We start from the raw sequence: 72,089 nt of genomic DNA on the forward strand, positions 1-72,089 counted from the left end.
ATCACCAGAAAGCAGTACCATTATGTGTGTGTGTGTGTGTGTTCGCTCGTTCAAACCTCTCTATTGCAACTTGAATCGTGTTATGGATCTATGGGTTTTAAAATGCAGATGCTAATAGTTCTGTAGAGGACAATGATATAACGTTGGTCACACAAGACAGCCTTCGAGTTTTGCCCAAATCATCCACCCGCACCCTGATTGCTTGTGTTGTTCAAGCCTATCGTTCTCAAAGTTCAGTATGTGTTCACGACAACCAATTTCAAGAATATTAAAGTTTTATCTTGAACAAGTGTAGTTTTCCAGTATCAGGAATTTTTAGATGATTGCACCTAGTAGTGTTCACCTATATCTTAAAACACACTAGCATTTGAAATATACACTGGCAAGAAAACAAAATCAGTACAATCACAAATCTCAAAATAAAACACTGTAGCCTGTTAAAAGGGCGCTCCATCCATCCATACTTTAATGCCTACACCCATGCCTGCAACGTGCTGCATCCACAGCAATTAATATCCCAGCTTTTGCTGCAACAATCTATGAAAGAGGGAGATGAGGGAGGAAGGGCAAGACTTGCTCAGTGCTGGATTGGTTTTATTCTGTCCTTTGAGGCTGAGATTCTCTCTTGAAGGATTGAAAGAAAACATTCTAAATATGATTTCCATCAGCCACACGAACCATAACCGAACCAGATGTACAAAATATCAACCAGCTCCCTGCTTCAGAAAATCCCTTGGAAACATAAATGTTTCTGCATAGAACCTTTTTGGTGAAGTACAGATAGATAAAAGCCCACAGCCAACAGTTTGCAGCTTGACAATGGTCCGAATGCTCAACGGCAGTATATTGCCTGATCAATTTGTGGTGGAATGGGTTTGATTTCAGTACCTAATTCCTGTTCAATCCTATATCTGCAAGCAAAATAGTAAAGATCAACATAGTGATAACTTTTACCTTTAATCTTACAATCATAAATATGTTCTGGTGTCTTACAAGTTAAATCGATCCTCGTAAGTGATAAGATTTACAGCTAAACCAAGATGACCAAACCGTCCCGAACGTCCCACCTGCAGCACACCTCTTCAATTGCAAGCCAAAACTAATCAGCCAGGTATATTGTTAATGCATGGTTAGAGTTGGACTTACCCTGTGAAGATAGGTCTCTGAATTTTTTGGAAAATCAAAGTTGATGACAACATTGACAGCTTGAATGTCAATTCCCCTTGTAAACAAATCTGTTTTCAGGAGTCCCAGCGGGAGTCTCTTAGAAAGATGACACAAAACCATCCTAGAACTCTAGCACAAAAATTACTGAGTGAAACGAGGCACCTGAGCAAACGAGATTCCTGCATGCACCATTCCTGAAGTCATGGAACACCCTATTACGATGTGACTGAACCATCTTTGCATGGATATAAAAGCAGGAATATCCAAGCTCTGTTATTTTTTTAGCAAGTAGCTCCACACGATTGACAGAGTTGCAGAATATAATGGACTGGTTTATTTGAAGCTGCCAGTTTGCATTGAAAACTTCAACCATCAGCAGACTGTTAATCAAAACCATTCAGGAACTGTTTTGCCATGGCTTGAGTGGCACATACCTTGGAAAAGAGAGTGTTAAGACAATGCACTTTTTGTCTCTCCTCAACAAAAGCATAATACTGAGTGATTCCCTTTAAAGTCAATTCGTCCATTAAATTGATCACATAGGGTTTCTGAAGAAACTTATCCTTAAAAGACTTGACAGTGACAGGAAAAGTTGCTGAAAAAAGTAAAATCTGCCGATTCTCTGGTAGGAACCCAATAAGCTGCTCTACAAGAGGCTGAAACTCTGGAGACAGAAGCTTGTCAGCCTGTAAACACCAGTAAAAGGTTTGATCAATAACCATAAGGCGAATACGGATCTCTGAATATGTAGTGGAGAAATGTTCAAAATGCATCTCTTTAAACAATCAAAATTGCCCTTGAGAAGAAATATTATCTGCACCTATCATAATCAGAAGCATATGGCTCAAGTGCTAGAAAAGAAGATTCGTGTAATTGACATTGGCTCTGTATTCCAATCAAATTATGAACCGATTTGTGTTTTCTGTAAGCAGATGCATCCACTTTATCAAAGTAGCGGAAAAGGACTCTATACAAGTCAGCGGATGGTACCACATGCTTGTGAGTCTCAATTGCACTCTGTTTTCTAAAGATGAGACAAAGATGATGAAGAAGTAGTGAGCAGATGGCACCACATTCTCTTAAGTCTCAATTACTTACACTTTTTGGATGCAAGGCAAAGGAGGAAAAGGTTGAAACTGAAGGGTCCATGATGACACTTCTTTATATAAAACCATATTCAATGGATGTAAGACAAAAAGGAGAAATTGAAGGGTCGTGACACTTCTTTATACTTCATTGTATACACCCCTACATGCCCTCGAAGGTATGGCTCTAGCCTTCCAGCCACAACACTTCCGATGGCCTGTGACGGCAAGTGCAAGCTCCATTAATTGTTTACAGCAACGCATGCACATGCTGGGGTCCCAGTTGACTGGAAACACTCGCAAGATTAACACCTTAGTATAATACTGCCGTGCAGCTCTAACAGTTTGAGCTAAGACTGCTCAGTTACTGGTATTCACACGATAGCCATGTCCCACTAGTAATCTCACATCCTACTCTTTGTCAACGGTCAATAGTTGACAGGCTATAAAGCAAAAACAAGCCACTCATCATCAAGTTTGATAGACATTTTACATCAATTCATTCAGCATCAACTCCCATGGTACAATTGACCAGAATATCTAGATTCTGCAAACTGAAAACTTCAAAAAAACAATGTACTCAAGAAGTAAAGTTGCTAAACAAGGACAAGACATCTCTCTAGCGAGAAAGCACCAAGCAATCTTACCTCATCCATCACAAGCATTGTACAATCACTCAAGTTGCATACACCTTTCTTAGTCAAATCTAAAACCCTTCCAGGTGTCCCTACGAGAATGTGAACTGGTTGATACAGCCGCAAGATATCATCCTTCAAGCTTGTCCCACCTGTTGTAACCATAATTTGAATGCTCAGGTGTTTGGCAAGCTCTTTGCACACCTGGGATGTCTGCAGAGCCAACTCTCGTGTGGGCACTAGAAGAAGAGCTGCGCGAAAGATTGATCAAAACAAATCACTGTTCATTTGTTTTGTAAAATCTGAATCAATGATGATAAGAATACCTAAATAAAGCCAGGGTCCAGATAATGACTTTAAAAATACAACTCACTAACCACTATATATAACTAATTAACTAACTGGAAGTGACCCTTGTGACCCATCCTTTTAAAACTTCAGCCAAAAAAAAAAAAAGCCCACCAAAACCCTCCCCCCAAAATAGTCTCACTATGCCAATAAAGCCAGGACAAAACACTGATGAATAGGTGCGTAGAGTTAGAAAGATTATGCACATAATTCAGGAGATACCCAGGAGACAAACAGAACTTTGAAATTTGGATAATGGATATAAGAATTTTCATGCTCGTAATTTTTAAGTACCTTAGAATCTAGATGGCCAGCACTCTGGACACTCCAAGCTTGAAGCTTCTGCAACAAGCTCTCGTCTGAAAAGTACAAGGGAGTTTCTTTTGTGACAGCTCCCTTCAGGATGCAGCATATTAAATGCCAGTATTGTAGTTCTATGATGCTCTGGCAGTTTTTCTCCCGAGCATACTTACAAAAACATCCAGTCTCTACTCATGCCACCCCTCTAATGCCAGTGGAGGATGTCATCCTCTATTTAGCAGCATTGCTAGCTTTAAGTCTTCTAATTGAATTAATGAATGATCAGATTTGCATGCTACTCGATTCTTTGATCCTTGCTCTCAAAACATTCCCGTGAATCTTACTGGTTTCAATACAACTTTTCAGGTGTCAAGAGATCTCTATTTAGCAGCATTGCCAGCTTTAAGACTTCTAATTGACACATAAATGATCAGGTTTGCATGCTGCTTTATTCTTTCATCCTTGCTCTCAAGGCATTAGTTCAAATGTGATTTTTCAGGAGTTGAGAGATAATAATTGTTTCACTGTCCCCCAGCCTGCCTTCCCCTTTTCACCCCTCTTTATGATTCACAGATACTAAATCTCACCAGACTGATGTATTAAAAACCCCTTTTTTCCTACCTTTCTTATGCAATGCTCTTATATGCATGTAAAAGTTGTCGGTGATGATTCCTGTATGAGTGATCTCTTTGAATTGAGTTTTCAGCGAGTCAAAGATAAGCGAGCAAACTTCTTCAATTGCAAAATATTTGTTGGGTCAATGCTCAGCTGCAGACACACTCGGGTATGCTCACAGTGAGCAGTAAACAGCAAGAGAGAGGAAGAGACAAGCAAGCAAACTTCTTCACTTGTAAAATATTTGTTGGGTCAATGCTCAGCTGCAGACACACTCAGGTATGCTCACAGTGAGCAGTAAACAGCAAGAGAGAGGAAGAGATTGCTGGGATGTCACATCCACTAGTGTGGAAATGACTGAATAAAGCTACATTCTGTAAGGTACTATAGTACCACGCCCAAAGTGGGTGTTCACACAGGCAAAACACCCTTCTCCAGCTAGAACGTAAAAAGTGTCCATGGATAAAGGAGCATTCACACCAGGACAATGAAGGAACACGATCAACATTAAAAAATTACGCTTTGGCATTATATTATTACTTGACCATCAAGAAAAATTTGAACGGTTGAAAAAGGCATATAGTCAAATGGTTACACCAACAGTCATTACACTCAGAGCTCCATTTGTATGTTTTATGAACTGAGCAAAATTATGGATCCCAGGCAAAGGACATTTACACGAAATCTGCAACACAAAGAAACATTTCGTAGAAAACGAAAACTTACGAGAGAACTAGGATGGCCACTTAAAAACCCTGGGCCATCAAATTCATAATCAAAAATAAAGGAAACCCAAAGTGGTAGTCTTTTCTGATTGAGGTTTTATCAGTTCACAAGTTGATCTTAAAACTTCTACATGATCTGCAGGCAAATAGACCAGTCACCTGCTGTTGGATCTGCAGTTGGTTCTATAAACTTAAGATTTTCCTTGTAGGCTTGTCACTGTTAGATGCTACATACAGACACTAGGTTCCCATCCAATATCTATTTGGCAGCCCTCACTATTCAAGCAAAGCCGAGGCCTCCACATTTGGGATCAAAAAAGCACAGACTATTCCAGTTTGATAGATAAGAACATCCCATACTGGGCTTATTAGCAAATGGCTCATTTATCCTCCAAAAAAAAGATTACAATTACAACCAGTAATGTGTCGGACTGAAAATTTTGTGCGAGTCACAAACAGACAGCACTTCAGCATTTCTGCAAATTCAGTGGACCCAATTATAGCCCACCTAAGCACTCACCTTGAATCACATTTTTGCTTGGATCTGTCTTCTCAATTGCTGGAATACAGAAGGCTGCTGTTTTTCCTGTTCCATTTTTTGCTCTTGCAAGTATGTCACTCCCAGTCAAAGCTATCGGTATGCTTTCTTCTTGAATCGGAGACGGCCTCTCAAACCCTTTCTCATAAATACCCATCAGCAGTTCTCGTTTCAAGAAGTAATCCTCAAACTCATTTCCTTTGGTAGCTGTTACATCCTGCACAAGAAGAAGACTTGAAGCACCTCATTTTCCAGTTGCCCAAAACTTAAGGAGAGAATTAAAAGCCTGTGATAGACCTCAGTCTTGTAGCGAGAATCAGGAGGTGGTAATCTGATTTGAGCTTTCCAATCTTGCAAACTGTGGAATAACCAAACAGTTCATAAGAACAAGTTGAACAAACTTATTGCATTCACATATTTGCTTGCATTGAAACAAGCCATTAAGCTGTACTGTTTGTTGATTTCCCTCATCCCTCCTTTAAACGTACTTTTCAGACCAGAAACTACATTCCCATTCATTTGCAAGCTTTTATTATCCTGAACATTAGCTATGCTATGTCTCCAGTACTGATGCCATCCATCTATTACATATTGCCCTTGAGCCTCATTTTCTTCCTGACTCCCTTCGACAGACACAATTGGAAAGAGGAAGCCACACCATAGATTATTTGAGCCTTCAATTTTTATGAATAATAGTGGCTTAATGGCTGACTTATAAACAGAGGCTCATTGAAATGTCCACATAACCTTCACACATGGCATGACACAAAGACAAGCATTGAAAAAGAAACATCAAGAGATGGACATCAAGCTCACTTTCCAGCCATATAGCTCTCCCCAAGCCTAGAACAAGTAGCAAACTAGGCCATGCCCTCGTTGTAAGGGCTAACTAGTGCCCAAACAATCTTGACATGTGGATGAGACAGTCTGTGGACCTCGAGTCCCAAGTCTAGTAATCACACAGGATGTGGAAATAACTGAACCCCAAGTCCTTTTCAAAGTAACGCTTTACAGCCCTAGACGTTTAGAGCCTTAGGCACATTCACACTTGCAGCTAATAACCCTTGCTATGGAGTATTGGCACCTCATCTAAATGTCCAAGAATGTACACTTGTGCTCAAATTTGGACACTGAATACTACTAGCTCCCAAAATATCTAAATTAAAATGACGTCACTGGCAAAGTCTACAATTTTACAACTCTTCTTCAGGTCCTAGGGAGTTTCCCCCAATCCCCCCTCCAATTTTGTGTACAGTACAATGTATCCAAACAACATGTGAAACTCCCTCACTCCATCCTTCACTATTACCATGATGAATCACAACAAAATGCAACTAGGCAATGTACAAGGATGGCCAAGTGTTTAGAATGAAAAAGCTATCTTTTAAAATATTTGACAAGATAGATAGCATTTGGTGAGTTTGTGAACCAGCTAGAAAGAGCCATGTTTTCAAGATAGTTTGAGTATTGCCCATATCTTGCAGCAGCTAAGGTACGGGGCAACTACGCTATGGTTATGGTAAAAGGACCCATCGAGAGGTCCCTGGTTGATAAGGAGGCTCTGAAGATGAGCCACTGGTAGTTCAAATATGCTTTCTTTCAAGAGAGACAAGGGTTATCCATGCAAGTCATGAGAGCATACCTATCTATATTAGCACTTGAAGAGACTCAGGCAAATCAGGAGTTCAAGATTCAATGGATCAGCAGAAGCCATCTATAGCTTAGGGGGACATAGAGCATGATGCTCATCCCTTTGTTCTTTCAAAGTATTCAAATCATGGAATGGGATTATTCTATTCTGCGGCACGATGTAACAGCAAAATTGTTGCAAAGTTTATTATCAATGTTTAGGAGAATGATCTTTCAGATCAGGATTATGTAGATTCAAAAAATGCAATGGTTTCAATATCAAAGCAAGCCATTTCAGTTACAAAACTCTATTGTCCCACAGAGGGACAGTATATCAAATAGAAGATCTAACAAAGGCCAGTTCAGTGCAAGATGACAGCATCACATAGACACATTCTAATTCTAGAGAAGAATCTCATGGAACCATGACACATTCTAATTCTAGAGAAGAATATCATGGGGCCATCCTTGACCCCATAGGCTTCCACAAGCTATCTTATTCATGGAAGATATCTCATTTGCAAAGGACATTCAAATCATTCTGCTTACTATCATTGTAGGGTGAAGATTAGCCAATGCTAACCTACTAGAGACTATGGAGGCTGCCACCGACCTTTAACTTTCCAGGGTGGAGCTAGGAGGTTCACATGTTGAATCGCTAATATTTGGTACAAGTTCTCCAATTATGGAGACTGTCTTTGTTCAAACCAACTACATGGTTTCACCATAACTTGTGGCCTCTATGATCATGTTCAAACCAACTACATGGTTTCACCATAACTTGTGACTCACTCCCTTTAACACCTAACTTCTATGGTCATGGTCATAAGTCCACAAACCAATCTTTCTCTCAGAATGATCATATGGATCATCCTTTCAAAGGTGTTAAAATTGGAAGATTCAAGAAGATCATGTAATTTTTTCACCTAATCCTAGCTGGCCTTACAATATAGAGACCAAAGCACTTATGCTAGCAATGACACTTTATTCCAAGAAAACCAATAGCTTTCAAGAGAAGAAGCTATCCGGCACACCAAGGCAGCACATGATGCTATTTAAGGGGAAAGACTTTATCAAGAACTATGTTAATAAAACGTAGATTTGTCACATCAACAAGGTAGTGAGATTCAAGCAAACGAGGATGTAGTATCTTTCAAAAATGCTAGATAAATCGGAAAGGATTTCAATGGACCCTACATTGGGACTACCTTGAACTTATGGGCTATGGGCTATGATGCTCTATGGGTAGCTATCCCAACAAAGATGACAACATTTCTTCCAAGGATACCTAGAACTCAATGGGACCATGACACTCAGTGGGTAAGTATTGTAAGAGAGAGAACAATGTTCTACTACACAATGGCTCATCACTTTGTGGACTAATCATTTCATTATCCTGGTGGTCATTGCTAATAGACATATTAAGAGCTAGGGCCTCTAAGTTAACATATATCTTTTTGACGCTTGTGTTGCAGAAGTTGAAAAAGACTTCTAAATTATGGTTTTTTTAATCATCATTGATCAGATAGCTAGTCAAAGAAAGAGCCAAATTTTAGAGGATCTGTTTACTGCATGTGCTTCTAACAGATAGATATACTTGCTTGAAAATAAACATTCTTTATAAAGAAGCCAGGAACCATTGTAGACCAAGAATAAGAAGAGCACACATACTAAATACCAGTTAATTTTCATCGCTTTCAAGCAATGGCAATGTTCACAAAGGGATTGTGACACCCCTAGATTCTTGTGGTGTTGACTTTTCATGCTGTCCCATGTTCGCTATGCCAAACCTCTGCATTATTTTCCATCTTTCCTCTTCAGTAGGCCGTTGTCACTACTCATAGGCCTTGGCCTCCAGTTCAAGGCTTTCGACGATAGGAGGAATTTTGAGTATGGACTTTAGATCATTTGTACAAGTTCCAATCCAATGGAACTTAAACAACACCACAAAGGCATTTTCTGAGATAGGCAAGAAATATTGCAGCTTGCCGAAGGTTCTATTAAGACTATTGAAAGTCAATACATTTTGCAGTTTCTATATCTAGCAATTCTTTCGGCAAAAAGGCTACATTTCTGTAAGATATGCAAGAAATGTTGTGAATTACTAAAGATTATTGTCCTAACACTTAACAGCCATCATTGCTCTTCATCACTAAATCCCTCAACTTCTCTCTGTTCGCACTTGCAGACCTGTAAATTCGTTCAACTTTTGGACCACAAAGGAAGTAATACCAGTGTACAGCTTCAAGCATAGCTTTTTCCAAAAATGTATGGTTCAAATACCAAACTCTTGCAAACATTTGCTACTGGAAAGGTATGATATGAATACATACTTGACCTTGAAATAAAAATAAAAAAGTACCGAATGCTGTTTTTAACCAATAGACTATCATCTTTAAAGTGCCACCTATCCTGAAAGCATTGTAACATGGGACAAGTTTTGGGGACAAGGATGAAAACGTGGACAGTAGTCTGAATTGCCATCCCTTGTCACCATGAGAGGGGGCTCTGACATGGGGATAGGATATGGGGACAGGGTGGTGCTGGGATTAGGACCAGGACGAGAAGCTAGAAAAGGCCATTCCATGTTACTATCTATTCATGGGTTAAAATTTGAAAATTATAACTTTAGATTCTAGTATGTACATTTACAGCTTTCCTATACCCGAATTTTATGAAGGAAGGAAAATTTAAGGGCCACATATATTCAGTCAGGGGTAGTGAACCATACGTATTCCCTACTTCCACACCTGTATGCCTTTTCCACATCATAATGCATGGAAAAAACCATGGCTTCAACCATGAAGAATTGCAGATTTGCACCCTTTCCACTCTTCTGCTTGATAAATAAGTTAGTTAATTGCATAGTGGAAATATATCATTGAGCATACATGCACCAGTACATCTTTGCATTGTCTCTGAAAGTAACCTCAGCCCCATATTTTTATCAGAAGCAAGAAGAGAAGGGGATAAGGAACAGAGAAGAATTGTCGTCCCTGAAATAAGACGTGGGGTGGAAAGAAGCTACCATCCCACAATCCTGAAGCCCAAAAATGGTCATCCCTTGTGACTGTATTTTTGCCCTAAGGACTTGACCATACGAAAATTTACTTGCCTCAGGGTTGCCCATTCTAATCTTCAATTCGTCTCCAACCATTTCATCTGTCTGAGGTTGACCCATGTGGTCGTTTCTCAATATTCTGAACAAGCGCTGGCTACATCAAAACATCTTGACTTGATGATCATGCAAAGATAACAGTAGCCTTGGGTGTGGATATGCTTGAGGCATATCATTTCAAGAGACATTTTCATCAGGAGAATTTACCATCTAATCCATTTGCAAAATCGACCAAAAAAAAAAAAAAAAACGAAGCTTAATTGGTTAATATAGTTCATTGATCCTCACATTTCACAATTGGTTTATAGACAACAATAAACATTAAGTAAAAGGGGTTTGAGCTGCAAGCAGCAGTCAAATGCTTCCAAGTTATGCAAACAATGTTACATATTTTAAATGTGATTGTGAAGCTTAACCAAAATAGGGCATTATATTATACTAATCATAGTACTGCTCATCAAAATCTGGACAAAGTTATGAAAAATGTGTTGGATCAATAGCAAGTTATTAGGCCAAGTTACCTAGGAAATCAGATTATCTCCTTGATTAAGGATTCACCTTAATTTCTGCCCTAGTCTCAGAGATACAATCCTATCTAAGGTAACAAGATTATGCCGGTAGAAGAAATTTCAAAATCTCACAATAACACGATTTTCATTCGAACAACTTGGTTTTAATCAAAGGAATACATAGTCCCACAAATATTTGGTAAGACTACTTGTCCTAAGACGAAGGCGACATGGGAGTCATAGATACTCTCAAGAGTCAATTCCCCACATTCAGGTGTGAACAGCTGTTCAGAAAGGCGAGGTGAATATATCCCCATGCCCAAAGATTAGGCAATGAGGATCAGGCATGTAACTGAAGTTAGTGGCTGGCCAGGCTCTAGCCAACATCAGTTGACTATAATAACAAAGTTCATAAAGCGCATCAGAAGGGACCCTTTGGGGCCTCTTGTAGAAAGGACTCCTTGCTCTAGAGCTCTCGACCCTAGATAGCTAAAGAACAGTGAGCTGTTGGTATTTCTTGAGGCTTGGAAGTTTGAGGCCGCATCACGGTGCTATCACTATACTGCTCTTTAAGGTGAGCTAAAACAGTGCTGCAGTGGGAGAGAATCAAATGAAAATTTTGATGAAACAGTAGTAAAGGAAGCTGAACTTTTTCACTTTTGATAGGCATATCCTTCTTCAGTCTGAAACTGTAAAGGCTATGAAAAAGATGCAGCCAAATTATTTTGGAAAGACATAATTGGCTGAGCTGTTGTCCCAAATGGATTCGCTTCATTTGTAAGACTTGAAACCATACTGCATAAGGTGGCTGAGAGAACTTGATCTGCACAAAAAGCTTTGCAGGTGGCAGTAGATGAGTTTCTATTAATTGGATTGAAGGATGTGCTCAAGATGACGAAGAAGTAAGTAGCGCATCCAATTCTCCTTTAACATAAGGCCTGCACAAACTGCTGACCTGTGCGAGTGACACCCATGTGCATGAGACAAACAGGCAGGCTGAGTATTTCATGGAGCTGAGGCTGGGGAAGGCAGGTCATCCACAATGATCCATACCAGCACCACAGACAGATGTATCAAATGCATTGAACTCAAAGACACGCAAAAGAAATGCAAACTGTAAATTTGCCAATGAAAGAACTAAAACGCAAATCAACTTTGTTTGAAAACCTTCAAATGTAAATCTTACAGTTGTCTAACATAAAAGAGAGCTTCAGATTGTTGTAACATTTCCTTAGTTTAAAATATGTAGGAAATAGCTAATAAGGTCATTGAAATAATGATATAGCCTGTTAACTCAGCTGTAACATGATCAGAAAATAGGCACTGACCTTAAACTTGTTTGGCCCTGTGTTTGGGAGTTTGAAGGGAGATTGTTTCCCTGTGGCTTCAATGCTGTAGCCATGTCATGGACTTGTGTTGCACCTTTTTGTCGGATTTCATAAGAACTATGGGCTGAACGATTCTGTGAATCCCCGTACATTTAGAAAACCTAAGATCAAGCCAACAAGCCAATTGTGACACTATATCACAAGTTCAATAAGTTCCAGACAAGAGGATTTAATATACAAAAGCAGATGATTAGATAGCACCTATCATGATCAACTCTTACTTATAATATGCCAAGAGAGGAAATCTTCTTGGAAACCGAAGAAGTGCACCAAAATCCACTATGTATCGCAAAGTAAGTCAAAAGACAATAGATGAAAAAACAACCAGTATGATATATTGACTTTGTTACAAACCCAGGCATAACCACTTCAGTAACAAAACCAAGTTTACATAGTATTTTGGTCTCGTCATTGCCAGAAACGCCAATCTAACACAAGTAGTAGAAGCCCATGTCTTAAATACAGCACACCCAAAAAATTATCCAGCACTTGTACACAGTTATATATAAATTAAATATGATCCTTGCAGTTTTACCCATCAGGCATGTTGCATTGTCCATTATCACCATTACAAAATATCATGTCCATATCATAAGATGTTTACTCTTTTCCACACACTATCACTCTCTATCATCCCTCGCTCCTTTTGCCAATAGATCCAAGAATGTTAAAAACCGAAGACTTTCCACGAATCCATTGAGCACTTGCCACAGATTTATCACACTTTTCTGACTTTTTTTGGCTCTCTAAACAGTTCCAGAAAAGAATTGTTTCATTAAATATGGCTCATGATTTTCTAGAATTTAGTAGGACAGCTTGCTAAGAAAGTTCTGCAAAAGGTAATCATTGTCATTACATGACTATGCCCACATCAGCGCAACTCTCCTACCTCTCCTTGCTCTCATCTGTATCACCACCATAATTGGCTCACTCTTCCATCATCATCACCACCATCATCATCATGATTCTAAGAGTGCACAACAAAAGAGAAACACAAATGCAGAGAGAGAGGGCAAGAGAGAGAGACTGAAATGAATGCAGAGAAGCAAAGGAATAGACTGCACTGATCTGAAATATAAAGCTGAATACAAAATGGACTGATCAGTCCCTGCATGCAGCCTAAGGCATCAGTGAGGGTGCTAGATCAAGCTGATGGAAAGTGGAATGCATGATGAACTGTCAAAGCTCCTATGTCTCCATCACACTCTTAACAAAGCTCACAACCAAGAGATGACTAGCATGAAACACATAGAAATGCTAACACCCCCTCTCAAATCCTAGGGAATGTCTGAAGTCCCAACAGTCTTATGTGATGCAGCATAGAAGCCTAAGACAAAGGCTTCATGAAAAGATCCAATGCATTGTCCTCTAAGTGATAGTAGTCGCTGGCTCAGACTCCAAAATCCACTCCTGAACATAATAGTATTTAATCTCAATGTGTTCCCTACAAGCAAGAAACATGGAGTTCTTTGCCAAAGCAAGAGCATTCTAGTATTCCACGCATAGCATTATAGATCCCATCTATGGAAAGCCGATCTCTGCCAACATGTGGTGGAGCCATACCACCTTTTATGTAGTAGAAGAGAGGGCATGATACTCAAACTTCGCTGTAGTAGTTTGCTTCTTGCTGCTCCAAGTGATAGCTCAGACCGGATCCACAGGAGTAAGCAAAACATGTAGAGGAGCGTCAAGTGTCAACATCTACAGCCCAATCAGAGTCACTCCATCTTGCAAACGTGGCTCCCTATCCGTATATGATCCCAAACAATCTAGTCCCTTGTAAATAGCACATTACTGCCTCCAATGAGCTTGCAAATGAGTCTTCACGAAAGAAGACAAGCGTGCCAACACAACAAATATTCGACCTCATATGAATGAGCCAAATAAGGGAGCTTACAAGAATATTTACAACGGTTGTGTGTGTACAAACAGCCAGAGATCTCTCAACCTACAGAAAACTGAAGTGTTAACCAAGCAACAGAAGCCTATAAATAGGCTAAAGAAAAAGAAACGAAATTGTTGTCAACTCCATTACTTGCAACCGACTAGGTTTGCCCTACCACCTGGCAAGCAACCGACTGCTACCTACACTGCCCTCCCACTACCCAACTGACCTCTCGCCTACTCATTGCCTTACAAATAGCTCACCTTGGTGCTCTCTCAATTGCCAGCCTTGTGTGCATGTCTGTCCTTGCTTCAAGGAGATATCCAAACCTCTAACACCCCCTCTTTAATCCTCAACACAGCATGCGGTTCAATGATTTGGAATACTAACGAAGCACAGCTTCAAGATGTGCTTAAGTAAACACATCTACCAAATTATCCTTTGTCTTACAATACTCCACATCCACAATCCCATCCAAGATCTTCTCACGCATCAAGTGATACAAGTTCTCTGTGTGCTTTGTTCTCATATGAAATAGTAGATTCTATACCAAGGCTATGCAACTCTCATTGTCACACAGAAGTTTAGTAGTCACAGCTAGGTTTGTGTTTATGAAAAAAGAAGGAAAGATGCGAGGGTTGTGGAACTCCGCACCTACTAGCCTTGTCATCAAGAATGTGAAAAGAGTCTGCATCAAATTTCATTGGAAGGCATAGCCAACAAATATTGCTCACTAAAAGAAGGTTGTAGCCTAGGCATGTTACATAAAGAATCTCCAAAGTATAAACATTGCTATGTATGTCAATTGTAACCCTTTCTTTTCACTTAAAGCTTTGGGTCCATCTTCATCTTCTTCATTCTTATCTCCATCATAGTAATCTTCATCAGCTTGAGCCTCTTTAGAATTACCATCAATATCAACAAGAGTGTTTATCTACTTCCTCTCTCTCACTTGTGTTTTTTCTCTCTCCCTATTTCCTTCATCTCTATCATATCCCCTTCATCACTACCATCACCCATATTATTTCAATCTCTAATACCACCATAGTTTTCTTCCTATTCATCTTTGGATTGACTCTTCTACGCATCAACACACATCACTACCAAACGAAGGAGAACCACCATTGAGAGGAAGGAACCGCCTTCAAGAACAAGAAGAGCCGCCATGTCGAACCTAAGAGCTATCACCCATCACAATATGTCCATGCATTGGACACAAGTGGCCAATACCATGAAGAGGAGTCATATGGCGAGAAGCATCACTATGTACGATCCAATCTGAGAGGCCATCAACGTTGCATCGTGTATCAAAGACTCAATAACTACTAGATGAAGAGATGCCAATGATGATGGAGTAACCATTGCTCTTGTCGCACTAGAGTCCTTCATAGATTTCTCCTTCTTTGCATCCTCCTCATCCTTGTCGAGGTAGTCTTTCTTCCAATGATATGTCTTACCACGTGTAACATGCAGACTCCTTGTCTTTCTTGGTTTCACCCATCCTTGCTAAGATTAGGGAGAAGAACAATAGAGAAGAGAGAAACCTTCAATTTGATACCCAAAAAGTGTTGTAATAGCAATCCCCTCCTATAAAAGGCAAAGAAAATCGGGTCACTTACTGATTTTTAGGATTTTACTGCTGTCTAAAACCCTAATTTCTGCACCAACAATTGTCACTTTATTTACTCACTTCACCAAATTCTTATTGATGTATCCCTTTTCATTTATTCAAGATGAGATCATTTGCAAGTTTGTGGACACCTTGCACAACACCATTTGGGCTTATGTGGAGGCACATTGACAATTTTTTGGAGCAAGCCATGGAGCTGGTTATTATCGATAACTGAGAAAAACGCAAGAAGACAAATCAATCTGACCAATCCATTGCTGCTAAAGCCAAAGAGAAGGGCAAATCCACAAGTAGTACAAGAGATACCTTCCAAGAAGGCAACTACTCAAGAAGCAAAAGAAACTAAAGGACGAAAAGAAGTGTTTCACTGCAAGCAAAGGAGGCATGTATTTTTGAAACCTCACTTAACATGTGGATTAATTTTTAACCACATGGTTAAGTAAATGTTACACATGTGAGGTGTAACTAGGGATAGAGTAAATTTACAAGCCCGAGACCCAAGGAAATCACGAGATATCAAAGATAAAAGTTGCTATAAGTTATGTTGCACATGTACTTGGTGGTATCTAGTGCTAGTTGTTGGTCTAGGTCATTCATTTGACCATAAGTGTCACTTGTTTTAGTGACACTAGAGAAGTGGCGTTTAATGGTACCTAATGCCAATCAAATGGTCAAAGATAGCACAAAGACACTCGGGAATGGAAGTTGTCTAGCCAATTTAATTATTGACCAATCAAATTATTTTTCAAGGCATTGATATAATTATTAGATTAATTTTTAATATTTAATTATTAAAAATTAATATTTAATTATAGATCATGCTAGAAAAACCATTTGGGAAGACTGCCACTTGCCAAAAATGCCCATACAAAACTGAAAAACGTCTTTAAAGGTTGGAGAGAGGCATTTTAGTGTATTCAGCCTACGAGAGGAAGGGAGAAGATGTTGTTGGTCTGATTTGCAACCATTGAAGGACTTTCTGAGGTAGCGAGGGGCAAGAGAAGACCAATCAACAACAACAGGTGACAACATCTACAGGCTGTTAAGAAAGGGCAACAACAGTAAATGGCTGATTTTCTTCAATTCTTTGCATCTACAAGCTATTGAGACACAACAGCAGTAGTAAATGACAGATTTTCTTCAGTTCTTCACAAAGAAAGTTTGAGTTTTCTTTCTCCTCAACATTCTCTCTCATCTCCCAATCTTTCTACAGCCTTGCTCCGAAGATTACAGCATTGAGTTCATGTCACGGGGACGTGAAATTTTGAGATGCTTTAATCTTGCTAGTAACATTTGATTTAAGTTATTAATCAAATGTGCAAGGTTGTGATGCACATGGCAATTATTTCATGGGAATGGGCCAAGGACCCCGAGGATGCAGTGGGTGTTAAAGGCAAAAGTTGTGTTAATTTATGCCAACTAGGTTTTCATGGTCAATTGGTGCCAAGTTGGATCCTAGGACAATTGTTTGGCCATTAAGTGTTAGTGGTGACACTAGGGACTAGCATTAATTAATTAATTAATGCTAGTCTAAGGGTCAACAGAGGTTGGGAACCACTCCAAGTTGCAAATGGCCTAGCCAATTTTATTACAGATGGGCATGTTTAAATTTGGGCAAGATCAAAAGAGCTGAAATTAATTTTCAGAATTAATTAATTTTGAAAAAATAATTTAATGGCTAAAAATGCATTAGGAAGGCTGCCACTTGGCAAAACTTTCCCATGCAACTAGAGAGAAGGCTATTGGAGGGTTGTGGAAGCTAAATTGCAGCCATTCTGAGCTTAGTGGAGGGAGAGCAGGTGATTAAATTTGGCTCTGAGAGGCGACGACCACTAATCGCACGCCACGACAGGACGGGGCAGTGCGTTCTCTCTTCCGCCTCAAGAGAGGCAGCAATAGAAGAGAGGGCTTGCCAACTGAGCTAGTGTTTTACCCCTCTTTTAAAGTTGTTAGTGCCATCAGATTTGTCATCAAAGCTATGAATCAAAAGATACATTTCAGCTGATTTTCTCTCTCTCTACAACATTCTCTCATCTTCTTCAGTCTATACTCAAGCATTCTCAATAATTCTCAGCCATTGGTAACAGAGTGCAGCCAAATTTAGTGGACAACAAAGAGTTTACTGCTATAAACCCTAAATTACAGCAATAATTAGGGTTTAGTAGTCACCTTGGGATCTGTGCCATCAATCAAAGGCATTGTACACTGAAATCAACATCGAAAATTCATGGAATTGTGAGGATTTCAAATGTCAACCCATCTATTGTGAATTTGGGGCAGCATTTGACCAGTTGGGGTTCCATTAGAGCAAGTCCTGCCTGAAAATCAAGGGACAATTTGCCCGAATGCTTTGCTGATTATTGGAACAGCAAGGGGCTTTTGAATCAGCCGAGGAGATCGTGAAATCTCAGCTTGTAATTTATCCATTAGCAATTGAAATTAAAGAAATACCGGAAGGAGCGCCAATTTTGGGGCCAACAGGATGTCCACTATCCAAGTTTATGAAGGTAACGTGAGCATTTCAATTTATGTTCATTTGCTGACTGCTGTAATTAAGTGCTTAATCAAGTTAGACCACCCTATCGAAGAAGATAGGCTGGTTACAAATCACCAAAGGCTAAGAAATTTCAGATTCCTCTGCTGTAAACCCTGATTTCCAACAAAAATTAAGGTTTAGCAATAGCCTCGTGAAGTGTACCAAAAATTGAAAGCTCCAAGACTTGAATTCAATAGGACTGAAACTGTTTTTAGTCAAATTTAAGTGGAGAGACCAACAAATCAATGAATTTGGGACATTTTCCATCTCCATCAAAGCGGGTAAAGGCCAATTGATTACCCAAATCAAGGGACAAATGAGATTGAAGACTTGACTGTCATTTTGGATAGCAAGAAGAGTTGGAATACCAAAAGGGATTGGGAGAATCCCATTGTACATCAACTTCTTCTTCAATTAAATTAAATAAATACCGAAAGGGGCGCCAATTTTGGAGCCAACAAGATGTCCATTGTCCAAGATTGTAAGTTATTTTGCATTTCTCAGTTTTGTAATAAATGTTACTACTGTAGCTAAGTTGTGATTAGGGAATTACAACCCATTCATGGAAGGAAGGCTGGGTTCATGGTTCCATTGCCGGGATTACCACTCAATCCCTTGATTTGGTGGGCTTGAGGCACTTGATTGCAAGCTAAAGCTTTATGCTAGTGCTGATTTTTACTCTCAGCTAAGAAATTACAGCAACATGTCTTCATACAGTGAGATGGACTCCAGTAGTGATGATGCCTCTCAGTATAAACATTCACATGGGAATGAAGGAAATGCAATGTCTAACCTTGGACAAGGCTCAGACCATGGACAGCAAGCTGAAAATGTTGGTGGTGGGCAAGATGCAAGGCCTTTAGGGCATAAGGAGGCTAATGACCAGCAAAGTGAAGAAGAATTGGATGACCAATTCAAGAATCGAATGAGGACAACAACAAATCTCTTTGTTGAATTGACAAAGAATCCTCAATTTACCCCATTTTTAAATGCTCCAAAGAAAGACAGCAAAGGCAAGAAGAAGAAGGCTCAATGATATTTGCATTTTCTATGACCAAAGCTCAATGATTCATGTTCTATGACCAAAGCTCAATGATTCATGTGCAAAATTGCAGTCTGCAGATCTCTAAATTCACTGTTCTTACTGTCCAGCATGTCCAACATTACAACAATCCCACAAACAACACTAAATCACAGCTGAAAAACCCGGTTCCTATGTGGGATGGTCATTACTTCCTTTAGTTCCTGCATTGGAGAAGCCAACAGCTGCTCCTGAACCTAGACAGTGAGGTTCTTGCCTCAGCAAAAGTGCAAAGAAAACACAGAGCTGTACCTTTGAAGAAATCAGTCCTTCATGCAAAGCATTTCCTCTAAGAATAGAGAGAGAGTTGACCAAAGGGAGCAAGCTCTACCTCCATACATGAGTCGGAGACGAAGAAGTACTCTCCATAGATGATAAACTTGTAGCAATCCGCCCTCAGCTCCTCAAAACTTCATTCTTTCATCTACCCCTTATGCCTATTACATTTTTTTTAATGCTCTCTCTCTCTTTTGGGAATTTGTGACACATGGCATACATGTAACAATTTTCTCGTTTAAACCTTCCGATCTAAAATTATTCATGATCAATGCAAAATTTGACCTCGGCACAAACCAGAGAATTAATCCTCGTGCAAAAACGAAGATAATGACGCGAACATATTCTCGGGTCCAAAAAAAGTAACTCCCTAAATTTTAGGGATGGTGACCCATACATTCCTCGAGTTGTTTTAAGCAACTTTTATCATTGCAACCACATCAAAAAGTGTAATGTGGCTCAATTACAGTGACTTTTATTCCATAAGCATTCTTACATGTGCATCTTCTATCTTCGCCAGGCTCATTGTCATGCACCACTTTTATTCCATAAGCATTCTTACATGTGCATCTTCTATCTTCGCCAGGCTCATTGTCATGCACCATCTCCAGTGGCTAAGCACACAGCCCCAAACCACTGGCATTCTATTCTTCAATGCCCATTCAATATAGAACCAATCCTAAGGCTCAGACAAACCATTAGTCCAATTTGTCCCAATGGCTGTCTCTTCTGGCCATGCAAAGATCCCCGCCTATTTCAAGAGAACTCTGAGGGTAAAAAGCAACAGCAACAAAAGAAAAGAAAAATAAAATATTTATATAAGTAAATAAGAAAAGCAACTGTAAAAAGTATCACCACCTCGTGATAGATCGAGATCCCCAGATAAACGATTTATTTTGGAAGGGGTTGTTTGAGAATATGGGTACCACACTAAAATTCTCATCATCTTCCATTCGCAGACAAATGGTCAATCTGAGAAAGAAAATTCTACAATGTTAGATCTTTTGAGATGCTATGTTTCAGACCACAAGACACAATGGGAGTAGTATTTGCCCTTGGTTGAAATTGCTTACAACAACACAATGCATAGTTCTACGGGCAAAGCTCCATTTGAGGTGGTTGAGGGTGGCAAAAAGGTACCACCTATTCTGCAAACTAAGAATAAGAACTTTGAGGCTGATCATTATGTGAAAAACTTGGATGTAGCCTATGCAAAGATAAAATGTGCACTTCAAAGATCGCAAGAAAAGCAAAAGAGGATAGCTGATCCCACAGACGCGCTTTGCAATTTGCAAAGGGTGATTATATATTGCTACATTTTGAAAAGACAAGGCTAAAAAAGATGAAAGAAAGATAAAGATTGCATCCGAAGTTGAGTATGAGATACTATGGGCCCTTCCACGTATTGGAAGACATCAAGGATGTGGCATATCAGTTGAAATTACCTCCACATTGGCGAATACACAATGCCTTTCATGTCAATTTATTGAGGCACTTTTATGGTGATGTGCCAAAGGATATATCTGCTGAAATTCAGCCTGAGGTTGAGGAGCTGGATGAGATTTTGGTACCCGAGTAGATTTTAGCACATAAGGAAAGAAAGATCAAAGATAAAGTTTCCAAAAGACACTTGGTGAAATTTCAAAATTATTCACCAATGGATACCACATGGATGGAAGAGGATGACATGGCAGACCATCCTCAATTGTTGTAGCTTTACCTAGATGCCTTTCAGTTAGAGCTGACTTAGGCCCGGGCTCCGTCAGGTTCAATAAAGCAAGGGCCTAGAGTATTGCCTAATGCTCAAGGGGAAGGAAACACTTTCACTCCTCCAATTATAGACAACTCTCGTATAAAGTGGATCTTGGATGTATTTAGCACGCATCCAAGGTACTTTGCTGACAGTATGTTTGCCATGAGGTCACTGCTTAATGTACTAGTCACTATGAGATGAATAAAGATGAGTATGAGTTTCACCCGGGTACTGGAACTATACTTTTGCATCATCTTATGATCAATTTGGCATGAATTTTGCCTCAATTTTGAGACAAAAATTATGATCAAATTCAGCTCAGCTTTTGACCAGCTTGAGAACCATTTATGGTCACTTTTAGGATCAATTTTTGCATTGATTGCTGGTCAGTTTTTGCAATGAGTTTGTGATCAGTTCTCAAATTAGCAAGTGATTAGTTTTTATATGATAAGATTATGCTCAGTTTTCAATGGTTTACATATAGTTTCATGGACAATAGCATATGTTATGGATGTTTCAGCCATGGTTTATGCTTGGTTATGCTACGTTATGGTTTGATTTTGCCAAATGGGTTGAGCTCATGAGAAATAGACGTGTCACATGATAATCTGGAAATGTTTTTAAGTTCCTTGTGAGTCTTATGTTATGTTATGATCGGCTGGTAATTTTCAAGATGTGTTGGGCATATGGACCTGTGCCACCTCTCAACTCCTTGTGTATGCACAATGCCACCTTCAATCTATCCAGTGCCACCAAATTAGCCCTTGACCTTGTACTTTCCTACAAGCTACCACCTGGGGCCTTATCCTACACCCAACTAGCACCACCTTTGCACCTCTTGCTCAACCCACCAGTTCAACTTGCAACGTCGCCACACTACAAGCACCTCAAACTCAATCGCACCCATAGTTGCCTGGAGTTTCGAAAACGGCAAAACAAAAACACATTTCGGAATCATGAAACTGAGTTTCACACCAAGGCCAAAACGACGAAACAAGGAAGTTTTATGTCTATTTCTAGGAATATATTTTAATATTGGACGTATATAAAGGGATAATACTATTTGTAACTTGAATCTTTACACAAAAATACTTGAATTCCTTAACAAGATAGAGTATACATGAAGTATCAAAAGAGATTTGACAAGTATACATGATTCTACAAAAGTTTGTAAAATCACAATCCATGAGCTTTGAAAACTTTGAAGATTAAGATTTAAAACTCAATATAAAAGATTGCAATATGCCATGAAAAAATCAAAATCAAACTCAAGCTAGTAAGTCACAATGAACTTTTCAATCTTCTCTCAAACCCGAGTGACAGAAAGTACCTAAGAATGGTAAAAAGTACCTAAGAAGAATAGGTATTATCAACATCGCCATTATAACAACAAGTATCAATCAAAGGCCAGAGGCACACAGCCCAAATTAAAGACTCAGACCGCCACCCCTTAGTCCAAGCAACCCCCAACAGGAGAGGCAAGGTGGTGGCAACCAAAATCAAGGGTAGTGACGTGGTTAGACCCATACTCCCACTGGTCAACCATCACAATCGACTTCATTCTTAACACTATCGGGCTTGTCTAACTAGTCTACAGAGGCTCACCTTGTCTCATTAAAGACATCCAACTAGTGTTGAGTCTCCCACGAGTTTACCAAGTTTCTATAAGAGCATGACATCTCTCACCATCTCATCTCTATCAACTCCCATTCTCAAAATGGAGTCGTAGAGTATAGAAACCGAATAGTCATATATATGGCATGCTCTATGCTACTCGTAGCAGAGCTTCCTGAGCGTCTTTTGGGTCGAGGCTATTACACTTCGATATACATCCTCAATCAATGCCCCATTTAGAGCCTCCCGATGTTGTGTATACACGCATGCTCTTAATGATAAGATTAAAAAACATGATTCCTTGAGCTAATCTTACTTTTAAAGAATACTACTCCAAGGCAAAAGTATATTGTTTGTTTAATCCTTGGACAAACAAGATAATCACACAAAGAGATGTTATTTTTTTAGAGGGATATTGTGTAGTCTCCTACATCAAACTACCAGCTGGTGCCTCGAGGTATACCATCAAAGATAGAGCCTTCTGAGCAGGGTCTATTACCCACTCCTGACCTTCACATAGATTCTTCATCCCCCATGCCTCTTTTGCGAGACCCGTTACCTCATTGGTACCAACAAACCATGAGGGATTCAAGGATCCTTCCACTAGATTCCACTCTCGAGGGCCCTTGAAGATTTTTCTACTTTACCCCTCAAGCTTCATTTGCATCATTGTTTACAGCAGACTACATGGCACATTGCAAGCTAGAAAGTTAGCAAGAGGCTCCTCAGCACCCCCAATGGCGAGACGCCTTGAAAAAGAAGCTAGAGAGTATTGACGGAAATGAGACTTGGTCTTTGGTGGATTGTCCGAGTCACAAGAAAGTCATTGAGACCAAATGGAGTTTTAGAACCAAGCTTAAGCTATTGGAACTTTAGACAAGTACAAGCCTCACTAAAACCAACCTTCCTTCTTGGAAAGGGTGGTAATTTCCTAACTAAGCACTTAACTACAGCAATCAACAAATGAATATAACTTAAAGTGTACAAATTACCTTAATAATCTCGAACATTAAACACCTTGTTGGCCTCAAAAATCACACCTCTTTCGGTATTTCTTTAACTTGATTTCTAATGAAACGAGTACAAAGATAAGATTCACAATCTTCTTTGTTGTTTCAAAACCCTCTTTGCTCCAACAACAACCAACAATCAAGATGAACCAATTGCCCTTGATTTTTCACCCAAGACTTACACAAATGGAACCACCAACTCGCCAAATGCTGTCCCAAATTACAATGAATGGGTTGATATCTGAATTCCCTAACAATTACACAAATTTTAAGTACTGAATTCAATGTACAATGCCTTCACCAATTGGCATGGATCTCAAGGTGGTCGTCAAACCCTAATTTTTGTAGAAATTTAGAGTTTACGACAGAGATCTCTCTGCTATCCACCACCAAATTTGGTTGAGATTTGCTAAAAGTGGCTGAGAAATGCTAACCTAAGAATGGATTGGAGAAGGTGAGAGAAAGCCAAGATGAGAGAGAAATCTAATTTTCTTTGCAAGAAAACCCTAAATTCTGTCTATTGCCTGCTCCAACCTACATTTAATGTAATCATCTACTGTCAAGCACCTTCAAAATGTTGACATCTCATCAATAATGTTGTTGCCAGCCCTTGGAAGGTGGCTCCCTGCTATCCCCTACCTATTGAGACCTCCGGGGAGATGGCTGTCTTCTACAACAAATTGCTATTCTCTGATCAAAAAATGAACCAGCAACTCTCTGTCTCCCTCTTCGAAGATGTAACTGACTGAAGGACTGAGACCCAACCCCCAAAAACGTTTTTCTCAATTTGCATGGGCATTTTTGCCAAGTGGCAACCTTCTAAACCCATTTTTTAACATTATCCAATCATTTAATTAATTTTCAAAATTAAGTAATCCTGAAAATTAATTTCGGCCCTTCTAACCCTGCCCAAAATTAAATGTGCCCATCCATAATTAAATTGGATGGGCCATTTGCAACCAGGAGTAGTCCTCAACCTTTGTTGACCCTTAAACTCGCATTATTAACTTAACTAATGCTAATCCATTGTGTCACCACCGACACTTATTGGCCAAACCACTGCCCTATGTGAAGAAAACTGCTAGGGTTTGCACTGAGGGAACACAGAGTGTACAACCACGACAGAAACACAAAGAGGCAAACATAGACAGAGGGCAAAACTCAAACCCTAAACGCAAAACTCAACACTCAAACCCTAAACACAAAACTCAAACACAAAAACTCAAACACAAACAGAAGAAGGGAGAGAGAGAACACAACTCTGAAGTGAATGAATGCTGTAAATGAATGTAAGAGTATACAGTGTGCTCAAGGGCAGAGCAATCTTGGAGTGTGACGCCCACCGAAGACGGATCCCAAGTCTATAACCACCAGTCGGAGTGTAGGAGTGCTAAGTAGTGAATGGCAACAGGCTGGTCACCAAAACGCAACAGTCTAGAGGCTGGAAACTGGTAAACGCAGCACTGTATCGTCGATCAGAGGCTGGAAACTGCGCACAGGCTGCTGTAAATAGCAGACTGGAACAGTGTCTGATGTGGCTGGCGATGACTAGATGATCAGATCGCAACAGATGATGATGTCACCAGCAGTTGACGTCAACATGGATAAAGGCGCCAGCAGTAAGAGCAAACACAGATGGAGTGGCAGCAGTCTCGAGGGCTGGATAGTCACGTGGAAAGAGGCTGATGGCTGAAATCTACAAGTGGAGTGAGAAACCTGCACAGACGGAATGAATCTGAATAGGGGCAACCTATCTATTTATAGATGTGGAAGGGAGCCCCAAAAATTAGGATTTCCACTGAACTCTCTTGAACCACTCCCTGTTTTAGGGTTTTACTCTAAAAGAGCATTTTTTAGTGTGTTTTGGGGCTGTTTAAAAGGCTAATCAGCAAGTAATGCATATTTTAGCTTCACACCCCCTCTCAGGCCCAAAACTGAACCGAAAGGTTGGGCCAACCACTGTGATGTTTATTGACCCCAAGGCGTCCCACCCCAAAGCAACCAGATCATCAGACAAAGGGTGCACATCAACTACCCAGTGGCCTACCAAGACTAGAGAATTGATGGTTATCTTACCAACCCCAGAGAGGACAAGGCATCGGACAAAGGGTACACGTCGGCTGCCCAATGGCCTACCAAGCCCTACAAAGGCGGATAGAACTACATGAAACTTTTTTTCTTTTTTTTTGAATAAGTGAGGTAAATTTTATGGGATGGAACCGATTGAGTAATAGTGACCCCGAAGACAAGAGTAGGGAGGGTACACCCAACACATCACAAAACAGTACAAGCTAACCCATCCACTCAAGGTATTGATGACGAGGAAAAATAGGTAATAAGGTATCCATGTGATGAAGGAGAATGGTGGTGGGGTAACAACAGCCGCCGATGGAAACAGCTTAGAATCCGCTCAAGTGGTTCTTTGCACAATGAGATGCAAAGTATGCTACATACTGAAGAATGCTCATGCAACAGGTGCCACTTGGACAGTGTCCCTCATGGGAAAATTGTTCACTTGCCCAAGTGTCCTAGTACAAAGATGATGAAATCATACAATGCAAAGGGTAAGATACAACACGGGGAAAAAGCCGATGTCAAAGACAACAAAATGCTGAAGCCTGTAGAATGCCAAGAAGGATAAAAACCCCCTCTCAACCTGGATGTAGATACCAAAGAAATAAGAGGAGCCTGATGTCGGTCTTCATATGGTGCCGAGAACCATAAGTGGATGAAGTGGATGAAGCACTCCGCTAGAAGAGCAAGGTAGAAGTCATCGCCATGATAGCATCAAGAGAGATGCTGCATGATCCGCCTCGGGAGGGAAAACCGCCATGCTGGAAGAAGAGCAAGCACTCCTAGGATGATGAAACCATGAAAGAAACGGTTCGCATCCCCACGTCTCTATCCCAGGTAGAACCAAAGCAATTTGCAAGTTAGCCCTATATTGAAAGACAAAACCTTGCAAGAGAGAGAAGAATCTGCAAACACAAAGGTTAGTGGCGAGATGCTCCAAAGCAAAACAAAACAGAAAGAAATTCTAACTCAAAATAAATGCAATGAATATGTATGTGTATGTAAATGCAGTGGAAGTCAAAAGAATGGAAAAGCTAAGGACAATGAATCCTATGGACCCGACTCGAAGAGTGCAAAAAATGAATGCTAGACTGACTTAGGGTATCCAAAAGGACCTAGAGACATGTTAGTCTAAGAAGGTGGCCACCATTGCGTGCATCCAGTAGCAAGACTCTACCAAGGGAACGCCTAACGAGGTGGGGAGGAAGGTGAGATAGATGCATGAAGTACAACGGGATCGAAAACTGCAAACCAATCAGTCATTCCGTCAAGGGTAGTGAAAGAGATGGGCTACTTGCACCACATGTCTAACAACAACAGCTGGTGCTAAAGGAGCAGATGAAGCAAAGAGCAAAAGGTGTAGCCCCACTAGACTTTGCAATCGCAACGGTCTGCTAAGGCTTTTTAGGTGGAAGACCTTGGGCCTTGGAGCTACACTCCTCGTCTACATGGTCTGCTCTCTGGCAGTGTGTGCAAAATCGGTTTTTCTTAGGTAGTTGCTGCCAGATAGGTCTAGATTCTTTGGTTTCATCTGAGAGGAAGAGGAGTCACCCTTTGATTGGCTTGCCTTCGCATCTGGCGAGTTCTTGCCACCATTGGTGGTTTTTCCTTCTGAAGAAGAGACAACCAACCCCCTCTGCTTTGAATAAGCCTGTGATGAGGATTTTTTGTGGACTTGATCATCCAACCTTGTGTAACGCAAGAACTGTTGTGCTAAGAAATGCACTTAGCCACTTAAACAACCCCAAAACATGCTTATTTTAGGCTTATTTTAGCCAAAACCCTAAAACGGGGAGCGGATCGAGAAAGTTAAGTGGGAGAGAATCTAGAACCCTAATTTTCTATAAATTTGCAGCCAACCCTTTGCATTGTATGATTTCATCATCTTTGTACACACCCCGGTCAGGTTTCAGGTTTCAGGTTTCAGGTTTCAGCCCTTGCTGTCCATCACTGTTCCCTACAGTCTGGTGCATGTTTTCAGCCCTCCACACGCTAATTGCTGCTATTTCTACTTGGCGATTGACTGCTATTCATATGCACTGCTATCGTACAGCCTGTCACACCAACAAACTGCTGCGTTTGCAGGCTCTAGCTGCCGCCTTGACAGTTTTCTCTCTCCTATCTGCAATCGCTGCAGTCTTTCTCTCTCCTGCAAGCTGTTCTGCCTGCGTTTTCAGCCTTTCTCTCCTGCAAGCTCCGTTTTTAGTCTTTCTCTCTCCTGCAGGCTGTCCTACCTGCGTTTTCAGTCTTTCTCTCTCCTGCAGGCTCCGTTTTTATTCTTTCTCTCTCCTCACTACTGTCTGCATCAAATCCAGCTTCTCACTGCTGCGTTTGCTAATGTTCAACATCCGGAGGCTGTCTTGCTGCGATTCAAGATCCATTCGGAGTACGTCACACTCTCTAGCTCATTACTCCTACCTTGATCCTAGAGATACAAGAGCTCGAGGTTCACTATCCATTCACTACATAGTGTGTTTGCTGCATGAGCATCGTATTATTAGTAGTCATATCATTTCATTTATTCACTGTGTTCATTGTCTCTGAGTTACTCTAACCCTAACCCTAACTGTGTTGTTTTTATCAGTTTGTGCTTTGTCGTACGGTTTCTGTTTATGTTTCTGTGTTAGGGTATTTTTCTTTGCATGGTATCAGAGCCTGGTACTCTCTGAGAAACCTAGGCCTTTGATCTGAAAGCTCTTCGCAAAAAGCAAGAACAGCAGTAGGTTCAAATGACTTCGAACGCATCAACACCCATTCAGTCTCCAGATCAGCCTATGCTGAGAACCGAGCAAGAGTGGGCCGATCAGCTTGCTCCACAAAGTTCCGACATGGTGGGAGAAACATCTGAGTACATGGAAGAAAAGATAGGCAAGCTGACCTCTGAGGAATATAAACTGATCATAGCCTATCGACAAAAGAAGATTGAGGAGCTCGACTAAAGGATTGCCCTTCAAGAAAAGCTTCTAAATCAAGGTATGCATGGATTTCACTCTTCACATGTTGCGCATAAGTCTGATGATGTTGTAGGGCCGTCGAGACCTCCATCAGAGATGGACCCTCCTCTTGGAGAGTAAGATCCGGAGTATGTTCCATTTTTTTAGACTTTTCCGTCCTCTCCGATGCAAGATACTTTTAATTCGTCTTTTGTGCCTTTTTCTTTTACCTCTTCTGTTTTGTAATATACTGGTAGAGATCATGTGGAAGAAAGAGTCCAGTCTGTTGACTACGGAAAAGGCCGTCTAGAGGACCAATTCTTGTATGTTAACACACGTTGCGAGGATTATCAGAAAAATCCATCCAACTCTTCTTCTATCCTTCCTTCTTTTCCGTCTACTTCACATAATCAGATTGAATTTGGTGTTCCTTTCACTTCATTACATGGTGTATCATCATCTTCACAGTTTCAATCTCAGTCTTTAAATGATAAAAATGAACAAAAAGAATCTGTACCTCATACACCTCACTTTCAAAACCCACCCATCCCACCACATTCTTTCGTTGCTTCACCACTTCCATTTACACCATTTACATTTCCATTTCAGACACCTCATGTCGCACCGCACATCACACCGGGGGGTTATGAAAACATAGACACATCCTTTAGGACCTCATCCTTCCCTCAGCCGGGTGGTGTTCCACCTACCTCATACACACTTTCGGGATCATTGCAGCCTGGATTCCCACTCAGTCTCTCCCAAGTGTGGATCAGTTGCCTCCATAGTTTGCCTCCATGGCATTGCCTAGTGGACCTTCTGGTCATAATGTTGTGTCCCAGCCTTACTTTGGACAAGGCTACTGTGTCCCACTGCCTCCACCTACACCGGCACCTTATGGAAACATTCATGTTCCAATGCCTCCGCATCAATCAGCACTCATTGGACACTCACGGCCTACTTCTGCCTACCCACCCCCCTCCTTCTTGCTCTTATCAGACACTCTCACCTCCATCATCTTTCCCACCATCATCTTACTCCACCCACAGGACACCTCATGGTTCTAGCTCATCTTCTGCCAAGAATGCATTTAATGACAAGACTCGTTTTAACGGGTCAAACTTTACTACTTGGTCGAATTTGATGAGACATGTCATTGATTCACAGAACCTATGGGATCTAGTGCAAGGGTTGGAACCCCAACCCGATCCTACATTTGTTCCATACAAGGTCGTCCGCTCATGGAAGGCTAGGAATGCCTCGCTATTGTCAAGCTGATGCAAGGCTTATTGCCAGAGTTTCATTCTCAGCTTCAGCATTTTGACTTAGCGTCAGAGCGATGGCCACACTTGACTGACCGCTATGCGGCTCAAGATAGAACCCATCATATTAATCTTGACCATGAGCTTCAGCTTTTCTAAATCACTGACCAAGATGACTTGAAAGTCAAGTTGGCTGAGTATCGGCGTCTCCTCGCTGAATTCTCCACTACGGGGACTCCCAAGTCCTCTGACGATCAAGTCACATTGTTAAACTCCCCAAGAAATACTTCAATTTTGTGGAAGGAATAGTTTCAAAGTCTACCATGCCTACATTCTATGAATTTGAGTGTCAGCTATTGCGTTACGCACGGTTGTTCGATCAATTTCATATGAATTCCTCTTCAAAGGGGGCTCTTCTTGCTCATTCTTAGAAAGGGTAACAAGGGAAGAGCAAACCAAACCAAACCTCCACTCAAAATCAAAAACAAACTCAAAAGCTAAATCAATCTGGGGATTCTCAAGGAAACTCCCAGTCACAACTCAAACCTGGGTGGCAAAATGTACCTAAAAATAATAGGTATTGTCAAAATTGTCAAAAGCTGGCTTGTCAAAAGCTGGCCATTTTGACGACAAGTGTCGATCAAAGGCACGAGGCATAGCACCAAAACCTAAGTCTCAAACCCCCGCCCCTCAATCGAGCAACCCCCAACAGGGGAGGCACAGTGATGGCAAGGGGCAGTTTAAAGGTCAGACTCACACTGCCACCGCACAATCATCTAAGTCAACAAGCCTATCAACTCGAGAAGCAGCACTGTACCCCATTTCCTCAATAGTCTACACATAGAGCTGAGGATCCTCTTAGACTGATTCACGTAGATCTTTGTGGGCCAACATCCATTGCTGCTTTGAACGACATGCTGTACTTCTTTTTAATAGTGGATGATCGTTCTCGATACATGTGGGTGTACTTCCTCAGGCATAAGTCAAATGCTTTCACATATTTTTCTGCTTGGGTACTGCTGGTTCATAACCAGAGTGGTTCCATATATCTGAACACAAGACAGTCGCATACAACAGTGAGTCACTGGCTGCGTGGGCACTGGCACTGGCTCCTCTCTCCACAGAGTCTGCGGATGGTGAAGATGATGATAATGACTGAGGAGGAGCCATTGAGTATATATAGACTGAAAAAGTGGGGAGCAATAATACTGGTCGGACAGCAATAAAGCTGGCCAACTGGTGCATAAAATGCTCCACTGGCATAAAATGCCACACCAGAAAAATACCTAAAATACCTAATAAAAATGCCCAGCCCAGATCAAGCTCAGACTCACACATGAGCTGACAAATACTCTGCTAACACCCTCTCTCAGATCATGAGTGATCTGATACAATACAATAGTACAATGAAAAGGGATCAGAAACTATACAACATAGAACCACCAAGTAGAACCATGGATACCCAAGCAGGGGGTGATCAAGCCGCCACCACCAAGGTGCCTCGCAAAGAACCTGATGTCGATGTCGATCGTACCAAACACCTAAAAATAGAGAAGATCATAGCATGGCTCTGTGTCCATCACCAATGTCTCGCAGTAGCATATAAGACCAGCCTGTCAAAAATGCCTCTGAACATAGGTGACAATGGAGTCCCTGCCTTTGGCCAGACCGCCAATGTGTCCCCTCATGTGAGCTCCAGACGAAAGCCTCCCACTCTCTGTTAGATAACCAGCTCAACATGAACCTGGATGTCAATCCCAGCTCCAGGATTTGTTTCCGCCAGACCGAAGTCGATGCGTCAGGGACGTCCCTCTCTGGAACCTGTGCACCTGTAAAAAAAATATAGATGAGGCGCGGCTGCCCCATCTGAACACCCGCTCACACTCCCTCTCTGGCACAAGAGAGTCGTGAGGGATGACCTCATCACCACCACTAGAAAGCAGCCGAGGAAAGGGCCACCAAGCCCTTCCCGCGATCCGAAGAAGAGGATCCCTTCCGCGCCTTGGACTTCACCTTGGTCAAAGGATCGAAGTCGGAGTCTAATGAAGGAGATGACTCATCGGGAGAGTCAGCATCCCGCTTCGTCGTCTGCTCCTTCCTGGAAGTCGCCAACTTCTTGCAGTCCTTCCGCAAATGTCCCTTCTTGCCACAGTGGTAACACTGGGCCTTCGACTTCGTCTTCCCGTTACCCCTCTCTGAAGCTACATAAGCCTCACCTCCATAATGTGCCGGAAGCCGCCCCTGTAAGCTCAAGGATGTCTCATGCTCAAGAAGCATCGAGGTCATATGTGTAAAACTGACAGGAGTCGATGATGTCTGCGCCCGCAAAGCAGTGGCCACTCCATCAAACTCCGGGGGGAGCTTATAGAGGACCGTCCCGACAAGATGCACCTCGGGAAGAGCAGATTGCATGTGCCGAAGCTGGTCCTGTACCTGCGTAACACGAAGAAGAAAAGACTGAATAGTATCTTTCGGCTCAAACTTCATCTGCTGGAGCTGGCCATAAAGTGTGACGGCCCGCATGGTGGAAGGTTCCTCGTACATCTGCTGCAACTTCTGCCATACTTCAGGAAATGTCCTACAGGAGGTAACCGCCGGTAAGACCGCTTTAGAAATACACCGAAGCAACGCCGAGTAAGCACGGGCATCGTCCGAGTCCCATGTGAGCACCGCTTTCTCATGGTTGTCCTCATCAAAGTCTTCAGGAAGAGGAAAAGGACGGAGAGGTCGAGCAATAGCTCCACAGACAATGTACCATAGCCGCTTCTGCACAAACCAAGCTTTCATGACAGCACTCCATGTGAGATAATCAGGTCCATGTAACTTATCATTAGTGGAAGTGCACGGAGGAGCCATATGGAGAGGATAAGGAGAGAAGTAGAGAAGAGATGGAATTTAGAGAGGAAACACAGCCAAAACACAAGCACAGACTACAGAAAATGAGAGTTCACATACAATATAACCCAAAATCTGATCAATAGAAGACAAAATCTGTTGCAGAAAGTCAAAAAATCAGTCAAAAACTGCCAAAAACAGAGAAAACGGCCTGAAGTAACAATCACCCAGCCATGAGAGATGCTGAATCAGCAAAACGCAGGCTGTAAACTGGAGAAAAACAGGTAGAAAACTGTCGCCAGCAGCTGCAGATGAAAAACGCAGGCAGCAGAGGGTGCGTAGGCAGCAGGCGATGGCAAAACTGCAAAAAACGCAGGCTGAAAACAGCCCCAAAACAGGTCACCTGGCTGCGACAGCAGTCGTCTGATCAGCAGGGGTACAAAACAGTCCTGAAATCAGCAAGAAAACACAGCAGAAACACAAATCCTGAAAACTGATACCATGTCAGAAGTGGAGCAGCGGTGGAAGCATAAACATGTGCTGAAATAAACTGCTGAAACACAAGACAAAAAGAGAAAAGAAAAGAACACGATACAGATGAGAACTCAGATGTATGCACGGGAAATGGAATCCATATATCTGAACACGAGACAGTCGCATACAATAGTGAGTCACTAGCTGCGTGGGCACTGGCACTGGCTCCTCTCTCCACAGAGTCTGCGGATGGTGAAGATGATGATAATGACTGAGGAGGAGCCACTGAGTATATATAGACTGAAAAAGTGGGGAGCAATAATGCTGGTCGGACAACAATAATGCTGGCCAACTGGTGCATAAAATGCTCCACTGGCATAAAATGCCACACCAGAAAAATACCTAAAATACCTAATAAAAATGCCCAGCCCAGATCAAGCTCAAACTCACACATGAGCTGACAAATACTCTGCTAACATGCTGGTTCATAACCAGAGTGGTTGTTGTGTTAGGTGCATGAGGAGTGATAGCCGTGGTGAGTTTATCTCCCACGAGTTTTCCGAGTTTCTACAGAAGCATGGCATTTCTCAGTAGCTCACCTCTACCAACTCCCCCTCTCAGAATGGAGTCTTAGAGCGTAGGAGCCGCACAGTCATGGAAATGGCACGCTCTATACTGTTCGCAGCAGAGCTTCCTAAGCGCCTTTGGGTTGAGGCTGTTAACACTTCGGTGTACATCCTCAATCAGTGCCCGACTATAGCTTTTCCTCAAAAGATCTCGTATGAGGTATTTTTTGGCTCTCAGCCTATTATTTTTCATTTCAGAGTCTTCAGGTGTCGTGCGTACACACACCCGCGCCTGATGTCAAGATAAGAAAGCTTACTCCTCGAGCTGATCTCCTTATTTTTGTGGGATATTTCTCTTAAGCGAAAGCCTATCATTTATTCGATCCTCGGTCAAACAAGGTGATCGTTAGGTGGGATGTCGTCTTTGACGAGAGGGATATTGTGCAATCTTCTGCACCAGATTCCGATCCGCTTTCTTCTTTCACATCATCAGAGATCGTGCCTACTGAGCTTGATCTACTTCCCACTCCTGACATTCCCGAAGTTTCTTCAACTCCCATGCCCCCTTCACGAGACCCGTTACCTCGCGTTGATACCAGCAGACCATGCGGGATTCGGGGATCCTTCCACCTGATTCCACTCCGAAGGGACCTACAAGATCTGCCCGGCTTGCTCCTCACGCATCATTTGCATCGCTGTTTACAGCTCATTACATAGCGCATTCTAAGCCGAATACCTAGCAAGAGGCTCTTCAGCACCCTCAATGGAGGGAGGCCATGGAAAGGGAGCTAGAGAGTATTAACCGAAATGAGACTTGGACATTGGTGGATCGTCCGAGCCACAAGAAAGCCATCGGGACAAAGTGGATTTTTCGGACAAAGCTAAAAGCTGATGGGACTTTAGACAAGTACGAGGTGTGCCTTGTAGTGCAAGGGTTTCGACAGAAGCACGGCATTGATTATGAAGAGACCTTTGCCCCTACTGCACGGTGGACTTCCATTCGGTTGCTACTCATGCTCGCCGCTCACCGCGGCTGGCCGATACATCAAATGGATGTCAAGAGTGCCTTCCTGAACGGATACTTGGAGGAGGAAGTCTATGTGGAGCAGCCACCAGGCTTTCCCTCAAGGAACCCTAGGGATACGGTATTCCGCTTACAGAAAGCTCTTTATGGGCTGAAGCAAGCACCGCGGTCTTGGTTCCATTGAATGGATGAGTTCTTACAAACTCATGGATACCATTCTACCCCGTATGACCCGACCTTATATGTTTTATCCACTCCAGAGGGGGTTAGCTATATCCTGCTATATGTTGATGACTTACTCATCACAGGTTCAAATTCTGCTGCCATAGCGGAAATTAAGACTAAGCTTAAAGTTACATTTGAAATGACAGACCATGGTTTGTTGTCTTATTTTTTGGGGATGGAGGTAGTTCGTTCTGGAGGATGTATTTTTGTGTCACTGCAGGAGTACGCACTTCAGCTTGTGGAACAGTACACTTCGGATCAGACACAGCCAATAGCCACGCCTATTGATCCTACTGTCCACTTGTCGAAGGATACTCTAGGACAGCCCTTCGATGCACACACCTATCATTTTATTGTAAGAAAACTTCTTTGGTTAATTCACACTAGGCCAGATTTAGCTTACTCAGTTAGCATACTCAGTCAGTATTTCACAGCACCTAGGATATCAAATTGGATTGCATGTCTTCATGTGTTGCGTTATTTGCAGTGTACTTTTTCTTATGGCTTGACAAATGGTTCTAGTTTATGTTTGCAAGGGTACACTAAGTCTAATTGGGCAGAAGATCCTGACACCCGGCGTTCCCATTGCGGCTACCTCTTTACCTTGGGCTTAGCTCCCATTTCTTGGTCCAGCTGTAAGCAAGAGATGGTGGCAGCTTCCACGACCAAGGCTGAGTATCGGGCTCTCTTCGATGACACCACCGAGGCCATCTATCTAAGAAGTTTACTGGCGGCACTTCATTTTTCATGTGACTCTTCCACAGTTGTCTACTGCGACAACCAAAGTGTCATTGCCCTTGCGGGCAATCCGATCATCACACTACGGACACGGTATGTGGAAGTCCACTTCCGCTTTTTCAGAGAGCAAGTTGAGCTAGGCACTATTCGCCTAGAGTTTGTGCCTTCATCAGATAATTTTGCAAATATCTTCGCCAAAGCAGTCAACCGGCCGGTTCTTCAGTACCTGCTACCCAAGATCGGCTTGGGTACACCCTCCCCTACTTCTTTAGCTTGATGGGGAGAGGGTGCTTCCCTCTTGCTTTCCCTTCCAATTTGAGAGGGGGCGGTTCCTACTCTTGATTGTACCAGTAATGATGCTTACAGTTTTTTAGACATTACATTCACTTATTCTTTTGTATTGTATTATGGGCATTTGTAACTTCATCCGCACTATCAGGATGACCTGATTGTAAAAGAGCACTTAAACAAGTGAACACTTCCCCTGTGAGGGCACTGTCCCAGTGGCACCGTTGCATAGCATATTGCATAAGCATGACATCTTGCATCTCCCTTTGCATTACCCTATGCATTGGCATTCTGTTCATGTCAACATGCATTTGTGCGCATTTATCCATTTTTTGTCTTTTGGAGTAGTCGACTCTAGGATCCACCATATTCGTAGCATAACACATGGCAGTTCTCCTAAAGGCAGTTTCCCTACCCTTGCTTGCTTGCTTGCTTTGCTTGTCTTGCTAAGCCCACCGTTTTTTTTGCTTCTCACATATTCAACACATGATTGGCACATACACTCACTTTTATCATCCTTAGGTACCTATCCTCGTCGGTACGAGGGATTGGCTTGCTAGTTTTGTGAATAACTTGGGTTTAAAACTCTCTTTATCTTTTCCTATCTGTCACTTAATCAACCGTTGCCCCTATATTACTTATGTATTTTCAAAACACTTATCAAGAAAAAAAAAACAAAACAAAACAAAACAAACAAGTCCATTGTTGATTCCATCCGCCTTTGTAGACCTTGATAGGCCCTTGGGCAGCCAATGAGCACCCTTGGTCCGATGCCCTGACCTCTCTGGGGTGATCACTTGGGCTCTCTTGGTACGATATCCATCGCCTCTGTAGTCTTGGTAGATCATTGGGCAGCCGACGTGCACCTTTTGTCCGATGCCTTGGCTGCTTTGGGGTGGGACGCCTTGGGGTAAATCAAAATTTAGGCTGGCCTACTTCTTGCCCTATTTTGGGCCTGAGAGAGGGTGTTGTGCTAAGAAATGCACTTAGCCACTTAAACAACCCCAAAACATGCTTATTTTAGGCTTATTTTAGCCAAAACCCTAAAACGGGGAGCGGATCGAGAAAGTTGAGTGGGAGAGGATCTAGAACCCTAATTTTCTATAAATTTCCAGCCAACCCTCCACTCTTTCACAATCTCGTTTTTGCAGGTTTCAAGTGTTACTAGCTTGCTGCCCACACCCCAGTCACGAAGGACATCTCAGCTCTTGATGTCCATCACTGTTCCCTACAGTCTGGCGCTTGTTTTCAGCCCTCCACACGCTGATTGCTGTTGTTTCTGCCTGGCGACTGACTACTGTTCATCTGCACTGCTGTCGTACAACCTGCCACACCAACAAACTGCTGCATTTGCAAGCTCCCGCTACCGCCCTGATTGTTTTCTCTCTCCTATCTGCAGTCATTGCAATCTTTCTCTCTCTTGCAAGCTATCCTACTTGCGTTTTCAGTCTCTCTCTCTCCTACAAGCTCCGTTTTTAGTCTCTCTCTCTCTTGCAAGTTCTCATGCTTGTGTTTTCAGTCTCTCTCTCTCTTGCAAGCTCTGTTTTTAGTCTTTCTCTCTCCTGCAAGCTGTCCTACCTGCGTTTTTAGTTTTTCTCTCTCCTACAAGCTCCGTTTTTAGTATTTCTCTCTCCTCACTGCTGTCTGCATCAGATCCAACTTCTCACTACTGCGTTTACTGGTGTTCAACATTCGGAGACTGCCTTGCTACGATTCGGGATCCGTTCGGAGTACGACACACTCCCTAGCTCATTACCCCTGCCTTGATCCTAGAGATACAGGGGTTCGAGGTTTAGTATTCATTCACTGCATAGTGTGTTTGTTGCATGAGCATCGTATTATTAGTAGTCATATCATTTCATTTATTCACTGTATTCATTGTCTCTGAGTTACTCTAACCCTAACCCTAACTGTGTTCTTTTTATCAGTCTGTGCTTTGTCGTACGGTTTCTCTTTATGTTTCTGTGTTAGGATATTTTTCTTTACAAAAACTAGCACTCAAACTCGTAGAAGGTTGGCAATCAAGGTTGGGAGATGATGTGTTGAATGAAATTAAAGTACTTTTCAGGCAACTTATTCAAGAAGTATGTAACCTGATCGTCATCTGACTTTGGAGAGCTAACAGTGGCAAACTCGGCAAGTAACTGCCTATATTCAGCCAGCTTGACTTTCAAATTCCCTTCCTTAATAGAGAACTCCTGAAGCTCAAAATCGAGATTGATACGCCGAGTACGATCACAAGCCGCATAGCGGTCAAGAGGGTGACTCCAACTCTGACGCGAGCGGGAAGTGCTACAACTGAGAGTGAAACTCAAGAAGCAATCCTTGCATCAACTCAACATTGGCTGTGGCATTGCTGACTCTCCATTGACGGATGTAATCAAGGTGAGCTAGTCGAGGGTCTAGCATAGACTCTAGACCAATGACGAGGTTCCAAAGACCCTAAGACTCAAGCACTTGTTGCATGAAATTGACCAAGTAGTCAAATTTGACCCGTTAAAACGTGTCTTATCCGTGAAGGCATTCTTGGCCATTGCAACATGAGTGGTAGTGCTCGGAGATGGATAGTATGAAAAAGTGTAGTGTGGATAGGATGGGGAAGTGGAGTATACTTGGGAATGGGCCCAAGAGTATCCACCAGGCATACGGATAGTGTGCAAGGTGGATCCATAGGTAGGGATGGGCTAACTAGGCATAGGCATAGTAGCCACATGAGGAATCCAAGGAGGTGGGATAGGAACACGGTGAGCAGAAGATGGGAATCCCTGTAGAGGTGTAACCCAAGAAGAGTGTGAAGACGCACCATAAGCTGAGGATGGAAACCCCTGCGTTTGAGTGGTCGTGTGAGATATGAAGCTGGGGAGAGTGAGGGGGATGCCCATCACACTCAACCCAAGAGTTATGGGTGTACTCATTTGCTGAAAGGTAAGAGGCGCTGTGTTAAAGGATAGCATTCCCCTAACAAAGTACTACAGTGCAAAGAGGTAGAGAATGGGATGGAGAAGGAAAATGTGCTAGGAGCAGAGATGAAAGATCCAACCCCTAGGGTGTGTGATGCATATGTTGAGTGTAATCCAAGGTTTTGGAAAGATCATAAGAGGTGATCAAGGTGTAATATTGAAGAGGGTGGGATGGAGAAGGAAAATGTGCTAGGAGCAGAGATGAAAGATCCAACCCCTAGGGTGTGTGATGCAAATGTTGAGTGTAATCCAAGGTTTTGGAAAGATCATAAGAGGTGATCAAGGTGTAATATTGAAGAGTGTGGGATGGAAGGGAAGTGAGAAGTGTGAGTGATATGCTCAAATGAAACAGAAACTGTAGATGTACCTTAATTCCGTCTGCTTCATGAGCCCCCTCTATTGAAGTTCACATACGCAAAGCCATCCGGAACCTATACCTCAAAAGAAGAAACAAACGAGGGTTTTGATTCATGCAACACAAAAGAATTGTACAAACCTGACATTGGACCTGGCTGAGATGATGAAGATGAATCGCCAAACGTTCTAAATGCCGTATGTCCTCCATGATCGGAGAGGGGGCCAACCTCACCAACAGGTCCGGATATGGTAACAAAACTGGTAAGAGAGGTGTAAACATCACCGTACTTGTTGCGATAGTACTCCTCAAAGTCCTCCTCTATCATGTTAGTGAAATCTGGTAAAGGTGGAGTGTCGTCCTCCTCACCGAGTCCATAAAGCTATCTCAAGGCCTTCAATGATGGAGAAGCCTGATAAGACATCATAGGAACTTGAGAAGAAGGTGTCTGAGACATTGTGATTCGGTTACGAGTCGTATTGTGTACCTCGCACAAAGACTAGCTCTCCACAATATCCACAGGATACTTTTTACAAGAGCACCGGCTCTGATACCATGTGAAGAAAACTGCTAGGTTTTGCACTAAGGACACACAGAGTGTACGACCACGACATAAACACAAAGAGACAGACACAAACATAGAGGGCAAAACTCAAACCCTAAATGCAAAACTTAAAACTCAAACCCTAAACGCAAAACTCAAAAACTCAAACACAAACAAAAAAAGGAAGAGAGAGAACACAACTCTGAAGTGAATGAATGTTGTAAATGAATGTAAGAGTGTACAGTGTGCTCAAGGGCAAAGCAATCTCGGAGTGTGACATCCACCAGAGACGGATCCCAAGTCTGTGACCACCAGTCGGAGTGTAGGAGTGCTGAATAGTGAATGCAACAGGCTGGTCACCAAAACGCAACAGTTTGAAGGCTAGAAACCGGTAAACGCAGCTGTGTACCAGTTTCTAGTCTTCAGACAGTCTGCACACAGTCTGCTGTAAACAGCACGCTGAAATAGTGTCTGATGTGGCTGGCGATGACTAGATGATCAGATCACAGTAGATGATGATATCGCCAGCAGCTGACGTCAGCATGGATGAAGGCGCCAGTAGCAAGAGCAAACACGGATGGAGTGGCAGCAATCTAGAGGGCTGGACAGCCACATGAGAGGAGGCCGATGGCTGAAATCTGCACGTGGAGTGAGAAACATGCACAGACGGAATGAATCTGAATGGGGGCAGCCTGTCTATTTATAGATGTGGAAGGGAGCCCCAAAAATTAGGGTTTCCACTGAACTCTCTCGAACCGCTCCCTGTTTTAGGGTTTTAACTTTTACTCTAAAAGAGCATTTTTTAGTGTGTTTTGGGGCTGTTTAAGAGGCTAATCAGCAAGTAATGCATATTTTAGCTCAACACCCTAGGGTCCAATCTGATATCAACTGACCAACAAAACCCAATCGGCATAACTTATCACAACTTTTGCCTTTGACACCCACTGCATCCTTAAGGTTCTTGGCTTGTTAAAATGGAGTATCTACCATGTGCATCACATGTGCTGAAACAACCTTGCAAATGTTATCATCAAGATTAAAGTATCTCAAAATTTCACGTTCTCTTAGCACTCACCTTGTAGTTAAAAGGCTTCGATAGAAGCAACACATTGACTATGAAGAGACCTTTGCCTCTACTATTGCACAAATGATATCTTTCCATCTATCAATTGTGCTAGCTACTCAACATCAAATGGATGTCAAAAGTGCCTTTTGAATGGTTATCTAGAAGAGAAAGTCTATGTGAATAGCCACCCGGAATTTATTTTTTTGGCCGAAAAGACAAGATCCTTCATTTATAGAAGGTCTTTATGGGGTAAAGCAAACATTGCAGTCTTGGTTCTAGAGGGATGGACAAATTCCATCAGGCTCACAAATACCATTCTACCCCCTTATGACCCAAACTTGTATGTTTGTATCACTTCAGAGGAAATCAACTACATCCTACTATATATAGATAATTTACTTCTCACTAGCTCAAATTCGCCACAACCGAAATTAAGACTCAACTTAGTTCCACATGTGAGATAACCAACCTAGGTCAATTGTCCTATTTTTTGGGGATTGAGGTAGTTCGTTTCGAGGATAGTATTTTTGTGTCACGGTATAAGTGTACTCTTATAGATCAAGCACGGCTTGTAACCACACCTCTCAATCCCATTGTCCACTTATCTAAGGATACTATTAATCAACCCTTCGATCAATATCTATAGGTTGTAAATAGCACTATACTCAGCCAACCAATTTGGTCTATTGTGAATTAAACAAAAAAAGTTTCCGTGCAACACCAAGACCATCTATCTAAGGAGCTTACTGGAAACACTTTAGTTCCCTTGTACTGCTTCAATTATTATCTACTACAACAACCAAAGTGCAATTGCACTGGCTAGTAATCCCATCATCACTCCACGGATGAGGCACGTTGGAGTACACTTCCATCTCCCTAGAGAGCAAGTTGAGCTAGGTACTATTCACCTAAAGTTTGTGCCTTCATGTGACAATTTTATAGCATATTGACCAAGGCAATCAATCAGCTAGTTCTTTAGTGCCTACTTTCCTGCAGCGGCTCAAGTACACCCTCCCTTGTTGCTTCAACCTGATGGAGAGAAAATGGCTCCCTCTAAGTTTCCCTTCCACTTTGAAGGGGACGGCTTTTCTCTTGATGGCGACAAGGTATGACTTACAAATTGATTCAGATTGATTCAGACATTGTGTGTTTATTTTGTACTTTATAGCATTATCAAGATGACCATAATTGTAGAAGGCGCTTGGGCAAGTGAATAATTCCCATGCAAGGGCATTGTCCAAGTGAAACCGTTGCATAGTATTATATATGAGCACGACAATCTACATTGCCTCTTACATAACTCTAGTGCATCAACATTCTATTTTTGTAAACAAGTAATTGTGTGCATTTATCCCTGTTTGGCCTTTGGATTCTATCCCTGTTTGGCATTTGGATTCAAGAGGCCAACCAACCAATATCAAATTTGGGACTAAATTTATCTCGCGAGGAGCAGTGTAAAGGCCAATCCCCAAGCAAACCAAGGGGCAATTTGCTTTTAAGGCTTGCTAGCCATTTATGATAGCAAGTGGCACTTGGATTATCAAAAAAGTTCAGAAAACCTTAGTTGTTGTATTGCATCCATTTGCAATTGAAGATAAAGAAATACTGCAAGGAACATCAATTTGGGGCCAATAGGTTGTTCATTGTCTAAGATTAAAGTGGTAGAGTGTGCATTTCAGTTTATGTGATCTATCTACTTGCTATGTGGCAAAGACTTCTATTACTTTTATTTTCTTGCATTGCACGCACTTGAGGTGCTATCTTTTCTTATGGAAAACCACCTATTAAATGCAAGCCCATCTCTATTTTCTGCATCCTATTAATAAAGGATGTTGCTAGCCTCTTCCTCTTGACTTTTTCAAACCTGGACAAGGACATAAGGATCAAAAAAAAAATTGGTTGTATTTTTCCCATATATCTGTCACAAGACTGTGACAACTAGTACCTTTTTGTTGATTTCTTTATTACATATTTTATTTGGTTTTTTCTTTTTGGAATGATCCCTCTCGAAATCTAAATGCCCGAGTTGCATAGCCAGTATGTGAAACTGACAGGAATATCTAGTGAGTCAAGACTGGACAGTTAAGGTCCAGTATAAGTCTGGAAGAGACGGATGGCACTGTAGATTGACAAGCCTGAAAGAGACTTGTGAAAGTGTATATGGACAAGTGTGTTAAAGAGCTAGCTTGGAAGAGACTAGTCCAAAGTGAAGATGGACAAATCTTCAAGAGATTAGTCCATGTGAGGTCATCAGTGGAAATTCACTTTCAGTTGAGCTACATTACAGATTTGGATGTAGCCTTAGTCTGCAAAGATGGTCAAAAGACTAGTGGGGATGCAATGGAAGCAACTCCTAAAATTTAGGGAGTTACTATTTTTAGACCCCAGAATCTGTTCGCGTCATTATCTTCGTTTTTGTACGAGGATTAATCCTCTGGTCTGTGCTGAGGCCAAATTTTGAATCCAGGATGGAGAATTTTAAACCGAAAGGTTTAAACAGGAAAATTGTTACATGTATGCCATGTGTCACAATTTGGGCATAAATTCCCAAAAGAGAGAGAGAGGGCAGCACAAAAACGAGTGCCAATGCATGGGGGGCTCAATTTTGGTGAAAGAGAGATGGATTACTGCAGATGGAGAGCTCTTGAGAGCTGGTCTACCTTGTCTATGATGCACAGAGGGCTGAGCTTGCTTCCTACTCTCTCTTTCTCTCCCTGACAGTACGGTTATGCTGCAGAATCAAGGGATTTTCTTCTAATTCAGGTACAGCTGTGTGGAATATGCTGTTTTTGCATGAGGCAAGAGCCTCCTTTCTCCAGGAACAGGAGCAGTTATTTGCAGTTCCCAGCAGGGACAGGTGAGGGTGGTAACCTCACCAAGCAAGTGCCTGAAACAGCACTAAACCAGAACTGATTCTGGACTGTTCAGAGGGTATTTCAGAGCCCAATTGATGTTAGAATCAAGGGGCACTTGGCCCAGATGATGCAAGACAGTGCAGGGAACAGTATGAGCCGAAAACAGGTCTCAGAACAGGTCTGAACCAGTAATTACAGTGGGCAAAATAGTGCAGGGAACAGTATGTGTCGTAAACAGGTCTCAGAACAGGTCTGAACCAGTAATTACAGCAGACTGAAATGGTCAATTCTGCACTCCAACCAGAAGTTTCAGACTTGGGCAGAGTTTCCCCTCCTGGTCAACTTGATTTGGGTCAGTAGTTGTACTATAATGCTGTCAAATTTCACCCAGAATAGGTGAAAGACAGCCCATTGTACTCTCTCTCTTTTTAAAAATAAAGAAATACCGCAAGGGGCGCCTAACTTAAGGGCCAACAGGGTGTCTGTGTGGCAACGGGAGCATTTTAGCTTCCTGTTTTTCTTCTTGATTCTATGTCTTTAAGTTCAGATAAAGTGGGCGACTGTGAATTGGGTGAAAGCATTTATATATTTTGGTTGTACACTACCACCCTTCCCAGTGAACAAGCCGGTTCCATGGTTCCCTTGCCGGGACCGAATCACTTTTTCCCTAAAGAGTGAGCCAGGGTTTGTTTGGGTGTAAGACACAGAATTGTGCATTATGGCTGATAGAAAGGAAGACACCAGAGAGGAAGCGTCTTCATCATAGGAGATCCCTGTTGTTCATGAGGTGGGAGAGTCTTCTAGACCTCCACAGTTTGTTACTCCTCCTGTTATGGTTGAGCCACAAGTTCTTACGGCTTCTTCTATGGATGAAGACACTTTCAAGACTCAGTTAGTTGCTGCTGCGAGTATGTTTACTCAAGTGATGCAGAATCCAAGGTTTTTGGCATTTTTGCAGCCATCTGCAAAGATTTTGGATCCAGTAGAGGTCCAGGATAAGGGTAAGCATGCTGCAGATTCAGTGGAAACACCAAGGCAGCTTGCGGAGTCAATGGAGACTCCAAGATTGGTTCCAACTGTCCAGGAACAGGTGGCGGAAACACTAGTTACACAGGCATTGCCAGTTCAGCTCGCCACTTTACAGCAGCCAATTGTTGGTTTAAATGGACAGGGAAACTGTTTTCAAGCTTTACCACAGGTTTTCCCACCGATTTCGGTACATCCTGGGTACTTTGGAGGTGGATCTGTATTTCAGAGTATGGCTGGTTATGCACCTGGAAATCAGATTTATGTACTAGAAATAGTGTTTGGGGGTACACAGGGTTTTATGCCAAACCCCATGTATGGCAATATACACATGCAGCCTGGATTTCAGGGAGTTCAAGGCAGTTTTGGCATGCCACAGGGCACTTTTGGTATGGCTGGTTATCAAAATCAACAAGCAAGTATTGTGTCTACAAGCCCTGTAGTCAATGGTCCGACAACTTCCATGCCATCTGTTAGTGTTCCTATGTTACAGGCATATCCTACGGACCCTTTGATGGCTCACGAGAAGCCAAAGCCATACAAGGAAGGTGGTGCAGCCGTACAATTTGATATCTTTCAAGGATTTGAAGATAGGACTAAGGCTCTCTCTTTCTTACAGTAGTTTGATGCCGCATTTGCAGGAGGAAACTTTACAGAGCCTTCTAGGGTCCGGAAAGCTGCCACTTTTCTTAAGGACAATGCTAGTCAGTGGTGGAGTACACTGTTGATGCAAGGACAGGCTCCTGCCACTTGGACTTACTTTAAGCAAGTATTTGCTTCTGCTTGGTTGACCAATGAATTTGAGATCAATGTTATGTCAACTTGGCACAATTTGGATGCATCTAAATGCAAGGATCTGGAAGACTATAACAAGAAGTTTTGGAAGGCTTTACTTCCAGTAACTTCTTGCAGGGTTGTGCCATTGACCGAGCAAATAGAGAAATATTGCTGTGGGCTGCCCAAGGAACTCCGGAATTATTGTACAAAGACAGGTCACCACTTTGACTCAGTTAATTGAGAAGGCTACAACAGGAAATGCAATATTGTTGGGACAGTCAAGTGGTTTTGGGGGCAGCATTAAACAGGACAAATCTGAAAATTTTTCAGCAAAGAAGCCATTTGGTAAACAGGTTTATTAGAATTCTCAAAGCACAGGTAAATCTTGACAATTCAAGAAGAAGCCAGCCAAGTTCTTTGGACAGCAGCCAAAGGACCAGAAGAAACCTTTTGTGCGCAAGTCTCTTAAAGAGAGAAAGGCTTTAATGGCTGAGAGGAAATGCTTTATCTGTGAGCAGACTGGTCATATTGCGTCTAACTATCCGGACAAGAATAAGAGATCAGCTGATGATGATAAAGAGGACAGGAAAGGAAAGAAGCCCAAACCTTCAGCAGGTTTAGTGCCAGATATGCTGGGAGACAAGCCACACTCGGATGCTAATGAGCTTTGCATAGCTTGGGGTAAAGTTAGGGATCAACATGTACTCATATTCTTTGATCCTGGAGCTAAGGCAAACTTTATCTCACCAGAGTTGGCTTCTACTTTGGGCATCGGAGCAAATGAGATGGGCTACACAGCAGAGGCAGGGTTGGCATGTCCTGGCCACTCAGAGTCTGTGACACCCATTCTTGGAAAGCTGCATCTTCATGTACAATCTTATGTTGATGCAAAAGAATTTTATATCATGCCACTTGAAGGCTGTGATGTCTTGTTGGGAATGCCATGGATGTTCAGAAAGCATGGTGTGTTGGATGCCTTTAACAAGACACTGACTTTGGAACATAGGGGAAAGACTCATGTGCTTGATGTGAAGCTTAAAGGAGAGTTTGTACCTGTTGTATCGGCTTCTGCCATTACATCTGTAATAAAGAATCATCTTTCTGCGTACTTGATTTTTGCATGTGATGTCAAGGATAATGATGAGTCAAATTTTTCTATGTTAGATAGAGACAGGTCTGCTTTCTTGTCTCAGTTCAATGATTGTTTTTCTGACTCATTACCATCACAGTTGCCACCAGAGAGGTCTAAGGATCATGCAATAGATTTGGTGCGAGGCAGTAGTCCACCAAATAGACCTCCGTATAGGGTTAGTGCAGCCCAACACAAAGAGATATTGAGCCAGGTGAATGAGCTGTTGGAAAAAGGGCTGATTCAGCCAAGTTCATCTCCCTTTTGCTCACCAGTGCTCCTAGTGCAGAAGAAGGATGGCTCTTGGGGCATGTGCATAGATTATTGAGCGTTCAACAAGAGTACCATCAAGAACAGGTTCCCCATTCCAAGAATTGACGACATCCTGGACCGTTTGGAAGGAGCGTCAATTTTCAGCAGGATAGATTTGAAGAGTGGATACCATCAGATCAGAATTAAGCAAGAGGATGTGCATAAGACTGCATTTAGGACCATGTTTGGTCTCTATGAGTTCTTGGTAATGCCATTTGGACTTACTAATGCTCCTGCTACGTTTAATCGAACAATGGACAGGATTTTTCGTCCATACAGGCAGTTTGTTGGTATATTCTTTGATGACATGATTGTCTTTTCAAAGAATGAACAGGAGCATAGAGAACACTTGAAAGCAGTCTTTGATGAGCTTTGCAGTAATAGGTTGCTTATCAATGGCAAGAAGAGTGAGTTCTTCTTGGAAGAAATCCAGTTTCTGGGACACAGTGTGTCAAAGGATGGTGTCCGAATGGATCCTGCTAAGGTTGAAGCAATTAGAACATGGCCAGATTTGAAGACTGTCCGTGATGTTAGAAGTTGCTTGGGTTTGTGTTCTTACTACAGGAGGTTCATTCGCAATTTTGCAGAGATTGCTTCACCTTTACATGCTTTACAGAAGAAAGGAGTCTCTTTCCAGTGGACACAGAAAGAGATTTCAGATTTTAATCTTCTTAAAGAAAATATGACTTCTAGTCCAGTGATCATTCTACCAGATCTTAAGAAGTCATTTGTTGTCCAATGTGATGCCTATGGCAATAGCATTGGTGCAGTGTTAATGCAAGATGGCCGGGTAGTGGCTTATGAAAGTAAAATCTTGCGAGGGCTAGAGAAGACTATGCATGTCTATGAGAAAGAATTGTCGGCTGTGATTCATGCGCTTTCTTGTTGGAAACACTACCTAATTGGGGAAGATTTTGTTGTCCAGACAGATCATCAGACATTGCCTTATTTCTTAACTCAGACTAAGCTATCAGAAAACCATATGCGTTGGGCAAACTTTTTGTCAATGTTCCATTTTCATATTATGCATGTGGAAGGCAAAAAGAATGTTGTGGCTGATGCTTTGTCAAGGAAGCCACAAATTTCAGCTGCGTCAATTCCTTATCATCATGAGCTTGATGATATGAAGGAACAATATGCTGATGATGCAGATTTTGCAAGGATCTTTAAACAGCCTGTCAATGGACAACATCATGAGCATTATCTTCTCAAGGATGGTTTCATGTTGATGCATGGTAGACTATGTGTGACTATGCCATTGAGACGGAAAGTTATGACAGAGAGTCATTCTCCACCGTATGCACGGCATCGTGGAATTCATGCAACAGTCAAAGCAGTAGAGACATTCTTTTATTGGCCTACTTTGAGAAGAGACGTGGATGCTTTTGTGCAGCAGTGTTTGATTTGCCAGAAGGTCAAGTTTGACAGGCAAAAAGCACCAGGGCTTTTACAGCCATTGCCTATTCCGGATAAACCATGGGAAAGCATAGCTATGGATTTTATCTTTGATCTTCCAAGGACACAGACAGGAAATGATGGGATATGGACTATTATTTGCAGGTTTAGCAAACATGCTCATTTCATTCCTGTCAGGAAGAAGATAAAACCAAATCAAATGGCACGTTTGTTTATGTGCAATGTCTTCAAGTATCATGGTATGCCACAGTCTATTGTCAGTGACCGTGATCCACGGATGACAAGTCTATTCTGGAGAGGCATATTTGAGAACATGGGCACAACGCTTAAGTTCTCATCATCATTTCATCCACAGACTGATGGACAGTCAGAAGAGGCAAATTCTATTGTCTTGGATCTGCTCAAGTGCTATGTATCAGAGCACAAGTCAAAGTGGGAGTAGTATTTGCCTTTGGTTGAGTATGCATACAATAATACTGTGCATTCGTCAACAGGCAAAGCCCCTTTTGAAATTGTTGAAGGTGGTAAAAAGGTTCCTCTCATTTTGCATACAAAGGATAAGATCTTTCAGGCAGATCAGTATGTGCAGAGTATGGGTGAAATGTATCAGAAAGTTAAGCATACCCTTGAAAGGACTCGGGAAAAGCAAAAGAAAGCTGTTGATCATCACCGTCGTGAATTGATATTTTCACTTGGTGATTGGGTACTGTTGCGGTTTAAAAAGGCACACTTAAAGAAGCAGAAAGGCAAGGAAAGTCTTTTCACTAAGCTTAGTATAACAGAGAAGATTAGTGATGTCAGTTATAGGCTGAAATTGCCTAACAATTGGAAGATTCGTAATGCTTTCCATGTAAGTCTTCTTAGATCCTATGTCGGTGATGTGCCAGAAGATATGCCAGCTGAGGAACAGCCCGAGGTTGAGGAACTTGATGAAATTCTTGTTCCAGAACGGATATTGGCACACAAGGAAAGGAAAGTGAAAGGCAAAGTTGCTAGAAGGTATTTGGTTAAGTTCAAGAACTATCCAGCTATAGATGCTAAGTGGATGGACGAAGGTGAACTTGCAGAGTCACCTAATGTGTTGGAACTTTACCTTGAAGCATTTCGCTTGCAACCTACCTTGACCCCTTGTATCTCTAAGCTGAAATAGATTGTCAAAGTGACAATTGCTTAAGAAAGAAATTATGTACAGAAACAGATTTTGTACAAGTTAACACTTATTGTGTCCATATGGTTTTCTCAGTGCTAAAGAAGTAAGTATTGCTTGCAAGAATAAAGTTTTTACTTCTATTGAATTGAATACATGTTGTAACAATGGTTATTCGATCGGGCATGTATTCTGTGAATTGACTCGATGGGGATATCATTTTGATGTACCGGCCACTAGATCTCTAGTCAGGGTGATGTGAAGCCATCAAATGAGAATCTACCACTATGGGGATATCATTGTGGTGTACCGGCCACTATATCTCGAAACAGTGATGTGGAGTCACATGATGATAGTCTGCCATGTTTCACATTTAGAACATACATGCGTTAACAGTGTGTTCAATACACAATGTTGACTGATAGCATGTATGTGTTGTACATGTGCTGCCAAGTGTAAGTTCACTGGGTTAGCTAGAAGCATGTACGACATTCATGCAAACGAGGAGGTTTGCGATTTCGAGAGGGAGGTATGTCACAAGACTGTGACAACTAGTACCTTTTTGTTGATTTCTTTATTACATATTTTATTTGGTTTTTCTTTTTGGAAGAATCCCTCTTGAAATCTAAATGCTCGAGTTGCATGGCCAGTATGTGAAACGGACAAGAATGTCTAGTGAGTCAAGACTGGACAGTTAAGGTCCAATATAAGTCTGGAAGAGACTGATGGCACTGTAGATTGACAAGCCTGGAAGAGACTTGTGAAAGTGTATATGGACAAGTATGTTGAAGAACTAGCCTGGAAGAGACTAGTTCAAAGTGAAGATGGACAAATCTTCAAGAGATTCGTCCATGTGGGGTCATCAGTGGAAATTCACTTTCAGTTGAGCTACATTACAGATTTGGATGCAGCCTTAGTCTGCAAAGATGGTCAAAAGACTAGTGGAGATGCAATGGAAGCAACTCCTAAAATTTAGGGAGTTACTATTTTTGGACCCTAGAATCTGTTCGCGTCATTATCTTCATTTTTGTACGAGGATTAATCCTCTGGTTTGTGCCGAGGTCAAATTTTGAACCGAGGATGGAGAATTTTAAACCGAAAGGTTTAAACAGGAAAATTGTTACATGTATGCCATGTGTCACAATTTGGGCATAAATTCCCAAAAGAGAGAGAGAGAGGGCAGCACAAAAACGAGTTTCAATGCATGGGGGGCTCAATTTTGGTGAAAGGGAGATGGATTGTTGCAGATGGAGAGCTCTTGAGAGCTGGTCTACCTTGTCTATGATGCACAGAGGGCTGAGCTTGCTTCCTACTCTCTCTTTCTCTCCCTGACAGTACGGTTATGCTGCAGAATCAAGGGATTTTCTTCTAATTCAGGTACAGCTGTGTGGAATATGCTGTTTTTGCATGAGGCAAGAGCCTCCTTTCTCCAGGAACAGGAGCAGTTATTTGCAGTTCCCAGCAGGGACAGGTGAGGGTGGTAACCTCACCAAGCAAGTGCCTGAAACAGCACTAAACCAGAACTGATTCTGGACTGTTCAAAGGGTATTTCAGAGCCCAATTGATGTTAGAATCAAGGGGCACTTGGCCCAGATGATGCAAGACAGTGCAGGGAACAGTATGAGCCGAAAACAGGTCTCAGAACAGGTCTGAACCAGTAATTACAGTGGGCAAAATAGTGCAGGGAACAGTATGTGTCGTAAACAGGTCTCAGAACAGGTCTGAACCAGTAATTACAGCAGACTGAAATGGTCAATTCTGCACTCCAACCAGAAGTTTCAGACTTGGGCAGAGTTTCCCCTCCTGGTCAACTTGATTTGGGTCAGTAGTTGTACTATAATGCTGTCAAATTTCACCCAGAATAGGTGAAAGACAGCCCATTGTACTCTCTCTCTTTTTAAAAATAAAGAAATACCGCAAGGGGCGCCTAACTTAAGGGCCAACAGGGTGTCTGTGTGGCAACGGGAGCATTTTAGCTTCCTGTTTTTCTTCTTGATTCTATGTCTTTAAGTTCAGATAAAGTGGGCGACTGTGAATTGGGTGAAAGCATTTATATATTTTGGTTGTACACTACCGCCCTTCCCAGTGAACAGGCCGGTTTCATATATCAACTAGATATGGAAATAGAAATACACACATGCTCTTATGGCATGTCATGTTACGTTGAAGCATCATAGCAAACAAAAGAGGACTGTGGAACTCAAATCCGATTTATTGGAATGTTAAATCAAGTTATTACCACCCTTTCCAAGGAGAAAGACTAGTTTCATGGTTCCATTGCTTGGATATCATCTAATCCCTTGACTTGGTAGACCTAATGCACCTGGATAAATGTTAGAAATGTTGTAAGTGCTGAAATTGTGTTCACCTGACAATATTGCTAGTCATCAATTATAAAGAAATACTCGTCTACAAAAAACAAACACAATTATACGTCAAAGTATAGACTAATTAAAAACTCAATAGGATTGGGGTAACTCAAAGGCAATCAACAATAAAGATGAAGGAATAATAATGAATAAATACAATGCTCATGCGGTAAACACACTATGAAAAGTAAATACAAAACCTCAACTCCCAAATCTCTATGACCGGGGCACAAAGAGTGTATCATCCTTTGTACGGATCCTGAAACCTAGCACACTCTTTGAATGTGTTTTGCAACAGCAAACGCAGATCTATAGAATCTGCATCAATGCAAGATGTGACTGGGACAGCTCAAAAGAGATGGCAACAAGCTGAAATCAGTCTGGATGAAGTAAGCAGGAGCAAAAACTGTAAATACAGCTGCATCTGATGATGTGGCAGGCTGGCAACAGCAATGGGACAATTGGCGCACGCTATAGGATGACATGGCACGCTAGTGACTACATGGAAGCTGAAAACGCAGGCTGGAAGTGGAGCAGCAAACACATGGGATGAAGGTCGCTCAATTGATGGTGATGGCTGAAAACAAAGGCAGCAGGCTGGAAAACTGCCGCCAGCAGCTACGTCCAGCAGGTGGAGGGCTGGATGCAGGCACTTGACTATAGACAGCAGCTCAAGCTCAGATATCCTTTAGTAATTGGGGCGTGGATAGCAAAAACAAGGTGCCAACAATTTGCAAAACAAGGATGGGTTGAGCAGTGGGCAGCCTATCTTTTTATAGATTGGTGGATCCTCCTAAATTAGAGTTTGGCTTATGGGACATAGACACAGTCTTAGTAACACATTTGTTTTTACATGAGAGTTTGGAAATGTGAGTTTTGGGGTTGTAATGAAGAGCTAATCAATTTATAATATAGTTTTTAGCTCAGCATTGATGCCATGCACAAGCTATGGAAATGCCACTAGGAAGAACCTCCACTTAAAATGTCTAAGAGAGAGAAACTAATGCACAAAGACTAAATCATAGCTCCTAATATCCTCATTTGACTGAATTTTGAGGCTCACAGACAAGACATGGCCATACAAGGCACCCATTTGCTAATAATGATCAGGATGACACATTGGTCACTAGGCTAGTAAAATGGTCGCCAAAGGGAGGTAGACTCAAGGGCAACTGAAGGAGAGGACAAGATGAAGAGTAGAAAATCCAATCTAAAGAGGAATGAGTATTGAAGATATGAAGACCCACAAATGCCCTATTTATAGGGAATTTTGGTGCATTTGTCCTACCATGTGAAATAAATGCCAAAAAATACCAATAGTGTCTTTTTGGGATTGTTAATGAAGAGCAAAAATTAAGTGTTAATGCACTACAATAATTTGTTAATGCATGTGAGGATTCTACTTGCTCAACAAGTGCACCACTTGATTGAAAATTGGCATCAATGTTTCTTTCACCCTTACAAGTTACCATTCAATGCAAGAGAAGATACATATACAGCTTAGGAGTATCATTTCCTCAACAATGTGAGAGCTACTCTAATTAGATGAATGTACATTAGACATCTCGTATCCAAGCTTGTGGCTCTAGTATTTTAGGATCATCCATTAATATTGATCCAACTTTGTGGCCTAAGGGATGCCATGCATGTGGTGTAATAGGATACATTGTCCTTGGCATGTTGTCCTTGGCAAGTAGCATGCAATTATCCAAGTAGGTGGCTTCAAAAGTTGTGGCACACTCAAACTTGTGTGTTGCAATTCCAAATTCATATTCAAGCACATCATTTCAAACAGTTGACTAGACCGTTAATAAATTCATTGAACATCAATCGACTACTTTCCTTGAAATCCCAATTATAGTAGAAGTTTTTGGTGCAATATGTGATTGGTTCTTAGGCTAGTTTCAAACCCATCCAAACGGGTCTGATGTCTCCTTTATAAACTCAACAATGGGTTTCGAACTTAGGCTAACAGTAATCTAACAAAAAAGTAAGCTCTTCCAAACGTGAAAGGGCTATTGGTGTCTTGGGAGAAGATGTGCTTACTATACCTCAAGCCATTGGTTCAAAACTCCCGTTAATGTGAATTGGGAACAGACAACTCTTGGGTGAGGTAGCCATGGCAGTCATAATTATGCATGCAAGACATTTTCCTTATTTTTCCTATGGCTAATATGTCAGCTCAACACTCTTGTGATGCTAAAACGTCTGAACGAGTCTGAAGTAGACCTTAATCTAAAATCCATTAACCATTTGGATACTTTCCAAGTAGTGATCGAGCTAACTCAAAGATTCTCAATGTCTAAGAGGCAACGAAGTTGAAGAAACCTTCAATTTAAGGCAAGAGATCAAAACCCAAACTATCTCACTAACATGAATGTGTGGGGCAACAAGGTCACGGCATGACCATAGGCAACAGCTATTTAGCATGCTACTTAGATAGTGAAAGGAATGGCCACTTTTTGTCACTTTGGTTCAGCTCCATGTCCCCATTATGTATCCCATGTAGCCAATTGAAGGGCCAAAAAAGATTGAAATCTTGCTTGAAAGTTGCCCAACCTATATGTCCCTTAAGCTCCCACTTACTAGAGGGTAACTTTACCAAAAGGGTTGTTTCAGCAATTCAACATCGGAAGTGCTCATTTGGCCTGACCTTGAAAGCTTGGTGACAAAAAATGCCATAACAAGCCCACTCGGAGCTGGTTCATCCATCCTTCCATTCTTCCCTGGTCAACTACTAATAAAGCCACATCCATCCTTCCTTTCACTCTTCCCTAGTCGACTACTAATAAAGCCACATATATCTCTCATCTATACATTCTACTTCACAGAGAGCGAGAGAGAGGATTAGGAGATCATCACTCTCTCTTAATGCCAAAGAGAATGCCTTTTTCACCCCCTATTGTCAGATTCAGAAACGAGTCAAAACTACTAGCCTAGTTATTAGTATCCAACCCACCTACTACACCTGCAAATTCTCGACATGCATTTTTGTCTTTTCAGAAGTTTTCTTACGCCCGATGCATTGCATTTCTTTTCTAGAAGAAGCTATAGTTCTGTATCGGTAGCAAATTTTGCATTTTTTCACTGTTCGATTCTCTTGATTACCACCTCCTGCATGAAGAGAATACCTAGTAAGTCAAACGCCGAAGCCTCGCAGTCTTCTTCCAGAAATAAGGCCTTTTGCAACACGATGAACAGATCTCCTCTGTTGCTGAAAATCGAGCTTCTTCGTGGCTTTTTTTTACAGGCACACACGGCGACTAATCATTCTTCGTGTAGAAAAACATTTCAAAAGGGGGAGAGCTGAAAAGCGTCTCACAGTAGGCGATTCTGCATAACAAACGAAGGCTCAGAATTGCCAATTCCTAATTGCAGATATCCATATATTGTGGCAGTAATATAGATACTCGCGATCTTAACCCTAAACAGAAGAAAGACGCTTTGCAAACTTCGAGGATAGCGAAAAAAAGTAGATGCTTGGTGTGAGCGCGAGAAAAGGATGAGTGTGATAGAAGATTATTGTAACCAACCTGAGGAAGCGGTCGCCATAGCCAGACCTTTGTGAGCTGCAGAACATGAGCATCGCACCTGATCGAGAGGGAAAGAAAACAAGCCAATAAGGTCACCTAAGTTGTGCTTTAATTTTCCAGGTTTTAAGTGGTCTTTCACGCGGCGTTTATTTTAATGCGCAGAATATAGTAATTTCGAAAGAAGAGGGCATGTACATCACCACATTCGGGTAAAGCGATCCTACATTTGAGATTTAAAAAGCTTAGATATCAGCTTCAGATCATCATCCTTCTTAGCAAACTTTTTGAGTATGTAATAGCTAACAATAACAACCCCATGAAGAGTACCAGGCAAGACATAAGCAGGTTTGAACTGCCCAAAGGCAATAGTGTTCCTAAGGGTCCATAGACTTAGCAAAGTAACACCTCGAACTATCCCCCAAATCTTCTTCAAGACTTCATTGAAGTTTCCATGATCTCCAAGTAGGATTTGTTTTCATTCCATTGACTGGGGGAGATTGATCTTGTCCATAGAAGCTCTATCTTCTACCAAAGCACTTGAGTCTCTCAACAACCCTAAAAAAATGCTTAATAGATTCCTCTTACAAAAGACACGAACTATAAAACCTATAAAAACTTGGAAACTTTGTCATGAGAAGCAAGCTTATTTGTCATTACCCTCCAAAGAAAGGTATTCATTTTGTAGGAGGGCATGGCCTTTCAAGCTTTCTTAAGCCACTTCTTCCAAGTTCTAAGAGTCCCTTGGCTCAACTTTATGCTGAGACTCCAAGGCTCTTAAGTACTATCTAGATTTAGGCTCCTAAAAGTTGGTTCTTTTATTGGCTGTCACAAGCATTTTACTTGTAGAATTCACTAGACATTTGAAAAGCTTGGTTCTATTTTCAAACATGGATGTCAAGCACTCATCTTTCACTTTGGAGAGTGTGTCCTGGAGCCATTCAACCTCCTTAGCATAAATGAAAAATTGCTCAGCAATCTAGTTGAGATTCAAAAAAGAGGAAGCATCACAAGCCCAAATATCTAGCCACTCGCATAGGCCCTTCCTTTGGATCGTAATGCACAACCCAGCATTATGACTTGCAAGGACACACTCATCCTTATAAACATATGTCAGCCAAATATTCAATTACAACAAAGCATCAACCTTACCACTTGTAGTGCCTTGAAAATGGAAAAGGGAGATGAGTTATTTCCAAACATTGACAATATGCTACATAGCTTTAGATTGTTGAATGTTGACTTTGGTTTTGATCCCAAGCACAAAACGTCATACCAAGTGGCATTAGGCCACGACACACCATCCTAACATTTGCTATCCAATGAGAAATCATAACAACCCATGATTGTCCATCCCATGTCCTCTTAAGTAAGGAGGTAGATAGCTTTGTTACTTTCTCATGAAAAGGCTCAGGCCCAACTCTTCTTTCTATGATAGTAGAGGTAATTTATAGGACAACTCAAGAGTGAGTTCAGCCAGGCAAACTTATTGCAACACTTTTGAATAGAGGCAGTTTCTATTGCTGTATGTTTGATTAATCGATCCCCATACACTACTCTTGACTATTAGGCTGCATAGGAGGTATAGTCTGAAAGACCTCCATCATATACTCATTTGCGTATCTTTAGTTGTGAGGCTTTCTTCCATGTTCCCTATGACAAGCACAATAAGCTGGATCCTAAGTCCATGAAATGCATATTTATTGGTTATGGGAATGCAGGCGAGATGGGCTATTGCCTTTGGGATCTACAGGCTTTGAAGGTCATCTACAATCATGATGTTGTTTTCCATGAGGAGAAATTGCATAAGCAACCTAAGCAAGTAGTTGAGGTATGCAAAGTGATATTTTAGAAGAAGCCTCTTATTTTGCACAACCTACAGCAATTGATGCTCCAATGGTCCACAACCACGATGTTAAACAAGAGATACATGCCCCACTATCTATTTTGCAATTGTCTGCTAGAGATAGAAGTTAGCTTGATCAATTTGCAATATCTATGGACTCTGTTATTGTGACAAATATCGGTGAGCCTCTTACCTATGATGAGGCCATGCACAGAGGTGATAGTCACTCTTGGGAGAGGGCCATGCAATCAAAGTATGACTCACTACTAAAAAATCATACATGGGATTTGATTCCTTTGCCTAGAGGAAAACGTGCTTTGGCACATTAGTGGGTGTACAAGTTGAAGAGTACCCCTAGATACCTAAGCTAGCTTATAAGGCCAAATTAATTGCTAAGGATTTTAAGCAGGAGCATAGTGTTGACTTCAATTAAGTTTTCTATTCTATTATCAAGATGGCTACCCTACACTTGGTTTTGGCTTTGGTTGTGCAACTTGATTTGGACCTCTATTAAATGGATGTCAAGACGGCTTTCCTACATGGAAACTTGCATGATGAGATTTATATATAGCAACCTAAGGGCTTTGAGAAAAAAAGGTAGATAAAATTTAGTGGAAAAGTTAAAAAATAGCATTTATGGCCTTAAGCAGGCATCTAGGGAATGGTACCACAAGTTTGATGATTCGATGCATTCATAAGGATATACCCATAGTGATATGGATCTGTGTTTATACACAAAGAAGACCCATAATGGTGAAGGGGATGTAATGGCAGTGGAGAATGAGAAAAGGAAGATGCGGGAGAGAAGAGTACACACAATGTAGGTATTGTCAAGAATGATATGACAGCCTTATTGCACTATCTCATATATATAAATAAAGAATATGGGTGGTCAATATACACGGGCAGGCCCAAGGGCCTTTTACCCCAACAACCTCCCACTAAAAGGCCAATGGGCCAGGGAGTGAAAAAAAAAAGAGAGGAAAAGAGACAAGGTGAGGAATCATGACATCTCACCCAACGCCCAATTGGAAAGCGAGCTGTGCAATAAGCGGGAACCTCTGTGAAAGAAGAGTCAAGCATCCTCGACTCCATGACATCCAGGAGACAAGCGATCCCGCAACTCCATACATCAGAGCAATCGAAGAATGCTTCTCATGAAGTAAGCATAATTCATGAGTGCAAGGCTGTAATGCATAAGTATTAGAGTAGCGCATAGCATCAATGTGGTGCATAGGAGACAGCTGAGAGTATATAAACTCTCCAAAGTCAATCATAGAAGAAGGGCCAGCATCTCGAACACATGTCAAACGAGGTCTCAAGATAGTATGTGGCCTCAGCGAAGCGGAAGACTGACATATGGCTATAGCATCAACCATAAAGCGCACTGAACGCGCATCAAGAGGCTTGAGAGATGTTTGCGTCTCATAAAAGATAGCATGACGGCTACGTATAACCTGCTGGTCTTCCAAATCCCATAACCTGTAAGCCTGAAAGTCACCATCTCCATAACCAAGGAGGATACATTTGTGTGACATAGACATATCTGGCATACATACAAATGCCTGGCAGCCAAACATCCTCAAGTAATCATAAGAGGGTCTCATGCCACATCCATGCCTCGTGTGGTGTAATACCATCCAAAGTCAGACACGGCATCCTATTAAGCAAGTAGATTGCCGTCATAAGGGCCTTAGCCCAAAAGCCATAAGATAACCTAGACGTGGTAAGCATAGAGGCAACCTTTGCCTGTAGAGTCAGGCACATGCCATGAGCAATCCCGTAATACCATGGGCATAGAAAATCAATGCTAGACTGCCTGAAAGTTGGCAGAGATAGCATGACTTTCATAAATCCATCTACAAGTACCTAGGCCTGTAACCAGTAGCATCCATAAACCTATCAAGCATAACTATGGCATCCTCAATCCATACCAAGGGAAAAGCCCAAAAACGGTGGGCAGCATGATCCACGAAGGTCATAAAGTATGACGCTCCACCAAGTGTCTGGGAAGGCATAGGTTCATATACTACACAATGGACAAGATCTAGAGGATCATGCCTCTCGCTCACCATGAGCCAAAGGGGGTTTGCACAAGGACCGTAAGAATAATCAGAGCAAGCATCAAGATTTGCATGTGACATAGGAGGTAGCAACGAGTCCGAATGAGACAAGATCTCCATCTCCCTGTGGTGCATATGGCCTAGGCCATAATGCCATAACAATGCACGTGGTATCCAAATAACTGCATGTTGAGATGACAAGCTCAACACATGCGGACATTAATGATGGACCGCCTGGTTAGGTGGGTCCACATGTCTACACCTAGCACATCAGTGATCATTATGACTCTCACATGGCTATTTGCTCATTACTTATTATATTTAGGTTGTTACACCTATTTACAACTAGCATAGTTATAGCACCAGTTGACTAGTGTAGTCGGTTATGCATTGTTTGACTTAGTAGGCCACTTTCTTTTATGTTGTATCTTATCTATACTTTGTGTACATTGTAAAGTGTGTGGAAGAAGAAGAAGAAATCGGCAAGAAAACGTTTTGGCCTCCATCTCTCTTATTGTCTCTTGAGTGAGCTTCTCCTTGTGCATTCTGTGTGTATTCAGTGCAACATCTTGAGCAAGTCTCCCCACCACGCGATTCTTGACATGGTATTAGAGCCGCGCCACTGAGGGAGGCTGATTTCAAAGGCTGAAGTGAAGGAAAAGAAGCAAGGTTCGAGTAAGTAAGCCACGGGTAAGAAGCTCTCCCATTCTTCCACTCGTTCTCTTGGACAGTGCCTGTGGAGGCACCAGAAGCAGGGCAGAGCGAAAATCTATGATTACAGTGAGATTTGGTATGCACGAAGAGTACTCTGAAATCTACAGATAAGCCTTTTAGGGCTTGCCCACTACTATTTTGGCCATCCGAGGTCATTTCAAGCCCCGTTTTAGAGCCGCAAGGTTGCAGATAGCAGTTCGAGATACCCTGCAATTTTAGCTGTGTCTGCCGTATACAGGTGCGCAGGTTACAGTTTTTAGATCTATAAGTTTAAACGTGTTTACGAGAGAATAAACACAATGTTTATTTGCAAACTAGTGCAGATTTCATGTATTGTTGAGCAGAGAGTGAAAAAGGATGTTTAGTGTATTGTTGTGCACTACAGGTCGAGGGTTGCAGAAGATTTACTTGATGTTTGGTATTAGTTTTGTGATAATGGCAGAGAACAGTGGAAACCCCATCATTGAGAAGTTTGACAAGAACAACTACCCTTCATGGAAGTTCCGTGTCACGAACTTCCTTATTGGAAAAGGCCTCTACGAGTTTGTGTCAGGTGAAGAAAAGGAGGCGGAGGTGAGTGATCCTCCAACTGTAGAAGAGACAAAGGCATGGAAGGAATGGAATGCAAAAGATAAAAAGGTCATGTATTGGCTCTCTAATTTCCCCCAAACTGAGCTTTGATGTTCCAATCCTGTGAATTATTATTTTTGGACATTTTTCTTTTTTACCGCCTGCTATTCCGATGCACGGTTTTTCCCGTATTGATTTTTGAGTCCATTTTCAGGGTTTTTTCCATGTGAATGTGTCCTATCTCGATCGGAACTGTGTTTTGTTGTGATAGGGTTGTTGGTCACATTGTTTTGCACACTTTTCCTTGTTTTCGTACTTCATTCCGATGTGCGGATTTTCTGATATTAATGCCCGTATGTGTTTTCGGGTTTATTTTTTGTGTTTTTTCCATGTGAACACCTTGATTTTGTCTCGGAACCGGTGTTGTATATTTGCAACATTTTCCTCTTGTCTCCCGGCCCATTTTTCCTTTCTATGGATTTTTGATCCGACACACGGTTTGGATGTTATTAAATTTTCTTTATTTTTCCCGTTAACCGTGGTTCTCGCCTCGCATATGAACGCGCTTGTTTTTGGTTTTACGCGCCTCGGGACGCCTTGTGGCGTCCGTGGCTCGCGCGTCCCCATCCTTGTCTGTTTGAACCGGTCATTGCAAATTTTTTTACGCCTACCCGTGCATGCGCACGGGCCAGGGATGTGTTCTTTTACTTTATTATTTACACAAAAAAAAACTTAAACAAAAATAAACCAAAAAGAAGAAGAAGAAGCAACAATTGAAAAACACAAAAAAAACACACACGAAGAAAAAAAGAAAAGAAAACCACAAGCAGAAGAACTGGAAGACGCACTCCATCTAGCAAATTACTTATTCTTCTTAAATTAAAAAAATAAAATAAAAACTATAACATAAATTTTAAAAAAATACTTACTTGTTCGTGGTGTGCCGTGCCTCCCTCCCTCCTTGTTCCTTCTTCCTCCATAGCCACCAGCCCTCCCTCCTCTTCCTCTCCCCCTCTTTCTTCCCCTTCCCCTCCTCTCCCTTCTCCTCCTCCTTCACCCCCCCCCCCCCCCCCCCCTTCTCCCCTTCCTCTCCTGCCTCCTTTTCTTTCTTCTTTCTTCTTCTCTTTCTCCTCTTCCCCTCCGCGCCTCTTGTAGCCTCGTCTCCATTCTCTTGCTGTTGTGTCGACGACGCCCCCGTGCCACCACCGCCACCAACCCCTCCTCCTCTCCCTCCCTCTTCCGCCATTGTGCCGCCCTTGCTCGTAAACGCTACCGCCGGATGCCTCCATCCTGCCGGACGCCTTCAGCATTGCCTCCGCCGTCCGTAGAGCCGGCCGCCTCCTTTGTCGCCACCGCCGCCACCAATCCTTCCTCCTCCTCCTCCTCCTCCTCCTCCTGCTCCTTCTCCTCCTCCCTCCACCTAACTGCCATGCCAGGTTAGGTTAACTTAAGGTTGACTTAACCATATTTTAGTTAACTTAACCCTCTTTAGGTTAACCTAACCACATGTAAGTTAACTTACCTTACTTCAGTTCAACTAACCTACCTCGAGTTAACTAACCTAACTAGGGTTAGGATTTCACTAACCCACCTAGGGTTAGGTCACACCTAACCTAGCCAGGGTTAGGTTCTACCTTCACCTAACTAGGGTTAGGTTAACCCTAACCTAAATGTAGTTAGTCAACTAACCTAACTCAGGTTAGTCCCCCCCCCCCCCCACTAACTAACCCTAGGTTAGTTAGTCTCACCTAGGTTAGTTTATACTAACCTAGACTAACTTAACTTGACCTAACTGACCCCAAACTAACCTAATTGACCTACCTAACCTAGACTACCTCAGACTAACCTACTCAACCTTGACTAACCTGACTTGACTTAGCCGTGACTTACCTGACGTATCTAGACTAACGTGACTTAGTTGACTTGATTTGACCCTACTTACCAAACTAACCTGATTTACATAATTTAATTGATTTAGTTAATTTAAAAATTCATTTCAACTCAGAAAAATTACAAAATTTTTTTAAAAAAATTTCCACTATTTTTGTAAATTTTTGGAATATTTACCAAGTGAAAATTTTAACCAATAAATCTAGAAATTAAATATTTGACAATTTATTCAAGTTTCCCTAAAAAATGCATAAAATTCATTTAAAATTAGTAAAAAAATACAAAAAAAAATCTACCCAACCCCCTTGAACTTTTTCCATTAATTTCTCACTATAAAATATTTTCATATAAGGCACTAATATTCTTTGAAAAAAAAATAGAATAAACATACAAATAAAAATCTTATTTTCATAACATAAATTGTGGATATTTCCTAAATGGTTGAAATTTTATTTTTTCCTTTCATCACATATCCATGTGCTATATATCTTGATTTAATTATTATTCCTTTTGAACAAAAAAAAAAACAACCACATACAATTTATTAAAAAATAAAAACAGAAAAAAACACATAAACTAAATAAACACAAATAATAAAATAAATTACCCAAACCACATTATAAAACCCAAACCAACACACCTAAAATCTAAAACAGACACCATACAAACTTTTTTTTAAAAAATTATTTTTTAAAAAAAAAATCGACAAACCCACTAAGGTGTTTTTTTTTGTTCAATTAGTGGTCTTTGATTTTGTTTGACTGGATTCATTGCTTTTGGGAGACTCTTCCGTGCACCTTCCGGCCCTTGCATACACATCCCTACCAGGTATTTATTTTGTGAGCTTTATTTATTTTCATTACCCCCTTAATCTTAAGTAATTGTTAAAATGAACTATTTATTGACCCACATTTTCCAAGCGCATTCGCGCTAAACACACAGTTTAATAATTTTGAAATCAACCAGTCGTTCACTTTGCACGCGCTACGTACGCTTAAGAGGCACTTTAATTTGTAATAAAAATGAACTAGCCATCACGAAGAAGCACGCGCTGGCAAAAAAACGCTCCACATCACTATTACTTTTTAATTAAGGAATTTGCATTCAGAGACCCAGTCTGGGCATCGTAGTCCGCGTTGCGTTAAAGCATTGTTTCACCATAATAAACTGTAATTAAAATTTTAAGAAGGAACCGCCGTTTTCTTATTAAGGTTTATAACCTAATAAAATGTCACCCATTGTTAATCATTTATTAAAATACACCCTTCATTAAAATAATTCCCCCTCACTGCACTTTTTTCCCCTTTTTAATAAACACGCTTCGTGGGATGGGCGCGTAAAAGTCTATTAGTTGATACTGATAGTCCAGGTTATGGTCAAGTCCTGAGGTATATTTTTATGGTGGTCTGATTTGTCTATGGTTATGATTACGGGTACGGTGTGTAGTTCTTTCTTTCTTGCCTGATACGGGGATTTGGGTGCTTGAATGTTGCATTGCATGAAGCTTTCGGTCGCATATGTGTAGAGGTCATGCCGAAATTTTTCTAGGCTGTGTATTGTCTGGGATGGTAACTGGGTTAGTTACGTCTATGTATGTATGCGTGTCCTTCTTTTGGGTTGATTCCTTTTTTATAGCCCTTTGGTTGTTTTGCAGGCATTCTTTGTGACAGTCTGTGTTGTGGTGTGTGTGTTTTTCATTTGAATGGCGCCTCATGCTCCTCCCCCTATCCAGTATGTCTCGCTAGTTAGTAGGGATTACTCTTCCCTACTCACTTTTGAGCCTATCGCGAAGGCAGGACTTGCGACTTTCGTGGCTATCTCCTTCCCCTTGATTCCAGAAGATCCATTCATGTATGATGAGTTCCTTGCCTCATACAGCAAGAAGTCGGAACTGGTCCATGGTACTTCCATGACATTGACACCCCGCGGGTTAGGGAAGGCTTTGTCTCTTCCCTACAAAGGAGAACCCTTTGTTACAGCTCGACAAGTATTCTCTAACGATGAGATTTTGAAGCTGTTACAAAAACAGACCAAGGAAATTCTGCATGTTAAGAAAGTGATCAACACTTCAAGAGTTTCCTTTTCCATGATCACACTGATCCTGTGTGGAAGTTGGTCTGCTAATTTCTCCAAGACAGGTTTATGCTTGCCAAAACACCATCCCATTACTTGTCCAACGAACTCTTTACAGCTTCAAGGATGGTGTTAAAAGGCATAGCTATTGATTGGAGCACTTACCTACTCACCAAAATGGATCAACATTTCGTCAAAGTAACCAGGGGAAATGTCACAAATGTCACCTATGGATCCTACATATCTACTTTCTTGACCTATTCAAGTTTAAAGAAGGGTGTGCCTCTACCTCCTCCATCTGATCTAGTACCTCCTCCACCACCTTCAGAAGAGTCAGAACCGATTGATATAGAGGATCTAGATTCTCCTCCTCCCCTAGTCATACAGCGCAAATGCTTGAAGCGGGTGTGGCAGATAAGGCTCCTTCAGTTCTTCCTTCAGTTCTTCCTTCAATTACAATTCCTGCTACATCTGGTAGTGACCTCCCTGCTTATCTCACATGTAACAACCTGTTCAGAGCACATAGAGAGGGTTCCTTGGACATATCAGTCCCTTCACTGAAAAATTTAGTGTCGGGCGATGCCATTCCATTCCTATGTAAAGACATTCAGAGTTCCATTGAACTTTCAATGATAGCCTGTGTTCAATAGCTGTATGCTTCCTTTTATGAAGATCTGATGCAGTCCAAAGACCAGTTGCATAAGGCAACATCAGAGTTAGCCTCTGCCAAAGACACACTAGCATATCTGTTTAAGCAGATGGAGCAACAAACCCATATGATTGAGACCCAAAGAGAAGAGATATCTTCCTTGAAGATTCAGTTAACAGAGGCTCAATCAGAGGTCACTAAAATTTTAGAGGAGAAGGAGAGGATGTCCAAAGAAGCGTAAGAGTTTCAGACTCTTTTAGATATAAAACTCTCAGCCTTACAGACTACTAATGACACAATGGAATCACAAGCTTCCCAAATCAAGCAGTTGTAAGACCAGTTGGCAAAGTCACGGTCTGTTTCTCCAAGTCCTAATGTTGCATTGATTCCTTCTCTCTCATAGCAGGACTTGGCAGTTCTCCAGAGACATGCTACCTTGTGTCCTCTATTCCAAGATAAAGTGGAAAGATTGTAGTCCAGGATGGATCTGCTATGGTCTACATTTGAGCATTTCTAGGAATATGTTCCTCCGGACCATTCTTTCTTTGTCCACTATCAATTGCAAAAGTTGGCCTTTTACATGAAGCTTTCAACGATGGATCTTTCTCTTCTAGAGGATGGTTGGAGTGGCGCTTGTTGGTCTCCTGAGTTACTGACAGAAGTGGTCCATATGGTGTTTGAAGATTCTGTGATGACGGATACCATGTTGCTGTCATATATGTATCTACGAGGAGACTTGTTGATTCCAGATGAAGTAGATATGGCCTGGTATGTGGGAGACATGGTTTTACAAGCTGTTTTATATGTCAACTATTTGGAGTTGCACATAGATGACATGTTCTAGTGTTACTCCTCAAAAGTGGCTACTTGCTCTGATAATTCCTAGCACTCAATGATTGATTCTGTGGTCCTGAATCAACGTCAGAACACAGCTTCTACCTATGTACAGAGCACTAACCAATTGAGGGTGGATCTCTTAGCTCACCTTTCCAAAAATAATCCATTTGATTCAACCTTTTTTAATGCCTATCAGAGAAGATCTATCTTAGGCCCCTCTGTTCCTAGCCCACTGTACAGCCAAAAAATGGCTCACCGTTATGATAACTATCTTTCCCTCTATCAAACCAATTCCACAGCCATCTTACCCCTTCTTTTCCAACCTCAATCTTTTTCTCAAATTCCAATATTTACATATTGCTCTTTTATCGAAGATAGAGTTTTTTCTTCTTCTCCACCATGCCATTCTCCATCCATTCATGTACCTTCTACCTTTCCTATTTATCAATTAACACCCTTCGTAATTGGTTCCCTAAAATTTTTAGCCACTCCTTCTTTAACTTATTCCTCCTTTTATGATTTTGCCTACCCATCTCTTCATCCACTTTTACTTATTCCACTTCCATCTCCTGCCACTTCTATCTCTCAACCCCCTCAGTTGGTTAGTGAATATGAAGGGTTTGATTAGCAGATTACCAAAAGAAGAGGATGGAGCTCGAATGATTCTCTTACAGGACCTCAGATAAACTGGTCAATAATTCTAGGAGATTGGACAACTGTCAGTCAAGCATACCAGAACTACCTTCATTTTGCTCACCAATATTCATAATATCTAGATCCTTCGGTGAGATTGACAACTCATTTTGCTTGTTATCTAGCATACATGCATAGGCATTCCCATAATGATCAAAAGGCCATTCCAAAACTTTGAAGAAATGTCAATGTGAACATTGACTCCCACCAATTGGATGTCCTATATTTTCATGCCCTATGTCTCCCTAGCAAATACCTTGTCTTGTTAGAAAGGATGTGTTGTTTGCAGTTCTTTCAAAATCCTCCAAAGACATTTGTAGATGAATCCTTTTCCATGGATCACTTTCGAAACCACCAAGCCTTTAAATGGGATCATCTTCACTGATGCCTTTGCAATGTATCTTGGATGATTCTTAATGATATATATCTCTTTTTGGAGGTGTCATTCAGATGGTTGTGTTAGTGTTTGTGTGTGTTGTAATAATTGTATGTGATGAGTTCGTCCTGATTGAGAATAATTTGATCGAGAGCTCTTTTCAAAAGATTTATGGTGGATGGAAAGCCGATAGTGGAACGCTGAAGAGAACCTCTTATATCCTTTACAAATTTGTTATGGTTTTTAAATGATTAATCAGACGAGTTAATGAATAATGGAAGTTTTCATTTAGTAGTATTTTTCTATTAGATACAGGTGATAAGTTGGGGTCGTGGGTTAGCAAGATTATTGAAGATTCGATGGAAGATCCAAATTGTGCTCTTTAATGAACTTATATTTTTCTTTTCCTTAGGTCACGAGGACGCTTCCTTTCTAAGTGTGGGGATATGTTGAGAGTGGAAAAAGACTGAATTTTTATTATTTTTGAGGACTGAATGATTGATTTTTGGTGGATTTAGAGTGATGTATGGTTGATAAAGGAAGTATTTGAGAGTGTTTTGGATGATATTGATTATGTTTTGGAAGTTCATGATGATTTTCAGTGGAGATATAAGGTTTTGTGATGTTCTGTTGAGCTTCTGGCTGGTTCTGTATACCTTCTGTATAGCTTCTATTTTGTTCTGATTGTCTTCTGTATGAAGCATGGATTGATGATTGATGAAGATTGAGATATTTTGCAAGCCTATTGAATAGTTTTTGATAGTATGGAATGGTTTGAGTATGAGTTATGAGGTTTTGATGATCTTCTGTAGGCCCTCTGTAGAGCCTTTGTCTCTGCTCTGTCTCTGTATTGTAACTGTACTGTAGCTGTTCTGGTACTGTACTGTAACTGTTCTGTAGACCTTCTGTAAGTGTTCTGTAGAATGTATGTGTGACTTTAAAAAAAGTTTTCTAACCTTAGGAAAGGATGAATCTAAGTTCAAAAGAGCTAAAACAAGTGGAAGAAGCAGTTGCTGAAGACTGAAGAGAAGACTAAGTGACAGTGATAGTAGTAAGCTGTGAAAAGACACTGTAGTGGCTTTGGTGACTCTTCATATCAGACATACCTCTTGGGAGGTGCATCCACGACCTAAGAAGGATTATTGAGGGTTATTATGAGAGCATTGTAGTGAGGAGATGATGTACTATTGATAGAGAGAGAGAGAGAGAGAGAGAGAGAAAGAGAGAGAGAGAGAGCAAGAGATAGTAAATTCTATCAAAATAGTGTAACTGTATATGAGAGATTGAGAGAGAGAACTATGAAGACATTGAAGATGAATACTATGTGATTGATTTCCATTCAAAGATGGTGTATTCCTTTGTGTTCTTTGTTCTATTTATGGATTCTATGAAGATGTTGAAGATTATGGTTGATTCTATCAAATCCGTGGGAGAAATCTACTATGATGCTGCGTGAAGAATTGATGTTTCCTTTGTTTTGATGATCAAAAGAATGAAATAAAAGCTTGTTGATGTTACAAGATAGATTTTCTTGCAAGAGAATTCCCTTTTCCTTGGTGTTCCTCTTGGGGCTCCATGTGAATGACTGCCAAATCAATGCGAAAATAGGCACCAAAATGTGCTCACATGAAAATAAATTTTTGTAAAATGACTCATTGCAATTGTACCCCTTTGTTAAAATTTATCTATAAAGCAATGTAAAATGTGTAGTCCAAAAAGGCTCACATTAAAAAAATGTTGCTAGGAAAAGGAAAGGTCAAACACTTTTGTCTCATTCCAAAAATTGAAAGGTCCTTAGACCTTAGTCCATGTATGCAAATTTGAATTTTTATAATTCAAGAAAGGAAAAGGAGGTGGTTGCAGCCGTGGGATTTGGGGAGGTGGGAGGTTGAGGTGGTTACACCCTCTCTCTTCCTTTATCTTCTCTTGTCACGATTCATTTCCCTCTCTCTCATTTTGGCACAACACTTGCCTTCTTGTTCTTGCTTCCCTCTCTTGTGCTCCTTTGCAAGATCTTATGGAGAGCGAGGAAGAGGAAGAGAGTGAGGATGAAAGAATTGTCCAATTTCTTGTGTGCCTTCCTCTTGTGTGTCTTGAGGATATGGATTCTTGGTGAGAAGAAGGAGAGTTTTCTTGTAGGTTTTTGTGGCCAGAAATGTATTTGCAGCCTCTCTTGGCCGTCGATTTGTGCCGGCGGGGTGCTCTTCATTTAGTGCACTGGCCGGGAAAGAGGTGGACATGGAGCTTGCAAGAAGGAAAGTTTGAGCATGAAGAGGAAGGAGGAGGAAGAGAATAAACATTTTGATATCTTCCACCTCCATCCCTGTGGCAGATTACCTATATATTCCCCTACATATTCGTGGCCTTCTACTCGCCTTCTAATGCTTCCATCCTTCCACCATCCAGATGTCGACTTGGATACAGTCGCTACTGCCACTCTTCGTGGACTATTGAAAGTCAATGATTAGCGATGTACTCCTTCAGCATCAACATTATCTTCATCATACCATACTCCCTATGTGTCGCAAGTTGAAATTTGTAGCCTGTGTGATATGCAATGTAGATCGCAACTAGAAATCCGGCATTCCTTGTCTTCCTTGTCCTAGACCAACCACTCCGCCTTCTTCTTACCACTCCCTTACCTATCGCCTAAAGTTACCCCAATTCCATTATGCAACACCATTGGCAGCCTTTGCCACAAGCAACACGTCTTCTGCCACATGGTTCAAGATTCTGTCCTCCTCGTAGCTTCCATGGTACAACACTATCCCTCTTCTTCTCATGGCCAGATCGATGGCATTTGTGGCTCCTCATCTTCCGTGTAATGTCATTGTCGGCTCATGCTTTCTTGCCTTATACTCAATATCTAAAGGGAAATTAATATAAGCTATCTAGCCTTAAAAAAAAAATTAAATCAAAGCACCTTGTTCACATGGTTGATTTCCTTCTTTTATGTGTCCCCCTTATTATCAAGAATTTCCATCCTCATCACACCATACAAGAGATTGTTTTTTTAATTTTTTAGTTTTATTTTCAATAAAACTCACCTCTCTTTTCCTCTTTTGAAAAATGGGTGGAGAGCTCCAATTCAATATCCTTAGTGAGGGTTCCTTTATTGTGATATCTTTTCCGGGTTCTCTTTTTTGTGCTTAATGAGCGGTTGTCTTTAAGTTCATGCTAAGTGTGAGGTCTTTGTGTTCAAGTTGTTGAAAGCCCTATTTTTTGTGTGTCATGATGTGTCTTTATTTGGTGTGCCTTATAACCTAGGCTCAACGTCCTAGTTGTGTATTTCTCTTTTGTGTGTTATTCCCATCCTTATCCAATTGACAATTCAAAGATGACGAAGAAAATAAACGAAGGTCGAAGATTGAAGATGAAGATAAAGACTTTTTCAAGTGCTGATTGTGGTTCTTCTTCAAGTTTGTTCACGGGGACGCTTCACACTTAAGAGTGGGAGGAATAATGACTGCCAAATTAGTGCGAAAATAGGCACCAAAATGTGCTCACATGATAATAAATTTTTGTAAACTGACTCATTGCAATTGTAACCCTTTGTCAAAATTTGTCTATGAAGCAATGTAAAATGTGTAGTCCAAAAAGGCTCACATTAAAAAAATGTTGCTAGGAAAAGGAAAGGCCAAACACTTTTGTCTCATTCCAAAAATTGAAAGGTCCTTAGACCTTAGTCCATGTATGCAAATTTGAATTTTTATAATTCAAGAAAGGAAAAGGAGGTGGTTGCAGCCGTGGGATTTGGGGAGGTGGGAGGTTGAGGTGGTTACACCCTCTCTCTTCCTTTATCTTCTCTTGTCACGGTTCATTTCCCTCTCTCTCATTTTGGCACAACACTTGCCTTCTTGTTCTTACTTCCCTCTCTTGTGCTCCTTTGCAAGATCTTATGGAGAGTGAGGAAGAGGAAGAGAGTGAGGATGGAAGAATTGTCCAATTTCTTGTGTGCCTTCCTCTTGTGTGTCTTGAGGATATGGATTCTTGGTGAGAAGAAGGAGAGTTTTCTTGCAGGTTTTTGTGGCCAGCAATGTATTTGCAGCCTCTCTTGGCCGGTTCATGGTTTGATTTGTGCCGTGGCAGGGTGCTCTTCAACATAATGCAGTGCGGAATACATCCCATGACTCATTAAGAGTACCAAGCAAGAAAAGAGGAGTGACATCCTCTGCAAAAGTGATGTCCTGCGAAGTCAAGTTCTTGATTATAGCATGAAACTCGCTCAAGTGAGCAAACATACTCACATTCTCCTTCATGCGCAGATCCATAAGCTGCTTCAGCCAATATATCTGACTCATTGGACTTTTCTTATCATAGAGATTCTTGATTTTATCCCACAACTGCCATGCACTCTGTTCTTCCTCAAATACATTGTAATGAACCTGCTCTGTGAGAGATAATACAATAGTGGACTTGCATAACTCATCAAGCTCAAGCCATTCCTCATCTGGCATAGTTGTAGGCGGATGTCCGCTTAACCTCAAAGGTTTGATCTGCGATTTCTGCACCAAAACTTGCCAAATCTGGCTCTTTCAATAAGAGTAATTCGTACCATCAAGCTTAGTGATGATGTTGAAAATAGAACGATCAGTGGACAACTCGCCATAATGTAGGCTGGAAGACTATAGA

General features: G+C 41.5%; 1 protein-coding gene across 2 annotated transcripts; it reads right to left on the reverse strand.

The window, feature by feature from the left end:
• Positions 1 to 393: 393 nt before the first annotated feature.
• On the reverse strand, positions 394 to 55,908 carry LOC148010984 (DEAD-box ATP-dependent RNA helicase 8-like). Of its 2 annotated transcripts, XM_087671008.1 has the most exons (11): positions 55,750 to 55,908; positions 55,348 to 55,549; positions 11,998 to 12,158; positions 5,711 to 5,771; positions 5,396 to 5,630; positions 2,900 to 3,138; positions 1,602 to 1,853; positions 1,330 to 1,510; positions 1,147 to 1,235; positions 994 to 1,067; positions 394 to 911 (listed from the first exon to the last, which is right to left on the reverse strand). In XM_087671008.1, the coding sequence occupies exons 3-11, from the start codon at positions 12,147 to 12,149 to the stop codon at positions 833 to 835; spliced, it is 1,362 nt and encodes a 453-aa protein (XP_087527134.1). In that variant the 5' UTR covers positions 12,150 to 12,158; positions 55,348 to 55,549; positions 55,750 to 55,908; the 3' UTR covers positions 394 to 832. The 2 variants fall into 2 exon arrangements, with proteins under 2 accessions (XP_087527134.1, XP_087527135.1); XM_087671009.1 differs by lacking the exon at positions 55,348 to 55,549 and having other exon boundaries at positions 55,750 to 55,774.
• Between the last annotated feature and the right edge of the window lie 16,181 nt (positions 55,909 to 72,089).

This window comes from Lygodium microphyllum, chromosome 29 (genome assembly GCF_053477565.2).
Source record: "Lygodium microphyllum isolate KBCC chromosome 29, Lygodium_microphyllum_v1.1.10, whole genome shotgun sequence".
Classification (NCBI taxonomy): Eukaryota; Viridiplantae; Streptophyta; class Polypodiopsida; order Schizaeales; family Lygodiaceae; genus Lygodium; species Lygodium microphyllum.

Excerpts from the sequence above, each read along its gene's own strand:
- LOC148010984 (XM_087671008.1), bottom strand. The coding sequence starts at position 12,149 with ATGTACGGGGATTCACAGAATCGTTCAGCCCATAGTTCTTATGAAATC. Across the intron at positions 5,772-11,997 it reads CAGGGCCAAACAAGTTTAAG|TTTGCAAGATTGGAAAGCTC; the intron begins GTCAGTGCCTAT and ends GTTATTCCACAG. Across the intron at positions 1,236-1,329 it reads CAGGAATCTCGTTTGCTCAG|ATTTGTTTACAAGGGGAATT; the intron begins GTGCCTCGTTTC and ends TCCTGAAAACAG.